Genomic DNA, 67,792 nt, shown 5'->3' on the forward strand with positions numbered 1-67,792 from the left:
TTTTTGCACTTATGTCATATAGTTCAATCGTGTCGTTTGTTATCTAGCTAGAGATATCTCTAGGTTTAGATATATAGATGGATATACGTAAGGTGCGATTGAATGACCCACGCCCATGTATGTACACGAAGCAATAATACAACATATCGGGTAAATGAGTCATCTATGACGAAATAAAAGTATGATTTGTCATGTGTCATGTGTCATGTGTCATGTGTCATGTTACGAGAATGACAATGGGAGTGATGGGAGGAGAGAAGAGAGAGGGGAGGAGGAGCGTCACGCGTCACGCGTCACGCGTCGCTGGCCGCTGCCGCTGTCACTGCCACTGCGCGCGCCACGTTAAGTTGGGGAGTTGAGATAGAGAACTGTTTGGTTAAAAAATCTAGACAGAGTTACCAATTCGACAAAACATGGCGTCATATTGCTAAGCAACACACGTACGCTTTCGGTTGTGCTAAGTGTGACCCTGTGAGGTCGATATGTGTAGCTATTTGTAATCAGTGCTGTTGAGTTTTTCACATTTTCATTTCTTCAGGAATACACAATAGAACCTCTGAAATTTTGTCGATGACAAAAAGCTGCTGGTGCGCGCACAAATTCAAGACGATATCTGTTCCGCCATAATTTGTCGGTACCAATAGGAGCTAAGGCAACTCTGTCCAAACTCTTACTAGGGATTCTAGGAGGTTGAGAGAGGCGTTTCGTGGCTTGGATTTGGAGTTTGGGGTCGGGGGTCGGGGCTCAGGGCTCGAGTAGTATGTGGTACGACGGTTGACGGTGTGACGTGAGACACAACCGCGAGACGCGAGACGCGAGACGCGAGACTTCCGCTTTGCGATGTAAAGATCCCTTTCGCTTTCCGTTGCGTCAGGCGTCAGGCGTCAGGCGTCAGACGTCAGGCGTCAGTCTCGATTGGCGGCAAATGACAAGTGACGAGGACAATAACGGGTTTCGCAGGATAGCGAAGAAATAATGGTACGATAGTAGGGCGATTCGCCGGGCGCGCGAGTGGCGAGTGTCGAGTGTCGAGTGTCGAGAGAAAAAATAAAGTGTCAATGCCACGAACTAGCGCGGAGAAGAGTGACGGTAAAAGTTTGACCGGTAAAGTGATCAGCGACTACGCGTCGTCGAGTACTCGGTGCAAAATCAAGCTGATGGACGATGCTCGGGCTCGACTCGAATGTTCTCGACTTGGCGCTTATTGTAAGCGCTCCGTTTGCTCGACGGAAGTCTCAAACTCGAGCAAGTTTCAAGGAGGAAGAGCAAGAGCGAAGTTGCCGCGGTACGATCGTGGACGGATCGCGCAGTTGACGCGCTTAGACTTGGATTTGGATTTGGATTTGGATTTGGATTTGGATTTGGATTTGGATTTGGATTTGGACGCCGCTCGTCGATGCTCGTCGCCTCGAGGAGATCGTCGCGGTTCGAGGAGCAGGAGCAGGAGCAGGAGAAGGAGGAGGAGGTTATCTAGAGGTTGTGTTAGAGGGAATTGCAACAAAAGATAAAAGGGGCAGCGACGTGTTAAAGACGGCCCGGTTAAAGGTTGTGAATGCGTTGCCAGGGGAGAGTACGTTGCCGCCGCCGTCGTCGTCGCCGCCGCCGCCGCCGCCGCCGCCGCCGCCGCCGCCGTCGTCGTCGTCGTCGTCGTCGTCGTCGTCGTCGTCGTCGCGGTCGCGATCGCCGTTGTAACCGCTGCGACTGTCCCGAAGAAACGACGATGATGGTCGATGAGTAGAAAAGTAGGCAACGTCGCTCGACGTGAGATTCGTCGTCGTCGTCATGCCGCTAAAATCACCTTGTCAAATCATCTTGTAAAATCATTGGAAAATCGTGCCGAATCACCAGCATCACCGTGATGCCGTCGTACGACGATCATGTTGTCTGGATCATGTTGCGTCTCGGTGGATGTTGCCAACAAGAGCGGAAAGGGAGCGAAAAGGGGCAAGGGAGATAGAAAAAGAGAGCGCGGCCGGTTTGCCGGCATTCTCGGCACCCTCGGCACCCTCGGCACCCTCGGCACCCTCGGTACGTCAGATCATCGCGCGGTGTGGCCTAAACAGGCCTTTGCCCGCCCCTTTGCTTCGCTTCTGGAAAATGAACTCCATGTTATATACTCTTTACGGTTTCGCGATATTCTTTATGATATTTTGGTCAGGCATGTGGGTGGTGCACGTGCTGGCATTGATTGCGGGCCGTTGGAAATTGCATCGGAAGATGAATAAAGCGCCGAGTTACGAGACCCCGTTACCGGGGGTTTCCGTCATAAAGCCCTTGATGGGAGTGGATCCGAATCTCTTCGGCAATCTCGAGACCTTCTTCACGATGGAGTATCCCCGATACGAGCTTCTATTCTGCGTCGAAGACGATTCCGATCCCGTGCTGATGCTGGTGCGCAAACTCGTGGAGAAGTATCCGGAAACCGACGCCAGACTCTTCGTCGGTGGTTGCAACGTGGGAGTGAATCCGAAAATCAACAATATGCAGCCGGCGTACGAGGCCGCCAAGTACGAGCTCGTGCTGATCAGCGACAGCGGTATACGCATGAAGGAGGACACTCTGCTGGATATGGTGAATCACATGACGGATAAGGTGGCTCTGGTCCATCAGATGCCGTTCACCTGCGATCGGGAGGGTTTCGCCGCCGCGTACGAGAAAATTTTCTTCGGTACCGTACAATCCCGGATGTACCTGGCCGCGGACTTGCTTAGGATAAACTGCCACACCGGCATGTCGGCTCTACTGAAAAAGTGCATTCTCGACGAGGTCGGTGGTCTTAAAGCTTTTGGCATCTATCTCGCCGAAGACTTTTTCTACGCCAAATCCTTGACCGATCGCGGCTGGCTCATCACCGTCTCCTCGCAACCGGCCTTGCAGAACAGCGGTCATTGCGAGGTGAATTCCTTCCAAGCGAGACTACGACGATGGGCCAAGCTGCGGGTGGCCATGTTACCCACTACCATCGTTTTCGAGCCGCTCAGCGAATGCCTCATCCTCGGCGGCTTCGCTTCCTGGGCGGCCAGCGTGCTGTTCGAGTGGGACTCTCTAGTTTTCTATCTAGTGCACATACTCTTGTGGTTTATGTTCGACTGGACGCTGCTGTGCGTCGTGCAAAACGGTCCGCTGCCCTTCAATAAACTCGAATTTGTGTGCGGTTGGTGGCTCAGCGAGATTACTAGACCGTACCTTTTCCTTCAAGCTGTCTTGGATCCTCTCATACAGTGGCGTTCGCGCGTTTACAAGCTCAAATGGGGCGGCGTCGCCGAAGAAGTTAAGGCGAAAGTCAAATATTAAAAATTATCCACTCCGAATCCATGCACGCGCATACGCGTCTGCGTCTGCGTCTGCGTGTCGAATTCAAACCAAGACAACCAAAGGCAACCCCTTTTTCCCTTTAAAGCCATCAACTGCGGCTCCTAGTTCACATTTGTCTTTTGGTTAAAGAAAAAAAGAAAGAAATTGATGGTTTTTTTTTTTTTTAATTTTTATAACCGATCAAGGAAAAAAAAATTTTTTGCAGACTTGAACTAAAAATTACATTACAAACGAAACATTTCTCGTTTGAAACGAAAATGATATTTTTAATTGCGTCTTTGTTACTAAAATAAATTAGTAGCTTGAATGTATAAAAATTCAACGAACAAATAAAATATTGTCATAATGCGAAATAAATGGAATGCCTCGCTTACGTGCACGTCACGCTTATATGATTATTATTATTATTATTGTTACGACGCGTTCCAAACTTATCGCGCGAATCGATCCAGCGGGTCCAACTTTATGATAAGAATTGGGTCTTCTTTTCGTATATTATATATAATACAAGAAATATTTATCAAAAGATAAATCGTATAGATTCTCTGTCGCATTATTAAATTTTGTTAATGATACGACGCTGAACGATGATAAATTTAAAAAAGTATATTATATATTATAGAGAAAAGATGAGCGTAAGTCATAGTATTACATCAAACGTGAATAAAAAATAAAATGAAAAGAGTCGAAGAGTGATTTGCGTAAGGAAATGTTATACAAAGTTTGCCGATCTGTACGCGATACATTGATGCGTCAACGTAGCTAACGAGAGAAACACATTTAACGCGTATTATTTCCGTCGAGTAACGATATATGCTCTCAACAATTGTGGCGTGAGATTTTTCTCTCTCTCTCCCTCTCTCTCTCTCTCTCTCTCTCTCTCTCTCTCTCTCTCTCTCTCTACAAAGACATTATTTATTTGTAATAGTTTTTATAGATACGTAAAACTAGTCGTGATTTAAGTGTACAGGTCGGCGATATCGTTTCTTTTTCGCGGCGCGATATCGCACGGCATTCGTCTTTCCACACAAGCGTTGCATTCTACATAATTAAAATTGTATCGATTATGGTTGAAAAGATTATAAAGAAAAATATATATATAAATCGCGCTAGGTGTAAAATTCGAAGGAGCGCGGTTTTTCGACGGTTTTTAACAATTGGAAATCACAAATCGAAGATAAGTACTCTCACACATACATCCCGACTATATAATTTAAATTTTAATCATAATTTGCATAAATGTCTCTTGCGTGCATGTATGTATGCGTATGTGAGTGTGTGCGCGCGTATACGTGTATATATTTACAGGGTGTCGGAGAATTTGCGGACACGGGATGCACAGCGTGATCAGTCCGTGCCGAAAGAGGCATCAATAATTTTCCAGATGTAAGCGATTGAAAAAGACGGGTTTTTCGCAAACCAAACTTGTAGAATTCAAAGATAAGACAATTGTATATTCTTCAGTAATTTTAGGTGGAATTTACTTTACTAAAATTTTGATTTAAGACTTACAATTAGTTAGAGATATATATAATGTAGTAGCAAAATTTGGAAACTAGCATAAAACGATAATCTTTCTCGGCATTTTCGGCGAGAAAAAAAGTTGCTTCTTTTCCGCGAAATTCTGGGACACTCTGTATTAACACACGACTAATGTATACCTAGGCATATGTATTTTTGTTGCAGCTATTTATTTCTCAAATTTCTGCAGTCTGTCAAAATGCAAAATTATTAGTGACCTAGAAACTGATAAAGTCTCTCGCGTGAGAAACATATATGTCTATGAGATAATAAGATTACGTAATACATTTGTTATCGCTGATTTACTGAAACTGTATTCACGTTGTACTTAAGAGAGGTTACATATACATATGTTTGTATATAGGAAATTTTACCAAGTAAAACATCAATATCTGGGCACCGATAATTCAAATATTAATTCCTCCAACGATCGACGTTCACGAACGTGTGCGTATTTATGTGCGCGTATTTACATACATGTGTGTGTGTGTGTGTGTGTCTATATATATATATATATATACACACATATGCGGTATAAACAGAAATTTTTAATTTTTCAAAACAATTTTTTGTCATCATATTTATACATTTACAATATTTTGTTTAATATGCAATATTTTTCTTTTTTATTTGGAAAAAAATTTATTTGATTTGTTACGATAATAATCCTGATACATCTTGAACAGATTTTTTTTTTATCATTGTCTCCCCCCGGCTTGTCCTTTGATCGATGTTTTTCTTTATACTTTGTATCGCAATTATTTGGTTTCTGGAAACGAGCCTTCCATAGTGCGCTTTCGTTGTGCAAAATGCAGATCTGCGTTAAATAAGCGACAACTTGGATAACGCACATTTACAATTAGAACGATAAGGCTCCGACTTAATCTCCCGAATTTGTAAAATGAGTACTGTTATTGGGATCCCGTATCCCGTATCCGTAAATGTTAGGCTCTCTCTGTACACGTTATTATAAAACTTTTAAATAAAGCGGAAGCAATAAGTATCGCATTAATGATGAATATAATTGAATCGATATTATTGATTAGATTTTCTTTACTTTATCATATCAATGATTATGTACTTATATGAAAGACAACGTCTTATTGTTTCCGACGATACGTTATGGAAATTTAATTCTTTGCTTCTTCAACGAAATCAAAGGTTGCTCGAAATTTATAAACACTTCAAATATAATGACTATGCGAATTTAAATATATTTTTTTTGCTTTTCGATATATTCAAGGATAATACGATATATTATTCAGTTACTCTCGAGCTAATGACTATTAATTATCGAGCTTCATACATTTCTATACATATATTCTATATATATATATATATATAATATAATTTGCGATTTGTGAGACTCTTTTTCACTGATTCTCCGAATGCAATTGTGATACTAAAAGTGGAAAAATTTATTTTTCGCGACACAACTGGAATATAAAAAAAAAAAAAAAAATAATAATAATAATAGTAAAAAATATCACGAAGCACATTCAATTGACGTATCATCTCGCGATACAAGTTTTACAGAGATCAGTGTGTATGTGATATGTGTGTTGCGGTGTACATGTGAGTGAAAATTTCCAATCGTCTCGTATAAATTTATCTCGATTAAGAAAATCTATCCTGAACGATGTAAAATTCGTGAAAGATATAAATAAAAGGTTTCGTTTTATTATTTCATTCCTTTCTCTTATTAAATAAAAAAAAAAGAAAAAAAATTAACGCGTATTGATATACCCATCTCGTGTACTTGTGACACATTCGTATCAGGTATATTCTAAGCGATAATATCGCGCGAATGCCATTGATAGGATAACACTGCTTATTATGCCAGCTATACTTGTTATGTTGCAAACTAGAGATGAATCATACAACAAAGTGGTATCGCACAGATAACGAATCATTCAGTCATTACGGTTTCAAATTACTCGCAAGTAATAAATTTGAGTCATCCTGATCTCTTGACTTTGAATCGTTACAATAAATATATAAGTCTAGCGATATTTTCTCTTTTTCTTTTTAATCGATCGAGGACTCTTCCGTTATATATTAAACAACAACGTGTTTGTTTGCCTCGATGCGCGTAAACAGCATAGATGAAATAACTGCATTTCATAAATATTGAAGAAAGCGCGTTTCCTTATTTAGCTTTGCTCAGAAACATCTTATATCTCACTTGTTATATACGAGAGATACATATTTTTCCGCGACAGTTTGAAGTGAAAATAACTCGAAAAATAACTCGGTCAAAATAAATAGCGCGAAAGCAGCGAGTCCTTACGTCATTTTCGAGCTTTGAGCGTATTTTCGTATACATTGTACTGTGCGTAGCAATGCGGCCAATAAGAGAAGTAATAATTTGCTCGTTATTACACATAATTGCATGTAATCCGTTTTAAAATATCATACAAACGTGTCTGTGCCGTGCGATGCGAGAAGCATGCGTAAGCGTGTGTATGTACAAGGACGCTCGTATGCATACGTATATACTTATTATGCATTTGTCTCACGCATTTTATATCGTGCACCTACATGTCTCGTATTTGCAAGGTGTGGCAAGAACGATCATCGTAAATCTCATCTATAATAATTTACGTCGATAAATAAATAATGTTCAACTCGCGTACTCGCAGTCTTTATTCCTCTAATTATAACGATATCGTGGACCTCGATGTAGATTCTTCGATAGAAAGAGGAACCGTGTCTCACGATCAATCAAGAAATATTCCCAATATTGATTTAAGCAGAAAATAGGCTATCTCTGTTACACAAGATAAATTATCGAATATTGCTACATCGATTGACACGCAAGTCAAACGGTACGAATCGAAGCAAATGGCTGTGGCAGAGCGCGCAAGTATGACACAATGTGTACCTTTTTCGCTTACATAACACTCTTTTCTCTTTTTCTCTGGAAAACTTTTGTAGAGTGTAGAGGTGAAAATGGTACTCTCTCTAGCGATAAAGGTATTTATCAAGTTTGCGCAACCTCATGTAACGTTTGCTTTTAAACACTTTTATCTATATTCTTATCGAAGAATTTTATTCATTAACATTTTTATATAACTCTTTATCTTTTAATTAGCTCTTGTATAAATACAATTTTTTTCTTTAAATATGAATATATGTATATTGTTTGTAAGCATTCACACTTGTCCAGATTTGGGATGCAGTAGGGTAAATAAAAAATACATACGTTACGATATCGGCGTGAGTAATATTTTTAGAATACTTGGTAAGATTGGATGTATGAATCACGTTATTATACTTGTTTTACATAAAAAATACGTACGTACATACATATATATTTTTTCTGTTTCTGGATATTTCAAGATTTTGCATCCTTCAAATTTTCAACTGACGTATTATAATATGTGTGATAACAAAAGATTTATTACAAAAATATCACGCAATAATTTCTTAAAATTTTAGCTTGCGAGAAATCGTTTAGTAATCGAGATAAAACTCAAAAATACGATTTTTTTCTTCAACGTTGTGAAATTTTTTTCAAGATTCGAATACCGATAATTGACAATTTGCCATTATCCACGCTCGTTCAATTTGTATTTAAAACAAAAAACAAGATAAAACTATTTATTCCGTTTGTATTTATTTTGTTGCTTAAGTGAATTATTAATAATCCGCTTCTTTATTCCTTTATCGCTGATGTGGTGTATTGTGTGTCGCATATTATTTCGCCAGTGATATTGTAGCAGGGCGACAAGTATCACTTGTATAAAATTTAATTTCTGAAAAATATTTCATTATCTATCAACATTTTTTTACTCTTACAATTAGAGCCAAAAGACGTCATGTCCTTAATTGTAGTTGTCGCACGTAAGTGACTTAAGTGCACGTTAGTAATAAATCGAGGAATGACACACACTGTAAACTAATTGCTGGGTCATGCCTTTAGTTTTTTTAAGTTTAATAAATTTCATAATTTTCAATATGAAACAACATTGTAAAAAACGCGTCAAGTCAAGTCTCATCTTTCAAAGTTGATTTTTGTAAACTTTTTCGTACATGAGCATAAAATATAGTATAATTATTATATATGTACAATACACACACACACACGCACACACACTGTAATGGATATTAATAACACAACGTACATGTATATCTATGTATATAGATTTGAAAGGAAGCAAAAAAAGAAGAGAGAAAGAGAATATAAGTGATTGGGATATGTGAAAGAGAAGTATAGACAGGAAGAATTTGTATCTTTAATCGTCATCGTCAACAAAAAGTTTTGCTGGTTTTAAAAAAACATTTGTAATCTTTTGGATTCGATAGCCTTCTTTCCTTGTCCACAAATTTATCGTTTAAACAAAAGTTTAATTTTAAAATATAAGATTTTTTTCCCCAACTTTTTTGCGAATGTAATTCTATTTTTACTTATCATATATCCGAATATAAGTAATGTGGATGTATTAAGATAAGTAAAAATAGAATTTCATTCGCAGGAAATGCTAATGATAATTTATCGTGATACGTTTAATTCATGTTTTTTTTTTTTTTTTTTTTTATATAAAAAAATTGTTTTTAAACAACTCTAGCTACGAGCAACATTGAAAAAGACTCATCCGTACGTGTTCAAGAAACGATTTTTTAAAAATAAAGTGTATAACGAGCAAGCGATGTATATCTAATCAAATTACCATTTTTTAAAAAGTAGGAAATTAATCACTATTAAAAGAGTAAGTATAGTGATATCAAAGTGTATCAAATTGTTTTTAATGTTCAGAGAGAATTTGCATTTTTATTTAACATATTATCGTTAGGCTGTGAATCGATAATCATGTATGAGAGAGAAAGAGAGAGAGAGAACTTTAATGTTGATAAATTATTTCTTTTCCTTTCCACACTTCAATAAATTATAACCAAGCAACGGACGGATATCGTGTCAAAATACATATAATAATAGAGATTAAATCAATATAAATTATTTTACTACGGATTTAATTTTTTGAATTGATATTTTATATTTATTTCTTTCAATATCTCGAAAGCGTAAAATAGTTATATGTATAGTAAAAGTAAAAAGTAATATCTCCATTTGAGAAATCGAATACAGAAAATACAGTAATGTACTTGTTCATCCTTATCATCCTTATCTTCTATTGCTGCGCGTGACTTAACATGAGACACTATCGTGCCATTTGATAGCTGAATCTCTCGATAAAATACAACTAATCGAACATGCAAACATTCTTAAAAATTTAATAAATTGATTTAGGTTTATAGGAAATTTACGAGTACGATAAAAAAAATTTGCTATTCTTTCCACACTATACTGTCTTTTCTGAATCTTCTCTCTGCATATATACGATACATTTATATTATTATATTACAAACAATTTAATTACTGATATGTATAATAAAGTAAAAGATTAGATTAAAATAATCACATGAACAAATATATTATTATATTTCCTTTTTTTAAAGCATTAAATATATTTATAATAGCATATATTATATTTTATAGTGAATTTTATTCATAATTAATTAATATCTTTTTTTTTATGATTTTTTTTAATAAACTATTAAAATGGGGAAGAGAAATGTGTTATATCCTTAGAGAACATATAGGTATGTTAATAAAAGGAGCACGAACGCATAAAAAGTTGTGGCTCGCAGCATATACTACCAGCATATGCAATATTACATTATGAAACCTTATCCTATTCTGTGTTAGATTGTATTATGTTACACTATATACCTATGCTATGCTGCATTCCATTGTGTTATATTATATATTATAGTATATATGTATGTACGTGTCTCATATACAGATGTAATATACATAAATTTGAATAATACGATGGAACGAGAAAGGGAGAAGGATGAATCTCTCTCTCTCTCTCGCTTCAAACGATTATAATAGATATACATTCTCTATGACATCGTTAAAGTCGTACTTTGAAATGTGAATTACAATTTAAAGGAGCTCTAGGATTAAATAGATTATTTTGTACTTCATATTCGCATATTGTGGTAGCTACAGAACCCATGCTCTGAATTTTCGGATACGATAACGTAAACGTATACTTTGTGAGCCGATTAGTTGTCAAGGGTAAAAATACCGCAATACGGCGCGGCGTGGTGCAGGGTGCAGTTTATCGGTTACGAGGGAATGATCAGACATAATGTAATAGACATGTCATGTTCGATGTGTATACTTTTTTTTTTTTTTTTTTTTTTTTTTTTTTAAAGCGACAATTAGCGAAATCAGAGCCGTTTCTCGCAGATTGCAGTATCATTTTATTTGTGTATAATATATCAAACTGTCGCTTTTGGTTTGTTTGCATATCGATTAATCACACGACTTTGCGACAGGTGTTTACTCTTGTATAATTATAGAAAATTAATGATTGAATCGTTTTTATGTAGCTTTGACATTTTAGTCCGGTCGTCTGAACTCTCTCAATTGAAAAATTTACGATGTATATACATCATCTTGATCATCCGCCTCGAGTTGTTGAAGGCTCGCGTAGGCCTCATTGTCTTTCTCGTATAATGTGTGCGCTAGTAAATTTAAAGCCTTCAACGTGCATAACGCTTTGCATATGTATGCGCGCGCGAAAGAAGCAAAGAAGAGAGAGAGAGAGAGAGAGAGAAGAAAATTGAATAAAGCGGATTATACGGAATCAGTATTATACAGGATGTGAATTGAAAATGTCAAGAAAAAAATAATAAAATTGCAAATTTTGTTGAGTTATTTAAATTCCTTTTTGTTATTTAAATATATTTATATTTCCATCTTATATAACAATTAGTCAGAACGAAAAAGACGTATTTACGTGTTTCTAAAAAGAAAAAAAAAATATTTCTTCTACCATTTATCATTTATTTTGTGACAATAATTGTAAACATTTATTCGGAATGTAAAATGTATAAGTATAAATTTGTAACGCGAGAGCGATAAAACTTGCATAGTAAATCGTTTACCGTGCGTCGTTAAACACCTGTCATCTGACTTATCTGATGGAAACATGTTTACATAGAGGACACTACTGTCTGCGATTCAATTTTACTGTCATAAAGTATAAAGTATAAAACGAAATAGAAAGAATTGGCTATGTGTTTTTTTACGTTGATACGTATTATTTTGAATTAAATGCGGATCTATTGTAATAAAGTGACATATTATTACAGTCTTCTCCCTCTCGTGCATTTTTCTCAATTTTACATACTTTGCAAAAGTACGACATATAAAAGTTTGAGTAGAAAATGACTTGTCATCGTATTGTGTTTATTTATTCAGTATAATTTCTTTTAACATTAATTTTTCTTGTAGATCAATATCTTTGCTTTAGACCGTGTTAAAAAAAAAAAAAAAAAAAAAAAAAAAAACTAATTTCTCTATTACGTCCTGCAAAATAATTGTAATCTTGTAAACTCAAAAATCAAATAAAACATTGACTTGATAATTTGACATTTATTTGATAAAATAAGAATGTACACTATAGTGTGGTATATTTATTTGTATAAATATTATCTTTTAGAATGATCTCTTAGATTGTTTGAAAAAAAAAAAAAAAAAAAAAAAAAAAAAGTATTAATCCGTTATCACACTAAAATATCCACCCATTTCGCATGATATTATTACGAAAGAATTAGTCGAACCACATCGAATGTCGTATAATGATAATTTCAGTTGTTCCAAAGGTCGCTCGATAATGCCTGCATTAATAATAAATATATATATTACTCATTGCGTTAAGCGGACTGTTATACGAGGACCACGTATACGGCCTACGGCCACGTACGTGTGCACATGCTCTTATCGTCAGCCTTCGTGACACAAGTGTCGTAACCTCTCGCATCGTACGATTCTTCCGGCGGGACTCGGGACTGTCGTCGTGTCGTACTTTCAGTGTCGACATTAAGCATCTTCAGTCATGTCGTTAGACGAAGTAAGAATTAAATTAATTTATTCACTCATATTGATGAAAAATTCAATCATATTATAGGCTATAGGAAAAAAAAATGTATCGCAAAATCATCCTCGAATTATTAGCGAGCGAAGCTTAATTAAAGTGAGAACAAAACAACCGGTGATGACAAGTGGGACTATAGTGACGATTGTGTCAATTGTAAAAAAAAAACATTTTTTTTTTAAATATTTGCACCTCAATAAAACTATTGCGTGTCAAACTTTGACAATTATCTTCAAAATTATTTCCGAAAGGCAACTAATGCAACGTAGAAAAAAAAAATTGCTTTTCTTTTTGTAAAAATAATCTTATTAATTTTAAATTCGCCTCCGTCTTTTCCCCTCTAAATCTAAGACAGAAAGAGGGAAAAAATTCACTAGGCTAGAGCTAGACTCAATATAAAAGTCTGTGTTTCACATATTCACACATCATTGACAGCTCATGGTAACTTGGTAGATAAATCAATCGTTAATTTTATAGATAACAATTAGATTTGACAATTTTATGATGTAGAGAAAAGAAATTTTATTTAGAAATTAAACTATATCGTTGGTATTTGCAACTAGTGATTTGACCTGATCTGACAAGTTTAAATTGTATAATTTTGATTGAATCGCTACTATTTATTATATAGATAAAGAGTATAAAAATAGCGAGAAATGATTTTCTAAAACGATTGTATAAACATTTTTTTCCCCTCAGAGATTTGATAATGCAGCCATAGCGGTAAAGGAATTGGCTGCACAACCAGAAGACGAAGAGCTGCTTGAACTCTACGCACTGTACAAGCAATCCACCGTTGGTGATTGTAACACAGGTTTATTTTCACAGCATTTTTGCATAAAATTCATTACTCATCACATGCTCTTATATACGTATAATCTCTATGATGTCTCAACTTCTTTTTTTAGAAAGACCAGGTATGTTGGATTTTAAGGGAAAAGCTAAATGGGACGCTTGGAACAATAAGAAAAGTCTGAAACAAGAAACAGCGAAAGAACAATACATTGCTAAAGTGGAGGAATTAATCGCCTCAATTGGAAAAAAGTAGTCGATTAATTAGTACGCATGTAATGTGCGCATAAATATTCGCGTGTAATCTCACTGAAATATTTGTGAAATTTTTCATTTTTTTAACAAAAAATAAAGTAACAGGAAGCATCATACACATATATATATATATATATATACACACATGCATATATAGATGCGGTACGATATAAATTTTCTATCGTTTGGCAGGTACACGCACACTTATGTAGGATGCACATGCTTGTTCATTTATGAATCTTGTATCCACTTTATTACAGACAGCATAAAATTACTCGTCGCATACGTCTCTTTGTCACAATTATTTTCCCTTCCTAACAAACAATAATTTAACTTTTGCTGCTTGCGTTTCAGTCCCATACTAAAGTTTCACTCATACCGACTAAAGATTATTAGTGTATATTAATAATCAGTATTTTTATATATATAACATTTCTCTTATCATTATATACACATATGGAAATAACTAATCAGAGGAAACGGTTTTTCCTAAAACACTTCCAACGATATACTTCAGCGTGTGTATTTTATTCAGCTAAAACTTAAATTGGTAAATAACGCTATAGCCAACGCGACGATAAAAATATACGTAGCAACGACAAAATAAATTACAACTATTATTAACCGATACGAAAGATGTGTATAAGGCGTTTTTGCTCGAGAAATTATATAAGTTTGCGTCAGTTCTGTAACTTAGCGATACCTAGTAGTTTAATCGAAATTTAAGTTAGCGCGAACCATCGCAGTTACATTTTACATCTATATTGATTGGTAGAGACGAGGCGGATGTTACTTGCAAATTGTAAAGTTTGGATTAGCAGCACAAGCGCTATCACGAGTACTTGACTCGACTCGAACAGCTCATTGTTTTAAAAAAAAAAGTAAATATTTCAATAATAACGGATAGCGCGCCGCTTCGCTTCGCTTTCGAAACCAAAAGTTGATAATTCTTGTCTTTTGAAATGAATTTTATTAACCGAACCGCGTAGAGATGTGTGTCAAAAAACCAATTGTATTATAGGATATTTCTTTTCTCCTCTCTCTCTCTCTCTCTCTCTCTCTCTCTCTCTCTCTCTCTCTCTCTCTCTCTCCCTTTTTTGTTATGTGATAACTTTATATATAAATTGACAATATTTTTGTTGAATTTCCATTAGACAGTAGATGATGGATAATAGTGACATGTATATGTATGTATATAAAATGAAAATTTGAATCAAATTACATCAATCGAGTACATTAGGAGTGCATACTTGTCGACTTGAATATATAAGGAACTTGACAAGAGCAATTTATTTCCTCTTACTTCTATCGTGCTTCTTACTCGTGTGCGGATGATGACGCGTCTTTACTCTGCTAGCTTTTAGATAGTCGCTGTGGATCGCGTTCGAGCTGTGGCTACCCATCGTGTTATCATTGACGTTCTCACAGACTTGACGACTCGTCGATGCTTCGTCGAACCTAACACACACAGATAAACAAACGAGATGACGGAAAATCGAAGTTCATGAGAAGCAATTTCGCTCTTGTTTTATTACTAAATTCCAATTATTAACGCTCCGATCACTCGGGCTTAGAGAGCCTATCTCACTATCATTCGATTGTCAATTTCAATGAATAAAACGCGACTTAAAGACTGACGTTACGTTCTCGACGAAACTATTGCGAGGGAGAGGAGAATATGTATGTCGGGAGATATCAACGCGAATACCAGGTACTCGTTTGCCGATGTTCAAACCGTGACGACAGGAATTTCTCAATTGCCAAGGAGAGATCGAGCGAATGAGATGTGTTTTAACTGTACGTTATTGACTGTGGTACACCGTTCACCGTCTTCGATTTCAGTACGTCGTTTTCATAAGACATTATAGTTTCTTTCCCATTTTCGTAGACTCTGCAAAGAAAAGAGGAAAAAAGGAGTTGAAAAGAATATAGAATATAGAATATAGAATATATAATGCCATTATAGAAATCCACGACATGTATATATATTATTAGTGTACATACTTTTTGGTCGTAATTTTCTTTCCGTCGATGAAACGAGTCGAGGTACTGGTACGTTTTACAGCAGAACCACCGCTCGCTCCGTCGAAACTAGCAAAAGTACCGAAAGAGGTAAAGTTTCCCGCGGCGCTGGCATTCTCCATTAGATTATCGAACGGCAAACGAAAGCCAAATCCAAAGGGACCGAAAAAGGAAGTACTCAGACTGCTCAGATTGCTAGTCGGGTGGCCGTGTCTGTCTGTACCTCTTCGAGAACTACCGTGAAAACCTGTGAGATTTGACAATTGAGAATTGACGTTTTTTTTCACCCTATTTTGCATTCATCACATTTTGTATTTCATCATGTTCATTATTGCGAGCACACGGTCATGATGACATGATGTCTTACCGAACAAATCGTCGAAGGGTGTGCCGTCGAAAAATTCTCTAAATACTTCTTCGGGATCTCTAAAAACGAATGTGCCGGCAAAGTGCGGATCAAAGTCATCTCCGTGGCGTCCACGTTTGCTACCAGGCATTTGAAGACCTTCCTTGCCATACTGATCGTAAACACGCCTCTTCTTTTCTACAAAATTTCCAAGCGAAACAATTATTATTTTTATTGTTGTATTATTTAGCTTCTATCACATTATCACCAAATTTTATTCCTTTCAGCCAAAACTCAACAAGCGAGGCTTCCGCAAGGTTTGCCGCAAGGTTAGTCCAATATTAATCGATAAATTGAAATACATGAACAATTTTTATAGAGTGTCAAGTGTCAACAATGCTCGAGGATTTATCGCGACTGATATATATCGCTTAGTTTAGCTTACGCTATAACACCTTGATCGTTTTCATCAAGAATGTAACTATTTCGATCGAGTTATAATTCGTTAGCTATTAGCACAATAGACTACAGCCAGGGTTAACTGCAACGTATTAGTTATTCAGCGTATGATACTATAGATCAGGGAAAAACTCGCAAAGTTTATTTCTTCCACTACCACTTTTGTAGGAAAAAGGATGAGCGATTGAAGTGTATTTTCTGCTTGTATTCAAAGTGTCGTTCTTTTAAATAAAAAAAAAGATATATATATAAAATAAAAAGAAAGATATTTCTATATCACACATTATAACACAGTTTTTATAAATAATTATGTTTTTCATAAGTCAACATTGATTTTAAAAATCCTAGCTCGTCTCGTTCCTGCGCCGCGTTTAGATATTCCCCCCAGTGGGCGTTTAAGTTTTTTGACAAAAAAAAGAAAAAGAAAAAGAAAAAAGAAGAGAGAAAGAGAGAGAGAGAGAGAGAGAGAGAGAGAGAGAGAGAGAGAGAGAGAGAGAGAGAGAGAGAGAGAGAGAGAGAGAGAGAGAGAGAGAGAGAGAGAGAGATGGATATATACATTTTGTGTGGCGCAATATCAAGGCAAGAAAAAAAAAAAACAGAAAAGAAAACTACAATATACAAAATATTTGGAGCACTCTGCAAATCGTTTTTTTCTTTTGTCAAGTGATACCGAAATATCGCTGGAAAGGAGAATCAAAGAAACTCCGGAAGGTGAATCCACGGCCAGGCCTTGACGCCGCCTTCTGATATAAGCGCTGATCGTAAGTGCGTCTCTTCACATCTGGAAAGATTTTCTATATCGCCCCGATCTTCTCTTACAAAATTATGCGTACGCTCCTCGTTCTTTCACATTTCTCGACAATTTATAATCTATATTCTCGGAACGAGCATTTTGTAATGGTGATTAAAAAAAAGCGGCAGCTTCTATCGCATTAATCCTAAAAATCTGCTATGCTTTTATAAAGTCTAATTAAGACATATCATGTATTCCAAGATATCTATAGTTGTACGGCTCGGAAAATCTTCATCAATCTCGGCGAAAACCGCGGTGTCGTCTCGATCTGATTTATTATTATCATCATCAAAACGTACTTACCATCGCTCAAAACTTCATAAGCTTCTGAGATTTCCTTGAATCTTCTATTTGCCTCTTCCAAATTATCGGGATTCTTGTCTGGATGCCATTTCAATGCCAACTTTCTATACCTACGGAACGGAAATGCCGGATATTGCGTTAGCAGAGCTTATTAAAAACATCCGATCGATCCGTAAGAGTAGGGAGTGGGTCGTATTATTTCGCAAGTTTTTCAAACTTCAAACTTTGCTTGAAAAATATAAATCCACAAGAAAATGGGATCAACAATTAGCTGACAATAAACGGATTAAACTTACGCCTTTTTTATATCAGCACTAGAAACAGTCCGCTGTACCTCGAGCACTTTGTAGTAGTCTACCATCGTTTAGAACGTTCAGGATCAGGATTTAGGAAACCACCTGTCGGACAATGCGAATCTTTCTTATTACAATTGTAATACAATCCATAATTGCAAAGAAATATACAATGAAAATTTTGATTATTAAATATTATGTTTTTTTTTTCTTTTTTTTCCAAGTAATTTTTTTCTTTTTTTTTGAATGACAGCGAGAAAGATATCTTTGCCCGCGATATATTAATTTTTCTAACGGTTGGACGAATAATTTATCATAACTTTGCGTCGTGACTGGCATATAGCATAACGTTACACGACGCATATATGTATAAATATCATTAACAATTTTAATGGATCGCAGGTAAGAATAGATAGCGCGTTATTGTTAATCGCATCGCGTCGACTTTTTTGATTGGATATGTCATTAATTGTAATATATGCTATACGCACACGCAATGATGTAAATTTAAGTGTTTGCAAACTCGAGATGAGAGCGACGAAATTGCGCTAAAGTTAGCCAAGCCGACTATCGAAAATAGTTGGAAACATTGGAAGGTATAGAGATTATTACGAATACAAAGTTCTCGCCCGCGTGGCCTATGATTTATCGATGTATCATCAATTGCCATGCAAATTCAATAAAATGGAAAAGAAAAAAAAAAAAAAAAATATGCGTCACGCGATTTCTTCAACAATTTTCATACATCTTACTAACGTAATATGTATGACATTATTTTAACTAATCGCTGATACTACTTTTGCCTTCGATAACTCTGAATCTCTGCCAAATCGAGTACTATATCCATGCACTCTTTCTCTCTCTCTCTCTCTCTCTCTTTTCTATGAAAAAAAAAAAAAGAATACTAAGAATACTAAGAGATGAAGAAGATGATAAATATAAGAAGCTAATACGCATGTGCCTTTATCTAAGGATAATGCGAAACTGATTGCGAATTAGTCACGCTACTTTTGAATTTGATTTTGGTCTATCTATGCTACCTACGCATTTTGCGGGTCTCTCAGGTAAAGTTGTAGCCAACGTGCTCGTCATCGCGACGTGGGTCGTCTTGCGACCACGTAATCGTACGTGTATATCTGCCGCCTGCGTAACGGCTACGAATTTCGTTTTATCTAGATATTTAATAATTCCCACTCTTGTTGTATTTATCGTTGTATTACAAGTGTCGTTACAAGTAGATTTGAAAAAGTATTGGCCGGTTTTTTTCTCCCTCTCTCGAGTCAAATACGACCTTGAATTTTCACATTTCTGTAAACCAAACGAGTCCTTTAATCGATCAAACTAAACGAGGGCGGAAAATGATCACGGAAGGAAATGTATTTGGCGATTTGAAAGAGGGCACGCATTTTCGAGAATGAATGAGAGCGAAGCGATTCTAGTGGGCGTCCTTATGTTCTTGCAGGGAAGCATGACGTCAGTTTGACATATTTGGCCAGAGAACGACATAAGTATCGAAGCAAAAGGATTTCGCGTGTCCTCGCTCGCGCGCGAATCTTTCCGCGTGTTGTCCTCGTTGCAATTATAATTTATTTAAACGTCAACTTTCTTTCTCTCTCTCTCTTTCTCTTTCTAGATAGCGTTATAAGTAACGGGTTAATTACACCGCGATACATATTTATTTTTTTCTAAATTATACATTGCAAATGTAAACAATTGCAAAATATTTTTGCAATTTAATTTAAACTAAATATTAATGCTTTCCTCGCATTTGCAATTTGGAAGAAAAATAATTGAATGCATCATGCGTACAATTATATTGTATTTTGCATAAAATCATCATTTCAACATTGAATTAAGTAACAATAAATAAATGTGCGAATAAAATAGAAAACTTTAATAGCTTTTAGAATCTATGTCATTTTACAAAGTCAAACAGAAAAAAAACAAACATGTACATCTTGAAGTTACCTCTAATTTAAATTAACAATTGCATCGTATTTTATCTTACATGGAGACAAGGAGAAATTTCAAAACGTTGTTTGAAATATATTTTGCAATGTATGTAATTTACATTGTACCTTCCAATGTATAATTATATATGAAATATATTGCCGGTATTGTTTCTTCCAATTACACAATACAACACAATTTGTAACTCAATGTTATTGTCCTTGACATTGGGTCATATTTTGCGCTTTAGTGGTAAATCACTGAAGGATATAATTTTTAAATTAAAGTTTAACTATTTAAATCATGGATCCCTATTTCAGGTGGAATTATTTGGCTCGGCGTAACTGTAACCTTTCTCGTTGCATCTAATAAAATATCATTATTGTTACAGCAGTGTTATAAATAGTTGGTGGAAAGAGTAGTTAACGGTACGTAACAATCACTGATAAGTTCCTTTGGCCACTCGACACGTTTCGGCATCTATAATAAACTCAACAATGACAGCACACACAAGATGAAGATTTTATGCAATCGTGTACCTTACAATGTTCTACCTAATTTTTCAAGTTTTACTTATATTCACCGGTTTACTTACTGCGTGATGACGTACAAGCACGCGCTTTATCATCAACAGGCGTAACTGGAACATGTACTTGAATTTCTTTGATTTCATTTGGTTACGTTGATACTTGACGCTTTAGCGAATATATACATTGTAATAGAGTACACGTACTTTTTACATGATTTCCCATGAAGCTGTTAATTTAGCGTCGAATTTGGAAGAATTTGCGAATGTTTGATGCAAAATGACTGGAAAGGACACGCTTTTCTTCGAAAGCTTCTTCGTTTCTAGGAGCTCGAAAAGCGTGTCGAAGCGTGTGTAAGAAAAAAAAAAAAAAAAAAAAAAATGATGCGAAAAGCTCGTACCCCCGAAGAGATATTGCGCGCACTTGCCTGGCACTTTATTGTAAAGTATCTTCGGGACTCACCGAAAATGGCTCCTGTTCGTTGCACGTCAACCGTCAATCGTTTTAATCAATTTTAATAGTTGATAAAAGTAAATGGTTTTCTTCTTCCCGATCGGAAAGAAGGCACACGTTCGCGGATAAAAGTGGAGATACACGCCGTGAAGTTGTCTCAAACAAAGTTCGATTATCCAGTGCATACATATATATGTGTGTGTGTGTGTGTGTGTGTGTGTGTGTGTGTGTGTCAACGATATCTCGATATTTTTCTAGATACTTCTATCATTTGGCACTATATTCATGCGCCTTGATGCGTCCCAAAACCTTTGCGTTTTATCCCATCTAGATATATTGTAGTTAAAGGTCGGCAGGAGTGATGAGAGAGTCGAACGTCATTAGGTCTGTTCGTTTTAGCTGAACTTGATGCGCTAGTTTAGAGTTTATCTTTTTCCTTTTGCATTGAAAGAAGAAAGATAAGCTCTAAACCATAGTGCAGCCAGTTCGGCTAAAACCAACAGATCCATTGTCGCCAACATTGGAAAATTAATTCTCAATCATTCTGTACACGCACAAATAGCATTTCAAGACAGACAAAGATAACATTATTATCTCTCTCATTGTCTTTTCTTATTTATGTAAGAAAATAATTAAGTTATTGTTCTAAAGAGAAAACAAAGACATTCTATATTAGGAGGACGACTCATAGAGCTTATATTAATGGAAGGGATTGCCTAATACATGTCGAACGTGAGAGGGTTTACTAAATAAGGACAAGATCGACAAAGAGGATATATTCCATTTCTTTTTCTGCAGTCCTCTACTGTGGTTTGTGCTCGTGAGAAAAAAGGACAGCCTATAGCAAAGCCACTACAGATCTGTCACTGTTTGCCATTTTTGCTCTCTCTCTCTCTCTCTCTCTCTCTCTCTCTCTCTCTCTGTAGATCCTAGTTTAGTGCATCAGTGCCTCTCTACAGATCTATAAGATCTATGGCAAAAAAAAAGTATCCCTGTCGTTCATCGGTGCACCACATACACAATACACGCCCTAAACTACTGGTGCTGGAAGTGAAGCTAAAAAAGTCACCGGCTTTATCGAATCAAGCGAATCAAGCGAATCAAGAAAAATCGAGCCACAACTATAGAGTGAATCAGGACTAGTTGTATAGGCTGGGATTTATAGGCTTGAAGAGTCGAAAATGTATTGACATCAGTCGATGTAATGTTTTAATGTTTTCTGTCGTGTATCTCATAATAAGCGGCGAGAGGCTCGATGCTCTTAAAAAACCGATAGATTAGCCAATACGGATTTTATATCGAATGTTTTGTCGAACTTTGTGAGTTATTATATCTTGCAAGCATGGTAAGTCTTTTTATTCAAAGAATCATACTTTTGATTGACCATCTTATCAAAATCATTCTGAATATATGAGCCTTGATGTTGATTTGTGTTTCTATTCTTAATCTTACTCTTTAAATATCTTGGATTTTTTTCTAGCTATTGTCATCTAAAAATAGAAAAAAAAAAAAAACTTTTTACAATAGTTAACTGTAAAGATCATTATAGTATTACAAACATTTTTCTCATGTTGTTTGTTTTGCAGTCGGGAACACTAAAACCTTATTTGACAGCAGTTAGGCGTACACTTACCGCCGCCATGTGCTTGGAGAATTTTTCTTCTCAAATTGTGGAGAAGCACAATAAACCCGAAGTAGAAGTAAGAGCGAGTAAAGAACTGCTTTTAACTCCCATCTTGATAAGTAGAAACGATAAGGAGAAGGTCTTGATTGAATCTAGCATAAATAGCATGAGAATAAGTATCGCTGTGAAGCAAGCCGATGATTTAGAAAAGATTCTTTGTCATAATTTTACAAGATTCATGACAATGAGAGCCGAACATTTCATGATACTCAGAAGAAAACCAGTAGAGGCAAGTAATTAAAAGCTAATTGTTTTAAAATTTTTTACGATATATATAAAATTATTTCGATATTATAATCAAATTTTGCAAACTACTTAATTATAATACAAATTTTATACAATCTTTTATGCAATACTTATTCTAGGGCTACGACATTAGCTTTTTAATCACTAATATTCATGTAGAGCAAATGTACAAACATAAAATAGTAGATTTTGTTATTCACTTTATGGAGGAGATTGATAGAGAAATCAGTGAGATGAAATTATCGGTTAATGCCAGAGCACGTATATGTGCTGAGGAATTCTTAAAAAGAGTTAGTATATCGAGTTATCGTTTTTATCAAACTTTACAACATTTTGCAAACATAATATTATTCATCTAATATTAATAAATAAATTTTTAATTTTTTCAGTTTTAATCCGTTCATATCGACTATTAGCAATATATAATTCGAAGAATCGAAGCACACAACGGATGTATTGTGCATTGATATTGTCCACTGTACAACTTTGAACAATAACTCTGACAAAATTAGGAAAGACGTTTTTATAAAATATCCAACGAAATATATTCCTTCTCCATATTGCCACTTGGATTATTCCATGTTAAATAAAACACATTATGTTATAAGCATAATGTTATAAACTTGCTTAAAAGTTTGTTATATGTGGCAGCAATTTAAGCAATATCGAAAGTTTGAATATTTGTGGTTTTTATTTTGATAAAACTTATAAATAAATCTAAAGCCAAATTATTTGTATAGCATTTTGAAGAAAATGATATTTGGATAATTGAGTAAGACTTGAAGAGTTCAACTAGTTTTAAGCAAATCCACGAGTTTAAGTTAAATTTCTTTTTTTTTTTTTTTCATATTAGACTATTTGACATGGAATAATTTACTAATGTTTGTTAAGAAGTCGAAAGTTTTTAAAAAAATTGTGATTACAATTGACACAGACACACACATATGCATATATACTTATTTCTAATTAAATATAATTCCAAATCATATATATAATTATATGTATGTATCAAATTTATTATTGTCAAAAATGCTTGGACAAATTTTTGTCATTATTATAGAAATTGCTTTCTCAATTCAATTGATTTTGTAGTGGGACTTTGTTAGATGTTATTAAATAACATTATGTTTTTTGTAATATTTGAATTTGTATACTTTTTACCGTTTGTAAATTTTTTATAATCTTGTACATCTCTAGTTGAAATAGTATTGAAATCGCAATGTAAAATATAATTTAGCCAACTTTATCATCTTAAAGTTTACAAATTTGAAAATCTTTGTATGTTTAATTAATAAATGATAAAATATTTAATAAATGTCACTTATTGCTTTTTTTTTTTTTTTCTAAAATTCTTATTTTGAAAAAAAGAAAACCATTTGTAGGAATACTTTTATCTCATAAATATATATTGTATTATATAGTGTCTTTAGATTATTTATTGCATTTATAGTAATATAATATGTAGCGTCTCTCGAGACAAAAGACAAGAATATATTTTTCAGAAATTATAGTCTTTTTAATTTAAATTTTTTATCGCGTAATAAAGATAAAATATGTATAAAGAGGTAATTTAAAAATTAAATTTTATTTATCAAACAAAATAATAATGAATATAAATAATGTGTCTACCAAATATGCTCGGATCAAGATTTTTTTTTTATATTAATGAAATAATAGTATTTATTTATTACTCGATTTTATTTTATTCATTATATAATTTGCGTAGTAGACGCCCTGTTTTGATAATAATTTCGATAAACGCAAAAAGATGTATACATATATATATATATATATATATATATATATATATATATATATATATATATATATATATATATACACACAGCGTCTCTCGATTGGATGACGGATGCGCCTTCGTAGCCGCAACTTGATCAACGTTTCTGTAAATTGTGTAGAGTGCAGTGATCACATTTACGATGGCTCTGCAAATTCTTTGTGTGGAAAGATATTCCATTTATATATTTATGATCAATCGATCGCCAAATGTCAGTGGAGTGATTTGCGAGTGTTTTTCAGCTACGTGACCATGTGAGTTATTTTTCCTGAATGTCTATCGAGATTTCTATATTCACTGTTTCATCTTTTTTCTCTATCTGGAAACAAATCGTGTCTGATGTTTAAATATGTTTTATATAATACGTAATAAGTTTTAGGTAAAGCTTATATACGTGTTTTTGAAATTAAATGTTTTTCAGTAATTTTCAGTATCAATTACAGAAAAAATTGCTTTGTCTGGAAATTATTTGTTTTAATCGATTGAATAACTACGTCGTGCGTGCGTATGTGTGTCATTGTACCGTCCAAGTGACAAGTACATTCATTATTGGTGAAAATTGATACGAATCGGTAGACATGAAAGTCATTTTAATGTTTATCGTGGCCAAAATGATGCTAAACTCTTGTTAAACGTACGAGCAAAATTTTCGAAACTTGCACACTGTTGAATTCATAATATATTTTTATTAACGTTTCCTACTTTGTCGCCTTTCTTTTAATCTTTTTTCATTTCATTCAAGAATATTTTTTTTTGCAAATACTAGTTAAGTATGTTCAGTATAGATTTTTCTCGCGACGTTTATTTCAAACGTAGACTTTTCCATATCAATTGCCTATTTTATTTATTATTCCAACTCTAATTTTTTATTCTCTTTTCTCGTTCTTTCAAATTATGTTTCCATTCGCATCTCACAGAGACTGCACTCTGACATCGAGCTTGCGCGACGCTGTTTGCTTTTTACGCCGACGCCGACGCCGACGCCGACGCCGACGCCGACGCCGACGCCGACGCCGACGCAGCTTTCGTGGTTTGGAGTCGATGTAGTCCGAAGCCTGGCGTCTTGCGATCGAGCGCAGGGAAAACTAAAAGGAACCGGAGCGTGAGAGGTTCTTTTGATCATTATTGTCGTCGACGTGATAAGACGATAAAGACAATCTGAAAATTGCGCGGCAAAAAGGAGAAAGAGCGAAAAAGACAGAGCGCAAATCGTTGATAAAGATACAGATGGGACGAGAAAAAGAGCGGAAAGAAACACACGCGACAAATCGAAACGGTAAAGTCAAAAAGAGAGCGAGCAAGGAATATACGTAAAAAAAAGGAAGCGAAGAAGGCCAAAGATAAAGACGAAAGAAAGAAAAGAAGCGATATCGAGGAGGAATAGAGGAAGGGGTGAAAGTCGAAAGGCTTGAGGCTTAAGAAAAAGCTGAGAGAGGGAAAGAGAGACACGACAGAGAGAAGGGGTTTGGCGACAGTGTGTTTGTGGGGGAGAATCGCGAGATATCGCGACACGGCAAGGCAAGGCAAGGCAAGGCAAGGCAAGGCAAAGCAAGGCAAAGCAAGACAAGGCAAGGCAAGGCAAGGCAAGGCAATCTGCGTGCGGCACAGGAGAGAAACACAGAGGAGATCCGAAATCGAAAAGAAATTCTCAACTGCGGGTAGATAGGATGCGTGTGCTTGGGTGCGGCGTCTCGTCACCACCCGACAAACGACAACGACAACGACAACGACAACGACGACAACGGTTTAGCAGCGTCGATAGCGCCCGTAGTACTATCCACACCAACATCAACACCAACACCAACACCAACACCAACACCAACACCAACACCAACACCAACACCAACACCAACACCAACACCAACGCCAACGCCGGCGCCGGCGAGATCGGTGTCGGGAACGACAGTCCCGCGAGAACGTTTATCGAGAGCGCGGAATCGTTCGCTAGAGGTGCAAGCGGAACGCTCGGCCGAGTCGTCAAGGACGAAGGAAGGAGCGAGGAGATTCAAGACTCCAAGAGATTTTTCCGGGGCTTGAAAGATTGCCGTCGAAATCACCGCGACATCGCGCGACAATACTACCTACGACCCACCACGTGTTTCGTCCTCGGAAAGTCGCGGAAACAGTTTGACATCGTGGACTCTCCGACGAGTGGGGTTTCTCCAGTCCTTGGAACGCGGTCCCTTGCCATCGGACTCTGCGATCGGCATCCAAACTGAGAGCCCGACTTCTTCTTCTTCTTCTTCTTCTTCTTCTTCTTCTTCTCTACGTGATAACAATCGTTGTCGTAGGACCTTAAAACGTCTCAAGTCGTGTTTAGCTGGACGAAGAGTGCGGCGTTGAGCGACGTCGAGCGGTATCAAACGGCGTCAGACAGCGGCGACGGGGTCGTGACCAGCCGGCTCCAGCCTGGCTCTCAGACTACGTCCAGACTACTCATGTTCATCCCAGACACTCTGAGAAGCTGCATGGTGGAACCGGATGTCTCGACTTACCTGCAGGCTCCTTCCGTTGGACAGGTGCTTACATTTTCAATCATCCTTTTCCTTCTCTCATCTTCTTTCATCTTGTCTATATGTTTACGTTCTAACGTCTCGCTCTTGCTTGCGCCCAGATGATTTTTCCGCACGCCTCTGTTACTTTCTTTTTTTTTTTTTTTTTTTTTTTCTTTAAATTTTTAATACAATAAGTAGATGACGTAGGATTACGGAGGAGAAAAAAAAAATGCGTCAAAGAAGGAGAGACTCGTGGCGCATTTGTTGTGGCGGTTGTTATCGCGCGAATACGAATGCGTTTCGACCACGTTGCGCGCGCGTTTCGATGCTAATATTTACGCGTGACCAATCTTTCTTATTTTGAGATGAGGCCTTGTGTGAAATAAACATCAATCAGTAGATTATTCGACGACAACTTTTGTCTCAAATGCATCGTAATATTTCTCCTCCTTCTCGCATCATCTACAATACTTTGATTTTTTTCAACAAAGCTTTTTTCTATATATAGCCATTCTTTTTTACCCCTACATCTGTCATAGTCAAGTAGCATTAAATCACCCTTGTTTGTACATTTTCCTATTTAAAATTTTGTTCAAATGTCAGAGTGAAGATGGTTTTACGATGAAGGGGAGCTGAGGGGAAATGTTGCATTCGAAAGAAGAATAAATTGGAATAGGGATGAGAGAAGCGATAAGAGAGATGGACAGAGGGTTAATTGACAGAGGGGATGGGAATTATGCTTGGCAAAGCGTCTCGTAGCGTCTGGTAGCGTCTGGTAGCGTCGCGTCGCGTCGCGTCGCGTCGGTTCGAGGGCAAATCTAGTAAGCTAGGACAGGAGCTATTAATAACTGTTTAGGGTGCCGTACCTGGCCGCCGCGCGGTGCCGTCCGCGTCTCGATACGCGCGTCTCCACGACCGGCGTCTCAGTGTCGTCGCGACGACCGACGTTGTGTCCGCTGTTGCGAGTTTGCTTGATCGAGACGACGGACGACGGAGGACTAGAGATCGGGCGGTCGCGATAGATGTTGGCGAGGCTCGATCGAGACTCGAGACTCGAGACTCCGATCCAAAACAGCGCTCTCCTACGCGTAATCGCGCCTTTACGACCCACCGTTAAATAGCCAAACGGCAAGAGTGTTTGAGGCAACGATACGATATATTGGCTGCTATCGCGCTAACGATTGCCAAACGCCAATCTTCGCTAATAAACGCTTTGCTAGAAAAGTTTAACGCCGAAAATGGCGATGCGGCAATCTTGTCCAAACAGTACGGACAATCTACACCGTGTGTTTTTCTTATACAGCCAAATGCTTCGCCACACTTTGTGCCGTTGACCTTAATTTTTTTTTTTTTTTTTTTTTACGTCTAATTTGACTTAATCGTTCGCGCCTCGCGTTATTACGTCGTCCGCCCCAAACTCTTTGTCGTTGATAAATCAAAATGCGTCATTTAGTGCTCATTATTAACGAGTGATTTTTGTGCTACTAAATAATAAGTTGAAAATATTAATCCGGAGAGAATTTTCACGGCCGGTGGAGGAGGTGGGGGAGGGGGGGGGGGAGAGGGGGTTCGGTAAAAATTACCCCGTACATCCGTACAATTGAGAAAATACAATAGTAGAAAAGAAATGTTTTATTCGATCGCGACTCGTGGACCTCTTCGAACAAGTTCGCGCCACGCAATATTGCGCGAGTAAGTACAGAAGAGGAAGAGAAGGAGGAGAAGGAGGAGAAGGAGGAGGAGAAGGGGACGGTGGTGGCGGAAGAGAAGAAGGAGGAGGAGGAGGTGACGGACTCTCTAATTTGAGTTCGCGAATCGCTCGTACCTGACAATGGTACGTTTTCCGTGTGACCATCTCGTTTTCCGGGAGTGATTCACTTTGCGCTTCTTCCTGCTTGGCTGCTCGTCGATTTTTCGCATGGATTGTGTTCTCTATTCGCGTAAAGAGTAGCTTGTAATCAAAATAAAGAAAAGAAAAGAAAAGAAAAGAAAAGAAAAGAAAAAAAAAAAAAAATGCGCGAAGACAAGATGACGCGCTGGAATCGTTTCCTTTATAGCTTTCGCGCGCTTGTACATACCTCTCCCAAACATATCCCAAGGTTTGTCACGCGTTCTTTTCCAACGTGTCTTCTTTATCCTTGCCGCGATGACGAGAGTGTTTAACGTTCCTGATTTTCGTTGGCTCCGAAAATAACAGCGTTACCTACACAGATGGACGCGCGCGTCCAATGTACAAAGGCGTGTCCGTATATATAAAACGTCCGTAAACGACGCTCTCATTTTCCCAGGTGTGTTCGTTTTTTTTTTTTTTTTTTTTTTTTTTTTTTTTCTTTCTTCTTCTTCTCATTGTCTCATCCGTACGTTATTCTCGCTCGTTTACTTCCTAGGTCGACTTAGGTCGGTCTTTCGTTTAATAATCGCGCGCAAATATCCGACTCGATAATGTCCACTCGATGTACAAAAAGGAGCGAAAAACACATACATATAGATACACTTCTCCTTCTGTTCTTTCTTTCCTCTTTCGTCGCGCGCAAGCATGCATCTCGGCAAGATTGCTGGCGCTTTGGCGATGGTAATAAAAATTTAAATTGTACAGCGCAATCTTGATTAGAAAAAAAAAAAAAAAAAAAAAAAAAAAAAAAAAAGTTGTAGATGACAAAGATTAGTGAGAAATTCGCGAGGAAAAAATTTGCCTTGAAACAATATATCATCTCATCTCGTTTCTAAAATTAGAGATACCACCTCAAGAGGATGATTAACTTGACAAACATTGAAAGATCGAAGAGATCCAGGTGGTAGCGTCGGTAAAAGTTTCGCGTGCGATTAATAAAAGTCCATGAATTTCCATGAACGCGTTTACGGGGGACAGTGTCGCGCGAGCAAGATTCCTGGCAGCGGCTTCTCGACGGCTAGTGAAACTCTGTCAAAAGTGAGGATAAATAGACAGATAGAGTATCTGAAATAATTGGGCAAGCACGTGTGAGAGAAGAGGCAGAGATTGGCTTGTTCTCGGGAACGAGATCACGCTCGGGTACACAGATGAGGCCGCGAGCGATTCGCGACTGCGAGGCGGAGGAGTATCGAGATCTTCGTCTTCGTCTTCGTAATCGTTACCGCGAGGATTGCTGTTTCTGACAGCTGGACGCTGACAGGAGGGACGAACGGACGACGGTAGGGTGCTACAGCAGCTGCAGTGTTTGCGAATACTCGATGGTTCGTTTATGTTTTTTAGCAGTTTATTCGTAGCAAGATGTGCACAACCAGAGAATTCTTCTATACGTATATTATATTTACTATGGATAGAGATTATAAGAGAGGTGGAGAGAGAGAGAGAGAGAGAGAGAGAGAGAGAGAGAGAGAGAGAGAGAGAGAGAGAGAGAGAAAGAGACGAGGGAGGGGAGTAAAAACAGTGTCGAATCGAATCTTGCTTTTTAACCGATATCCTTGTTGACATATTCTCGATATATCGCGTGATGAAATAAATCCGTGTCCAATATTTCAATATATTTTATAATTCATTGTCAGTTTACCAGATTGAGTGTATCGTAAAAATATAATAAATTTTATATTTAAAATAGAGAAAGATAAATAAAAAGAATAACGTAAACCAGGCGTAAACGAACGAAAGAATAAAATAGTGCACAGATAATAATATAAAAGCGAGAGTAAAATAAAAAATTACCCTTTTTTATCATAAAATGCATGTGATGCATCCATTTAATCGCATCGATACGTTTATAGTCACTTATAATTAACAGAGATAATCATTGCCGGTACGGCTGTACCGGGGATTAATCTCAATTTTTGCAATTATTTTAGAGAATTTCGTGCCATTAGTGTGCTATTATTTTTATTTTTATTTTTATTTTTTTCGCTCATTTTCCATTGCGTGCGATTATATCTCTATTTTTGGCAAGATTTTAATTGGGTATTATTCAAAATTATTCTCTAAACTCGATCAAATGCATGCTAATTTTTTTTTTTTTTTTTTTTTTTTTTTTTTAATTAAAAATAGCGGGTATTTATAACTATTTTAGCAATTGATAATATTAATTTTATCAAACTATCCAAAGAAAGAGGTTTATTTTAGTTTACATTTTCCCATACATGGGTAAAATATTAAAAGAAATTTGTTAATTAATGACAAAAACATTTCAATCTATTAAAACTGATGAATCAAACCGTTGAATCAGTTTAGAATATTATTCACGTTATTTACTACATATTGCGTGAATTTTTTTCATATACATATATTCTTTTCTAAAATAGGATAGTTGACAGTTGCATGTGCGTAATTGAAAAAAAAAAAAAAAAAAACAACAACAATTCTCCAACCGCAAAGACACGCGCCTAAAACTTAATAACAAGATGAAAAAAAGAACGTAGATAATTTAATAAAAAGAAATAAATATGGTATGATTGCAGGATGAGTTCCATCCATTTATCGAGGCTCTTCTACCATTCGTGAAGTCTTTCTCGTACACATGGTTCAACCTACAAGCTGCCAAGAGACGATATTATAAAAAACACGAAAAACGGATGAGCTTGGAAGAGGAACGTCAGTGTAAGGAGGAACTCCAGGTGAGGAAGTTGGATTGTATAATATATTAGATGGAATGAATTTCGTCTTTGACATTATCTTTATCGGTCAGAGATAGAAATTAAATTGCAAATCTATAAATCTATAAATGGTAATTTTCGTTTGTGAACGACTCACTAACAAACTACAAATTGCGTGGAGGATTGTAAATTGTATTATTACAACAATTTACAGAGAGGAGAGACGGCGAATATATAAATATATAAATATATTAACGTAATAAAATGTTTAATCGGTTTAATCAAGTTTCTATCGGAATGTAGCGTGTCTACCGGACGATAGTCCGCAGTCGGATATGCTATCGTTGGTAATGTTATCGGCCCGTTGCTTCTCCACCGTCATTCCCATCCTCCCTCTTGCGACAGGGTTCGATCAATATTTTAATTTCGCGATGTTGCGGTATTTAGCGGAAGAGCGGAAGAGCGGAAGAGCGGAAGAGCGGAAGAGCGGCTGGCATTAACTAGTGGCGCATAGACATTTCTTCTTCCATTTTTTCTTTTCATTTTTCTTCCCTGCATCTAAACAATGAGAGAAACGTCTCGCGTAAATTCGCATTGTTATCGTTACAAGTCAACTATGGACAAAACTACGAGTCATTTTACTATTCGACGGCAAATTTCGGTGAAAAGTACGTTGCCTCGTAGGAGTAGAACTTTTTGCGAGAAATTGCAAATTACGTTTGTCTCGTAATCATATCGATCTATCGATCTTGTGAACAAACGTGAATGAAAATAAAAGGTCGTTGGCCGTGCTAAAGAATGTATGTACGTATGACTACTGGCACGATGCAGTGTCAGATTTGGTGTAAGGTAACGCGTTTCACACATTGAGAAATTCAGATGCCTTGTTTTCTTCTTTCTCTCTGTCTCTCTCTCTCTCTTTATACACGCGGTTAACTATAAAGATATGACAGGTGTTGTTCCAACATAGTTTACTTTGCGGGATGAAAGGGAAGTTTGATCGAGGTAAAAGCGCAATTGCTTGCCGGAATAGAATGTAATATGATGTAAGGAACATAAGTATGTTTTGAATTTCTCTCTCTCTCTCTCTCTCTCTCTCCCTCTTTCTCTTTTGAGCGATGCGAGAATATGAATTGCGTGCAAGAGTTTCTTTTCTAATTCGCATTCTCCGAATGGATATAAAGAAAGGGTGAATCGTAACGTGTACTTTTCAAGTTGTAGCGTGGAACATTAATAAACGTTGGAGAAAGTAATAAAGGAATACGAATGTATGATAAAATAACAAGAGAGATAGAGAGATAGAGAGAGAGAGAGAGAGAGAGAGAAAGATACATACATATAGGAGCTAGACTACGCGCGACGCAGGTCTGTCGTTTTCTCTTAATTTCGAGACAGACCGCAGTACGATATCGACTACTTCAATTCGGGTGTACGGCATTGCGAGAGACCGGGAGACGAGCGAGCGTAGTATGAGAGAGAGCAAAAGAGATGGAAAATTGGAGAAAAAGAGAGAGAACGTGAGCAATGGATGGATAGACGGGGATAAACCAGAGCGAGGGGAGGGGGTGCGGTGCGGCGCGGCGCGGCGCGTCGCCTGGTCTCGCCTCGCTTCGTCCCTCGCGTCGCTCGTAAGAGGAAGGAAGGAAGAGTATATGTATGTGTGTGGCCCGACCGAGGGTTTGGAAGGGTCGTGGTGGATCGAAAGAGAGAGAGAGAGAGAGAGAGAGAGAGGGAGGGAGGAAGGAAGGGGTGCAGCACCAACACACCCATCCACGAGAAGTATCCGCTACACTGGTGTGCATGGTGCACACCAACTTTTCGGCAATAGGGATGAGAGTGGGAGGGAGGGATGGCCGGTTTAGGGCGGTCGAAAATGGTGTTGGGGAGGACGTAGACATGTAGCGCATACGCCGTCGCGACGGAGGCTGCGGCTACGCGGCGCCTACCAACCACCATCTATAATCTCTATGCAGATATCGATTTTCTACCCTGTATTTCCTAAATTTATGCAAACTAGCGGCGCTACTCTCCCTTCGCTACTCCCCCTTCCGTTCGTCGCTCGCATTGTCACCTTTTCCGGCTCGTTAGCCAAACTATATATATATGGCGTAATTGCAGATTTGTCTCAATACGCTCTGCACGTTGTAATCCATTCGTCGTGAAGAGGATAACAATCGGCATTATCTCCACCTATGCTAAAATAATTCTTGTATTACGAATTCTGTACATTCCATTCTCGACATTTTGATTTACGATAAAAGGCGCGATTACGATAAATTTCCGCGCGTTTCATTTTTCCATCGCCAATTAATAAACGCGTTAATCCGTTTCGCTTATTGATTATTGGATAATCGATGTAGCAGTAATTGTCAGTGAAATCGCTCTCTGTCAACACGCGTTTTAATTTCCGATATAGATATACATATTTATTGTAAAATGTATCTATAATTAATGTTACAAACGTTGTAACACGTTCGACACACACACACACACACACACACACACACACACACATATATATATTATGCGCGATTATATATGTAAGTAAAAAGCATTGAACGGATCTCGAGATGTTTGAATATTTCATACAAATGCAACATTTCGTAAACGTAAACTTTAGACTGCGAAAAAAAAAAAAAAAAAAAAAAAAAAAAATAGGAAAGAACGACTTAATAAGGAGACACGATTGCACAAAAATCTAAATATACGACAATTTCAATCGTTGTACTTTCGACGCGACGGTTCGGAGCTCCGGAAAGATAGTCCGTGTCCTTATGGGCTGACTCTCTCGAGGGGCTATAATATTTACAGTATTCTACGTAGACCTCGGAATTGCCTATAAAGAAATCGCAGAGTCGCTTTGTTCGCGTCATAACGTAGTAACGTAAAGGGTCGGCAGATATACACTGGTCGGGAAGCTTGCCAAATTAATAAATATATTCCCGGTCTCTCTACCCCACTTGGAATTTTCTTCGTTTCATTCCATGCACCTCTATTCTTATCATCGAACGACAATCTAGTCTCCGAGCTGATCTAGTCTCTGACCTCGAATGCGACGCTTTGATTTTCTATTGATTTGTGTGGATACTACGTGGCAACAAATTTCATCTCTGTCTGTGTTGCACAACGACGTTGTTATTATCTGCAATAGCTAGATATCGCGCGCGCGCGCGCGCGCGCGCGTGTGTGTGTGTGTGTGTGTGTGTGTGTGTGTGTTTGTGATTTTCGGCCATACATTTATGAGAAAACTCATCTTCTTTCCCCATCTCTCTGCTTTTTCTTCCCTTGTCCCAGCATTATCGAACATATGACATATTGCAACATTTTCGAGAAAATGTGCATCTTGATAATGCAAATTATGCATTCGTTTACCATTAGATTGACAATGCAGTCTGCACTTTATTTTTCACGATGCAAAATAGCTCGTTGACATAGAATGTTTTGACGATGCGATTTAAAATAGCATTATTAAGTTTATCGTAAAATATTACAAAGAGAGAGAAAGAGAGAGAGAGAGAGAGAGAGAGAGAGAGAGAGAGAGAGAGAGAGAGAGAGAGAGAGAATTAAATATTAATTGTAAGATTGACGAAAAAAATACTCTTGAAAGGAATGATAATTGCAATGTTATATTAAAAGTGTTATATTTTCTAGAGTTTTTAGAGATAATCAACATTTATTGGAATATGACAAAATATCGATAATAGTATATTTCTAGAGTAGTTACGTTTATACGCGCGCGCGCGCGCGACAGAGAGAGGAGAAGAGGCGAGGAGAGGAAAAGGGAAGAATCGGTGCGCGAGTTTTCATATTTAATCTGAAATAAATTGGCAGCAGCTGTTGTGTGACAGGTGTGCGTGTACATGTGTGTCATCGAACATAGCTCGGTTACGAGGCGGTTAAGATTTATCTTGTATGTAGCCGAACAAAATACCCAAAACGTGAAATAAAATTGATTCGCGAGGTGGTTGCGTAATGAATAAGTTTTTTTTTTTTTTTTCGTCGCAGACTTGGAGGCGCGAAAGCAGAGATGGGGAGAAAAAGCGAATCACGAATCACTGACGCGAGCAAGTCATATCGAGCAAAGCCGCGCCTTTGGAAAGGTAGTGCGTGCGTACGCATGTCACGGTGTTACACGCTCTCTCGTTGAGCACAATTCTCGTGAACACGAAGGCTCTCCTTCGCATTCGGCATACATGATATCGAGTATGCACGCAGGACGCGCCGCGCCGCGCCGCGCCGCACCGCAAGTGCGTGTCCACGCAGCCACGCAGCCACGCAGCCACGCTTTCTCCAAGCGCATCGTGGCGCATCGCGAGCAAAACCGCGCGCGAATGCGCGCAAAAACGTGCCTGACATTTTATTCGCACGCGCAGCGGAAATGTCGGAACGTCGCCGTCGCCGTCACCGTCGTCGTCGTCGTCGTCGTCGTCGTCGGCTCGCATACGTTTTCTCGCAAACTCTTTCTAGGCTCTTCTCTACTCTTTCTATTCACATGCCGCATACGTTTTGCTACGGTAAACACCAAACGATTGCCAATTTATTATTTATTGCCGTTTATTCGGTATACATATATATATATACTTGTTACACACTTGCGATTAATTGGCTCTGCCAAATTTTCTAGTCCACGCACTTAATGCCGATCAATTTTGTGTTTATACGTACGGATATAATTATTAATTTAATCATTGAGAGATTGGAAAATATCAAAATATTCCTTCTTTTTCTGCTAAAACTTTTTTCAAATTTAATTTCTCTGTTTATATGTTTGTACTTTTTCTTTTTTTTTTTTTTTTTTTTTTATTACACATACACGTAACTATTTTTTCAATTTTTTCATCTTTTACTAATATTAAAAGAAAAAGATAGTCAGTGGTAAAACGTTGACTATATCCATAATCAGCTGTAACGCATAAGATTGCGATATTTTTGATGATACCCTTAGAATTGAGGAACATCGAATGGCGAATTACGATGGCGAGGCGAGGCGACGACGATATTCGGTGAGCTAGAAGAAATTTTTTGCCTGCCGTATACGAAAGGAATACGGAACGTGTGTGCCTACGTGCACAGCAAAAACGGGCTAGGCGAGATAGATCGCGCGGAGCATTCTCTCTGATGCATTCCACGCACTTTCAATGCATTTCTCAGGGATCTTATGCATGCGTGTGTATTTGCTATTCCGAGTGTGACGAGGGTCGCACGCGTGCGCTGCATATCGCTCGCCCGAAACATGTCCCTCTTCGAGATTGTCGCTAGTCGCTATTCTCGTTACAAGCTTTACAAACTCGACGAAATTTTCTCATCGAGAAAACTTTCCAATTGTCCCGCAATTATAACGCAAAGATATCAATCGACAAAATGATGTTGCAACTTGAACAAACATTTTCCAGTTGTAAAAAATTAATTGAAACGAATAAATTATTAGCAAATACAGTTATATATATACTGTGATACTGCATATATTTTGCACGTAATCAATTTCAATGACAGAGACAGAATTTATATCCGTCCTATTAGTGTATATAATTTAGGCAGAACATTTTTCTGTAGTGTCTATCTTGTCAAGGACAATTATATTTCTGATTAATATTTGGCGATGGGATTCTAAATTTTCTAGAGGTACTGCTAGAATATTGCTGCTATAAATTCTATACGTGACAAACAATATTCCAACAGATAGAAAATGTAGCGATAAATTTGAATTGAGACATCTAGAAGTCTATCTATATTAGCAAAATGTTTTTTGGAGTGTAGACATAAGCAGACACATTTGACTATGTGTTATAAAATAAATATACAAAAATTAAATGTAGGAAACTATAATATCTATATTTTTATTTTGAGTTTTAAAATTTTTATGTATTTAAAAAATTTTTAATGTACCTCGTATATTTCATGGATCATAAATTGTTTTTATATTAACTCAAAAAAAAAAAATAATCTTGCAACTCGAACAAACATTTTCCAGTTGTAAAAAATTAAGTGATACGGATAAATTATTAGCAAATACAGTTATATATATAGTGATACTGCATATATTTTGCACGTAATCAATTTAAATGACAGAGACAGAATTTATATCCGTCCTATTAGTGTAAGATTTAGACAGAAAATTTGTCCGCGATGCCTATTGTCAAGGACAATTATATTTGTGATTAATATTTGGCGATGGGATGTAAATTTTCTAGAGGTATTGCTAGAATATTGCTGCTATAAATTCTGTAGGTGAAAAATAGGTGACAATATTCTAAATTCTAACAGATACAAAAAGTAGCGATAAATTTTAATCGAGACATCTAGAAATCTATCTACATTAGCAAAATATTTTTTGAAGTCACGGGACCAATGTCGATACGCATTTTTCTAATATATAATATTATTCAGTTTAATAAAATTATTAGCAATTCAAATGTATAATAAATAAATAAATAGATAAAGACGTTAGTAATAATAATTGGCGGTCAGAGCACTAAGAACGCAATGTTTTAAAATTAAAGATTGTACCGAAATGTGATAAATATATTTTATTATTAATATTGAGTACATGGGGAGAAGAACTGAACTTAAAGTGATTTACGTCAAATTGATGTAAGTTTCTAGGGCAATAAATAGATAAATAATTTCATTATATAAAAAAAAAAAAAAAAAAAAAAAAAGATAATTGGAGCGAATAATTACTCGTGTTGTTTGCGATCTATAAATGCTCTTTTCTTCCTCTAGAACGAGAAGCTGGAAGTAAAACAGAAATGGGCCTCGCGGCTTCTCGGAAAGTTACGAAAGGATATCACGCAAGAATATCGAGAGGACTTTGTGCTAAGTATTACGGGGAAAAGACCAGCGATGTGTGTTTTAAGCAATCCTGATCAAAAGGGCAAAATGCGTCGAATCGATTGCCTTCGTCAAGCGGACAAGGTACGTCGAGATCTCTCCATGCTCCGTATCGTCATTGTCGTTGTCGTCCTTTTTCCACCGACTCGTTTTCCGTCTCTTTTTATTAAAACAAACACGCAAATGAAAAAGTAGGAATGTTTAACGCGCAGCAGTTGACGAACGACAAGATTTCGAAATTCGTCGAAATCTTGTCGTAGAATCCGCGCGGTGATGGCAAGAAACGTTTCATTTTCTTCCTCGATAGGTATGGAGGTTGGACCTAGTTATGGTGATCCTTTTCAAGGCAATTCCATTGGAATCGACGGACGGAGAACGGTTAGAGAAGACTGCCGAGTGCGCGCAACCAGGACTCTGCGTCAATCCTTATCACATCAACGTTTCCGTCCGGGAGCTGGATCTCTATCTCGCAAATTTTATCACCAGTCACGGTAAGAGAAATTCACGATTAATCATTCATTTCTTTTCCAAAGATTGCTCGAAAGAGCATTTTCAACCAGCTTGATTCCCTTTTCTTTACATTCTTTACATACTTTTTAAATCCCAAAAAGGGAATACGGCACAACATTAATGCATGATAATCAATGATTTCCGATGAATTAACCGTACATCTATCAAATATTTGCAAATATTTATTTTATATTTGTGTTTTACAATTAAAATATTTACGACAAATATATTTCATAGTATAGTTAAATGTAGTTTCCAGTAGATGTGGATAGTCCTTTAATAGAACATGCTATTAAACTGAGCGAAGAGCGTAGTTGACGAAACTTTGTATATTTCGGGAGGCAAGTGTCGCGTAATAAAGTTATTAAAGTGACGACGTGACGCGTGAGCCCTCTCACTCGAATTTTCTGAACAATCGGCTAAAATGAAACGACATCGAACACGACTGACCGATAGCGATAGAATGTGGAGCGAGAGGCGGCAAACATATATAGAGATCCTCTCTTTACATGCTGTATATGACTTTGATTCAATTTTTAAAAAATATATATAATATCGGTATAACGTACGATACAAAAAAAAAGTGCTGCGCCAAGATATTCTTTTGATTTTTATATTTTCCTGTTCATCTCACAAAAGTTTGATTTATAATTTACTTATTGTTAGTGTGAGCATAGACAAACGCAAAATTGCATTTAATCTAAAATACGGAGAGATAAATATACAGTCTTTTTCGTCTTTTTCGTCTTTTTTTGGAAAGAATCCTTCTTCCGACGAGTGCTCTTCCTATAGAGTGCTTAAAGTATTTATATCGGCACAATAAAATTTCCGAGCATGTTTTGATATATATTATCGTGTGTTACTGTGTGTGCGTGTGTCTTTTACGTGGCGCGCGAGCGCGAATGAACGTGTAGAGAAAATGTGCACGCAAGCGCGTGACCATGCTTGCCGCTGTATGCTCGCTCTATAAATAAATAGGCAACGGACATCTTTAGCGAGCTCACAGAGCTTCGCTTATACGTTGATTTTCTTTCATGCCACTGAAAATACCTGAATATTTTTGTACCTGTGCGAAATCCTTGCATGTCGTTCGATTGATTTTCGAATATCGAATACGATACGGCCATTGTATCTAAATGGAAAGTAGAGTAGATAATTGCGAATCTCGGGTAAAGATTAGAGTCTATTCGTTTAACAAGAGAGCCAAGCGATAAAAACTGAGAGAAAGAGACAGAAGGAGGGAGAGAGAGAGAGAGCCATTTTTATATTTTAGTTTTCAAGCGATCTCTATCTAAAAAGATTCTCCTTTTCTTTCGCGACAAACACACCTATTTTAGCTTAGACAAGTTTAACAAAATTTCTTTGTCTTTGACATTATGTTATTTTAAGCACATGTAGCTTAAATTTTCAAATGCTTAGAAATAGTGAGAGAGAGAGAGAGAGAGAGAGAGAGAGAGAGAGAGAGAGAGGAGAAACAAATTAAATTTTATAATCTTTTTTGAACAATACATTTGATTGTCCTGCTTCGTTTGTAAAGGAAGAAGAAAGTTTAAAAAAATTCTCTGTATACATAACGTAAAAGCAGAAATTTATTACGTTTTTAATATGATAATATTTACTTGCAAAATTCAAGTTTCTCCCGGTGTAAAAAGCAATTCTCTTTACCCCTCTCGATCCTCGAGAAATCGCCGTACATTCCGGACCCTCGAGTATTTCGGTGATACGTTGCGTAATGAGATTTGCGTAAAACACGATGGTATAAAACACCGTGCGACAGAGCGAAAACGCGCTTTTCGTCGAAAGAATAACTTTATGTAATTTTTTTCATATGAATATTTTGATATTACAAGACTCGGCGTGTAATATTCAAAATATTAAAATTCCGAAGAATCATGAGAGAGAGAGAGAGAGAGAGAGAGAGAGAGAGAGAGAAAGGGGGGGGGGAAGGGGAAGGAGAGGGCTCTTGCGCCATTCCAGTCCCCATTTTAAATAAATAATTTATTAATTATTTAAACGCATTTGGTCTCATCTTTTCTGTTGCAGAAGTTCTAAATGGTATCTGCAACGCTAACAAGGAGGAAGATAGACGTCGAAAAGGTACTTGCGTAATTTTGTGGTTTACCTTTCGCGTAATTATATATATACTTGTTCCGTTAATTTGAAATATTCGTAATACACGTAATATATATATATATATATATATATATATATATATATATGTTTTTATGGGTTGGCGGTTATCGAGAATGAAACTTTGATACACAAATCCAAACTCGTTATGTGCACCGGGTCGCGGATCTATATGTAAGCGGATATTAAACATCACTCGCTGGGTTTTGTTCCCAGGTACAGGATACCATGAACTATATAACGGTGTTGTCTGCAATGACACGATCCTTGCGACAGGTGTCTTCAGCTCCAAAGAGCTCTGGATGCTTTCAAAAGGTACGACGCTATATTTCTCACAGATTCGAAAACGAGTCTCTTTCATTGATTGCATGCAATTAAAATTATTAGTATCGCGTATTTATCTGACAAATTCTATATTCTATATTCTGTATTTTCTGAATTCTGTCGAGATCGTCCATGTACATACATTTGCGATTGGTGGATGCTTTCGAAAGGTGACCAACAGCCCGATGTGAAAGACCTTTTGAAAGCATCCTGATAGCTACAAACCTTGATATACATATGTATTTCTTTCTTTTCAATCACATTGTTATCATATCTGTAAGAAATATATATATATCCGTAATATATATGTACGTACGTACATGCATACAAACATACATACATACATACATATAATGATACCGCGTGACATATAATTTCAAGGTAAGTTTACAACATGAAATTCTTGAAACGGGCCGTTACCCTTTTGGAATAAGTCGAATTTTCCTGCTTGTCGACTCGTCATTGGCAATCGTAACAAACGAATGGCAATACGCCATTGGGTGGTAAATTGCAACGACGCGACGCGACAATTTCACCGATTTCATTCGATCGTCTCATTTGTAGAGACGCGCGAGCGCGTTAAATTCAATCGATCCATCATATGTCGTATGTGTGTCGAGGGAAAATTTTCTGCCCTTTCTTTCGAGAGCATCGCGGAAAGGCGTGGCGGAAAAATTTGGACGATTGCGAATTGTTTTTGCGAATTGTGCCGCGGGCAGAGTGCAAGCGAAAAGCGACGGGCACGTAGCAAGGCGTTAGGAACCGTGCTAATGTGTGTCTGGTTTCAGCGTCCATACTGCATGACCTCAGCGACATGCAGCCTCAAATAAACGCGATCAAAATAGAGCACCCGCCGTACTACTGCAGCAGCTACACCCCTCCATCCGCAGCGACGACCGCGGATCACGTTCAGCCGGCGGCTAGCTTCAGTGAGTTTCAAAATCTGCCTTTGCCCTTATTTTTAGTAGACAGAGTCGGGGTCGAATGCGCTAGCCGCGCTATCGTCCATGTCCCCCAGGCTCGTTAAACTAGTTCACGTCGCAAAAGCGAAAAGGACTCGCCGATGCCGATTTTAAATTGTCCGCGCCGCGGACAATTATTTATTCCACCTACATCGGTTATTATTTCGCCCTCCAGTCCACAATCAAAATTTCCAAAATTGAGTATGAAATTTTCAAAATTGAAAAATCCTCTTTCGCTTTCGCTCTAATCTCTTTCTCTTCAGCGTCTACGAATACATGTATCTAGAAATCACGCGTCTGTCGTGTTTCCCGACTAATTATTTTCACGTATCTTGCAGTTATTTATATTGTCCTCGAATAAATTTATTACTCCGCCATCTCGCGAATTCATTTCTTTCATTAAATTCTTTCATAAATATCTGCATCCGACGTAACTGTCGAAACTTTAGGACTGAATTAAAATATGTGGGAGAAAATATAAAGATGTAGTTGTATACATATCTTACATGCAATTACTTAGTTGTTTTTCCCAAGTGCTTTCCACATCGCTTTTACCCAATCGTTAACCTTTCGATAGTCGCTTCATAATTTTTTCAATCAATACTGTCCTTTTAAAAATGAAATATGTAAAAAGACGAAGAAAAGAAATAAACAATTAAAGAGATGGGACAAAACTGGAAGGAACGATGCCAAAGAGATATTTATATTGTGATATTAAATCTTGTTGTGCAACAAACAATGTTAATTTTATGCGGCAAAATATATGCAGAAATCGGTGCCAATAAGCAAAACGGATGAAATTTACAATGAAAACAAAATGACCATTTTTTCAAGCGTAATACCACGTATACGCGGAAAAAAAGAATTTACCAATAAGCATATCTGGATTGTTGCCAAGTATATTCCCGGTTTCTTTTAGCCAATACATATATTCCCCTTTTATATTGACGAGATGAAGTGTAGCACGCAATCAATCGTACATTACAACTTAATAATAACGTCACACAAATAATAAGGCAAATATACCAAATCCAAATTACATATGTAATGGCGAATTGTTTTATATTACTATATATGTATATGTATTTATATTCCTGGGTTGGGAAGTAACGCGTTATAGTTACTTTTTTTTTTTTTTTTTTTTTTTTGCAACAAAATGATGACGACGTTACTATTTTTTAGTAACACTTTTTTAGTAACGGTTACGAATTTAACAGTTACTTTTTATATCTGGAACCTATTTTCTATTTATTCTATTATATATTATATTTTCTATTTTCGTTTATTCAATCTTCAATTATCAACAGATATTTATAATATAAATTTAAAATTATCATATTAAAGGTATGAGAACACAAGAAATATATATCGTGTATTTGACTATATTTATAAACTTAATGCAAACAAAAATCTTTTTATTTATATTGCGTGTTTTAAAATTTTTCCCTTATTATTTATGGTTTTACAAATTTAAAATAAAAATTTTAATTATTAATTTTTGTAATAAATATATTATAAAAGTATATTTTTCATTTAATTTCTCATCTCGTTTTAACATTAAAAAAGTATATAACGATAACGATAACTAGTTATTTTTTTAAAAGTAAGTAGTTTCCCATCCCTCATATATTTATTCCATTTTTATTGCTGCGATTAAATTGAACGAATAGATTTCGTCTCACGTTATTGTGAATGGATTTGACGGCACTGCTTTATCAATTAAAAATCAATCCGTGTCCATGCACTATTTTATGCGCAGGCCCACCTCCGGTTCATCAATTAATAAGAAACGATAAGACTGAAAAGCCGCCGACAGTCTCGGTTTCGAGCGCGCCGACATTTTCATCGGTTCTTAGGCCGGAGGATGGACATCGTGGGATAGAATCTCCGCATTCGCAAACGGGTATGTATTCACCGGGTTTCTCAAATTTTTTTTTAAGCCTACTTTTACCCGAAGCTGCGAATTACTCGAAAATCTCACTCTTATCTGATAATTTGCATGAGAAGGATGGACGAGACATCTATAAATTGTAATACTTTGATATTACGAAGATTGAGTAACTGTTACAAATGTTGCGGTAAAATTAACAATAAGTATAACAGACTTTTTGTTTGTTTTTTTTTTTTTTTTTTTTTTACAAGAAAATATAAATTCTTTATATATTAAATTTTAGCGCCGTTAAAATTCCGAAAGGGATTCTTTCAACCGTACTTTCAACGCGATTTCTTCTTCCTAATATAAATTTTTGTATATATACATTATACATGTATATGCACACACATTAGCTAAAAAAATCTTATTATCTTAAATCGTCAGAAAAAAAAAATAAGAAAATACACGTGAACAGTTCTTGCGAATCCGTTTTACAATTAGTTTGGTGGAGCAAACTCGTTCTACTAATATTAATTATAGATTAACAAGTTTTTTCGGACAATTTATTTAACAACCTTACAACAGATGGAAGAATTGTTCGTGTAAACGTAAGTTGCAAGAATTGACCGCGTATATTTTTCGGTTTTGTTACATTATACTTTATAAGATTGTCAATGTAGGTATTTTTAAAATTATAATCAGTGATAAACAGAGTTCTACGTAAGTAGAACACAGCTCGTGAAAACAGCTAAAATGTCAAAATTTTGGAGTGATTTAAATGAAAATCGTGTGTATTGAGAAGAAAAAAAGACCTCCTTTTTTTACTCCTTTCATATGCAACCGACAAGAATAAATTATATCACGAATAACGTGTGCATCGCATTAATAAATACTTTTGAGATATATGTAGATATCGTTCGTTATATACGTATCTACAATTTTTAAAATGAGTCATCGAAGAGCGAGATATCAACGATCTTCGAATCGTGAGCAATCTTTTATATGGAGGTACGCTCTGTTACCATAAAACACGACACGATTCTTGATTCCCTCATTATTTTTTTCTTTCTTTCTTTCTCTCCCTCCTGCCCTCATTTGTCTCTCTTTCTCTTTCTCTCTTTCTCTGTCTCCCGCGTGCGTGCACGGCTCTGGGGCGCATGTTTGATGATCAATAATCTTAATTATTTAATTAACTTACATCTAATAATAATAAATCGGAATCTATCAAGTCGACCGATTCGCTTTTAAAGCAATCGTTCATTTTCGCTTCACGTTGAGAGTGTGAGGATCAAATTAATATTTCATCGATAATTAACATTGCATGTACATATCTCGATTATATTAAGAAGCAACAAGTGGTGGGTGATTAGTTGTTAATTCCTTAGTAAATGTATTATTTTTTCTTATATATATTTACCATATAATATTACAAGTTGAAGAAAAATTGCATCTTCAAATTTCTTAGAAAACTTGAAATTCGCGATCGTTGTTTCTGCGACAATCATGTTTCTTTTTTATAAAATATAATATATGTATGTATGCATATCGAAATATATTTACAAGAGAATATTATCAACTACATATTATAAATTATTATACAAATTTTTATATCGAAAGTTATATTGTACATAGCACTCAATAATATAATTCTATTTCAACTTATTTTTTTATTGTCATCAGTTATATGTTTTAATAAATATTTCCTCTCTCTCGATAACGTATTTTATGATAATACTATAACCTGATTATAACTTGATTCATTTATTCAATGGTTAAGTCAACTGAATTTTTTTAACAATTTTGTTTAACATTAATATATTAATATTGATATATATATATATATATATATATATATATATTAAATTAAAACATGAGAAGAAAGCTTAACATGTATAAATTTAAATTAATATAATAACAGAAAGAAATAATTTTTATTAATTACTCTTTTGATAAGTCTGTCTTTTAAAAAAGATTATTTACGCGAAAACAAATTGAAAATGTGCAATATAAATTAAAGTGGCGATCATAATCCATCTTTTTTCTCTTTCCTGCGATAATTTATTTAACAATTAAAAATCCTACGTCATCCGTGCATTTTAAATGAGATTTCAATTGATACGCAATATATACTTTTATATATATACTCTCTGAATTTTTGGTTAAAATTTTAGCTTTATATTTTCGATGTATACCCATGTGTTTAGTGTACGATGAATTCAAATCATACAAATTTATTGACGCATCGAATGAGTAAATTGTTTAATCGATAAGAAGCCTCGAACATAACGTTCGATTGCCTTTCATTTGAAATCTTTTATTATACGAGACTTAATGTGTTATTCTTTTAAAAGGCAATTTAATCACTGCAAAGATTTATTTGCAATTATATGTATATATATAAAACGCTCGATACAATTATCTCCGTCATCTAATTAAATATATGCGCGTCGTTAATCAGACACTTATATGAATGTGTAGTTTATAAAAAGGATTGCACGCAAAATATAATACAAGCCAATGGATACTTTTCTTGGAAACGATTCCAGATTCCACGACTATTTCATTCTTCTGAGAGAGAAATAATCAAGCTGATCGAGCTCACGCAGCAAAGCGCACGACTTTATTAAAAATCGTCGTTTATACTCGGACAACTAATAGCATCCAGATGTCTAAATGAAAACATGAGATATATGCTTTCGCAAATATAATCGAATTCAGGGAGATCAAGATTAAACCATTATAGCGATGCGCTGTTCTCTTATACAAGTGATATAGCACGTCACTTTTAGATAAATATGCCAAAAACACCCGGTACACATACTTACTTTACAAATGTCTACTTGTCTATCAGATATTTGATATTGAAGGTCAGACGGAAAAATTTGCTGCTTTTTCATTTTTCTTAAATCAATAGATACAAATGCTTTTTAAAATTCAAGTGACGAAAATATATAAATAGTCAAAACTCTTTGACTAAGAATAAATAAATTTTCCAAGACACACTTAACATTAAGAAAACTTTGTTTCTACATCGATTTGAAATAATCTCAACTTGTGCTACAAGATTTTTTACACTTTTTTACACGTTATGGAAACCCAACTGTCGAGGTTATAACCGATATTATAAATAACGAGTCGTGTATAATAATAAATTTATACACGTGGATTATATATGGATAATTTTTGCCCAAGTTATATCGAGATATTCTTCGAGAAAACTGCCATTGAAATGTGTAAACGGATAGTTTTGGCACATTTATTCCCTCCACACAATTAATAAATTTACATTATATATATATATCTATATATATATATATATTTTTTTTTTTTAAATATATTACGAATCATATGCTTTATATACAATTATATATATACTATATAGAAAGTACATAATATAATAAACGACGTGAGAGAGTGCTCGTTGCAACGAATGAATGACGACATTGACACGTGATAATCAGAATCTCGTATGCACATCTTGCTGCAAGTAATTTTCGCGTTCGTCTTTTACATCATACTGCGTGACGAGATAAATTTATCGGATAATCGATTCTCTATCGATTTCTTTCGATCGATTAATCTGTCAAGTTATCCAACTTACCTACCAATCAACGACTGTGTTAATGAATCGCGTTAAAAATGACGCGTCATGATGTCTGTTTCAGTCTGACCCTGAGCGTAGAGAGAAGCTCGCTAACTCGACTAAAAGGTACTTTGTGACTGGTTATTGACTGTTGTCTTTTCCTCTATCTATTTCTCTCTATCTATCTATCTATCTATCTCTCTCTCTCTCTCTCTCTCTCTCTCTCTCTCTCTCTTTCTATATGTATATGTATGTATAAACACACACACATACACACTTGTACGCACGCGACTGTTTATTTTTGTACGCGTATACACAAATACAGGACAGTTATTTGTTAATTGCGTGGTAACAAGATTGTAAGATTGTCTACATATTCTCAGATTCTATGCTTATATCAAGTAGCACGACACTTTTACCTTGCAATAAGTATAAAATTGTATATATAGAGAGACACATTATCGAAATATTGGCGCATCCGGGCAAGCTCGTATACAGCCATTGACAAAATTATTAGGCACCCCTTAAATTTTCCTATTTTATTAATAGTATATAAATACTAAAAAGATTAATAAAACTATCGATAGCACTTTAAAGCTGAAATTTCAAGCTTTAAAATGTTTTTTTCATTTTTCGCCCAGTATATCGACAACATGTCTGAAAAATACAGATTTAGTTTCAAAATTATGTATCTCGGGCAAAAAAAATGGTAGGAAAGCATTTTGTGCGCAAAATGTTGTAGTTTATGGAACTTGACTTAAATTTTTCGAGAGAAATTTTTTTACCGAGTTGCAGAGAGTGTCAAAAATACAAAAAAATTTTAAGAAACAAAACAATGTTCTTTTTTAAAGCACAGAACAAGGAAAATACAAAAATTTTTTTAAATTACCGATAGCAACTTTAATGCGTCATCAGTACATTGTTTTGTTTCTTAAATGTTTATTGTATTTTTGACACTCTGCAATTCGGTAAAAAAATTTTTCTCTCGAAAAATTTAAATCAAGTTCCATAAACTACAACCTTTTGCCTACAAAATGCCTTTTTTTAAACTTTCCTACAATTTTTTTTGACCGAGATACATAATTTTGAAACAAAGTCTGTATTTTTCAGACATGTTGTCGATATTTTTTGAAAAAAATTATCGCAAACGAAAAATAAAAGAGACATTTTAAAGCTTGAAATTTCAGCTTTAAAGTGCTATCGATAGTTTTTTCATCTTTTTAGTATTTATATACTATTTACAAAATAAGAAATACGAAAAATTTAAGGGTGCCTAATAATTTTGTCAATGGCTGTAATTCTCAATAAAGACATAAATAATCATTACCCAAAATAGGATTTTGAAGTATCGTCGATCGAACTGAAAATCGAATTCGTGTTGTGGATTGGTAGGTTTACAGTCTACATCTATATTATAAGTCGTAGATATCATTCTGTGCATCCAAAGTGAATTTCTGAATATTTCCGTGAGAAACGCGAAATTTACTTATATAGAAAAAAAAAAAAAAAAGAAAAAAATATTGAAAAACTATTATTTGCCGATGAAGGAGTACAATTTAGCATAGTTTTCGAATATTTCCTGAAATCGTGAAATGACTTTCGATTCAATAAAAAGTCGTGACTCTTTGTATGCGCATGGGTTCGTCCATAGATACCGGTGTGCTCGCATTAGGTGATTCATGTATGATCTGTGGTTATATTTTTCTATAGGAGTTAGGGCGCGGAAGCTTCGGAAATGAAAGATTGTATCACGGTGAGTCTTTTCAGGAGGGTATAAAACTCTAAAACGCTGCGTTGAAGCAGTCCTTTTGATACGCTCTATTATTTTCATATGTGCGTATGTCATCATCTAATATAAACGAAACTTTTTCTCCCGCCTCACTATATCGCGGTGTCATCATGACATTTTTACTTGCCTTCGTGTATTTCAGATTACTCGTGCAAGAAGACTTGCTATGAAATCTTATGAAACTTGTGTATATTACATCTTCATATACACATTGTTATTGGACTATATTTTTTATAATATTTTTGCGGCTATTTTTTTCCTTCTCTCTCTGTCTCTCTCTTTCTCTCTTTCTCTTTAATTTCCATGCAATTATTTTATATCGTCACTAATTTTTGTTTGTAATTTTCATCTTCTATTTTTGATTACACAAGTGCTTAGGAAAACTATTTCAAAAAGCATAGCGATTTATTAGCTTTCATTTATTCTTCCTCATCTCCTAATTTTTTTTTTATTTACTCAACTGCATATTTTTATATTTCATTCTTATTCATATGTAATTCGAACGTATTACATAAACTAATGGTGGTTTTTTTTTTATAGTTGAGCTTTCTTGCGTAATTGAATGCTCGATTATTTATTGATGCACTCGATTAGAAAACTACATGGAATTTAATGCACAAATGGCGTTTCAGGATCGTTCTATTCACGCTTGTGACGATTTAAAATCGTAACAACGCTACTCTTTAAATTTATTACAAAAATGTAACATTTATTTTATTTTTTTTTTTTTTTCTATTGATTCTAGAGATTTTTCTATAAAATTTTATCGCACTTAATACAATTAAATTCTCTGTGTGCTCGATGTATTTAACCAATATTCTCCATTCTTTTATTTCGATACAATTATTGTTTTCCTCTATTTGTATTAGTTTTTTTTTCTTTCTCTTTGCCGTAAAAATAAACTCCCACTAGAATATTAATGAAACAATAATTACTACGAAATAAATTTCTTTCATTCGAATTTGTTGAAAATGATGCAACAAAGTACACAAACGATCAACGAATATACAATATTACATATTTAATGATGAATGTATCAAAAAAGATTGAAAAAAGATGCGTATAATTGAATTCATATTTTTTAATAAACAATCCCGCTTGTTTTACGTGTACATATACCTATCTACATATATATATATACATATATGTATATGTACATTGTAACTTTTTTACTCTGTTGCATTACCATTAATCACAGACAGATATTAAAATATCATCTCGCGCAAAAACTAAAAACATAATCTTAATTTTTCTTTATTTATGATAGCCAATCTCCCAATCTGCATCATTGAGACATGTTTGGAGCTAAATCCGAGATATATCGCGAGATATATCGCGAGATATATCGCGAGATATATAAAAACAGAAACATATGTATGTACGTATGTACATAATGGGAAGCGGCTAATGTCTTATATAATAAAAAAAAAAAAAATTGAAATAGAAAAAAAAAGTACGAAGAAGAATCATCATAATGTACGAAATAAGTATTTTACATTCATTTTTATGGATGTTTTTAGCATTTAAGTAGCGATAAAGGGAAAAACGAATAATGCTTTTAATAAACGGGAATTATCCAATAATGGTTGGAATTGAATAAAATTACGTGAATTAATTCAAGACCCTCTGTTTATCAGGCAAGTCCTACTTAGAGCGAGAAATCCGCCTGACGCCTGATTGCGATATGGTAAAACGCTTGCGCTCATGGTCGCAAGAATGTTATATTAGCACTAATGACAATATATAATATGTGTTAGATCGGTGTTGCATCATATATTGTGTTCCTTACCTATACATATACATATCTATATATCCGCCTGCAGCTATGTGCACGATATCGTTGGTGCGATACTTTCATTGACCGCTGAGCCGAAAATTGACTATTCTATTATCTATTATCTATACTTTCTTTCGATCAGTGTTATCGGTAACGAAAAAAAAGCGATACTTTTTTTACTTTCAATTCTACGTAATATATAATATCAATAAATTCATGTATATAAATATCTATTTAATTTATTTATATCGCGTATACGTACAAAATATGTGTAAAATAAAATAAAAATACGAAAATATATTGAATGAAGAAAACATAATCTTTCGATATTAATTAAAGCGTTAAAATATGAGTTACTGATGCAAATGAGATATTGAAACGAAAAATATCCCGACCAATATCTATATCCACATCTTTTCCGGTTTAATGATTTTTGCGCTTATGAGATTGATATCTTGCTTACACAAGTCATCAACAAGCGCGGTACAAATCATGCAGCGATTGTTTCACTCGTTGAAGGCTTGGAACAATTTAGTAGTACGACTGTGAATAGCCCGATCATATGCTTGCATTAAATATTGTTTTTTTTTTTTTTTTTTTTTTTTTCAAATGTCATGACAAAAATTTAATATCTACATATATGTATAACAAAATTAACACAAATGAATTATAAAACAAGAAATGATAATGAAGTATATTATAAATTTTATTATATAATATTGAACAAATATCGTGTGTTTAAAGAAAAAAAAAAAAAAAAATTTATTCGAGTATCGATAAAGATTTTTCATTCTATTTTTATCTCTCTCTCTCTCTCTCTCTCTCTTTCTCTTTTTCTCTCTCTCTCTTTCTCTTTTTCTCTCTCTCCCCCATTTGTGTATGTATCGTCATATATATATTATATATATATATATATATATATATATATCTGCATAATATATTTCTCTTTACAAAGTTCTTTGCCTGTCCGTCTGACCCATCTGCCTGTTAACGGCCGCCTTATTCGAGTTAGTAAACTTGTTACTTACTTCTTATTGTTAGAGTCAAGGATATATAATTTCCTCTTTATTCCTTAACTATAACTTTCTCCCAACATTTGAAAGCATATCGTCTGTATTATTATGTAGTAAAGGCAAATATAGTGGTTGGAAACGGGTGGATAAACAGACGGACGGCCTTTCTTGCTAAATGCGTAGTACGGTCTACCTAGCAAGCTAGTTGTTGCTGTCTGTCTGTCTGTCTGTCTGTCTGTCTGTCTGTCTATCTATCTGTCTGTCTGTCTGGCGGTCTGGTTTTTGTCTATTAATTTGTTCTTTGTTTAACAATTCCTTTATGTACACCCATTCACATAATAAATTTGACGATACAGTCTCGACGCGGCTCGTCGATCACAAAAGAAAATCTATGAGAGATTAAGATTCCAACGATCCACCGGACTTTATTTTACAGGGATTATGTGTTAATTCTGAAATATGACGAGAAAGATTGGCAATTGACAAAGTCTCTCTTACATTTTTAACAAATTTTTTTCACATGATTACTTTTATTTATTTAGAACTGTCTGAAAGCACACAAATATATGTATACATATGTATATTGGAGAAAAATATTAAAATTCATATTTTTTATTATTTATTCATTTTTTTTTGACAAACAAGAATTCAAAGATTTAAAAAGAGTCTTTATAGGGTCTAAAACATGCCACATATCTGGCTAAGGATTAATATTACAGTTATATCGTATAATTGGCCATGCACATTGAAATTTTCGTCGGTCGTCTTGGAAGAATGATATTCACAAGCCACTTTTATTATATAATTATTAATTATATATATATATATATATATATATATATATATATATCTAAACCCGAGAAATAGATAAATGTAATGGACCGATCGATCGAGCTACGATCAAGGCTGCGTCTATCCTAAGCGTGCACTATATATAATTTAGTTTCGTCTCACTCTCGATATTATTTCCATATTATTATTCACTGTCACACGGCCAATGCTCTTGGTATGCTGGATGGATTAATTGACTTACTTAATTGATCAACATGCAATTCACATTTCTTCAAATATATATATATATATATATATATATATATGTATATATATATATTAATTAATTAATTAATTAAACATTTATGCCCTTTCCGTACGGTATTATCTACCTATTCTACACTATTATCGTTGCGATGTTGGTGTTGTTGTTCAATACATCTATATATATATATATATATATATATATATATATATATAAATATATATATATATATATATATATATATATATATACTCTAATCAATATTTTGTATTGATGTTGATGTTGTTGTTAATTTGATGTTTTTGATGTGTTGTTTAGTCGTTGTTATCTTGCTGTTTGTTTGATGTTTGCACTCTGTTGTTGCACTCTTTGTGTGTCTATGTACACACTTACATACGTACATGTATATATCTCTTATCACGTATTATATGCGTACACGTTATTATCTATACCATGCACAAAATCAATTGTGTACGAAAAGTTTACCTTCATACACCCCATTTATACAAAAAGAGTTTAAACATCATGTTAAAATCCTACGTCATATATTATGCATATTAAACGTGCACGCTTGTAGTGTACCGTTGTAACGCGTTGTATTATATTAAGAAATATCTAAATAAGTCATTGTCAGTCTCTCTAATATTTAATTGTACTTTCTTTTAACAAGGATATTTTTGTTTGTAATTATTATTTATTAAATTAAATATTGCAATATATCGAACGTAAGATTACAAATATATGTCTCAGAGATAAACAATTGATAAGCTCTCTCTCTTTTATAATTGCATATGTAATCTATTTTTTTATTTATATATATATATATATATATATATATATATTCTTAACGTAAATTTCATATTCATCCGGTTTCACGCTTGGAATGCATCATCCAATGCATATGTATATGTGTATGTATGTACGTCATATATAAATATATATGTACAGTGTTCCAGGATTATCGTACCCTCTTTCACACGTAAATTCTTTTAGTGAATCTGAGGTCGATGAATCCTACAAAATGAAAATTTGACAAAGTCGATTAATGAGGATTTAAGAGAATTCTGAGAGGCAAATTAAACAAATTAAAAATCTCGACGGAATCTCAACGCCACTGATTCAATGTGAAGAAAAAAAATTTGTACATTTGATTCGATGATGCCGAAATATAATATTTGAAATAAAAGGTTTATCGAAAATGTATATCGACGACCCGAATTTTTTTCTCCGTAAATTTTGTTTCTAGAAAAGGAAAAAAAAAAAAAAAAAAAAAAACGATTTTATATTCATTTAAGAATCTATAATTGAAAGAAACTGCGACAGTTTTGGAACATAATCTGTACTATGGTATCTAAGCATCAGAATTTTATCGATTCGTCACTAAAACCACCCCCTAACAAGCTCATGGTAACAACGACTTTTCTGTCCTTATCTAACTATCTATGTATCTATCGATCTATCTGTATATTTATTATGCGTGTATCAGTTACGAAACTGGGCTAAGCTACAATGCCGCCGAAAGGTGAAACAATATTATTAGAGGGAGAGATCTAGCATTTTATTATTCGTAATATTATTAATTTCTCTTGCAATTCTCTCTCTATTCTCGATATGTGTATAACTTATATATGTACGGCTTATCTCAATTTCGTGATTCGGTCTGAGTATACGTGTATATATATCCATATGTAAGTGTTTGAAAAATATATGCGACTTATTATTATCATAACTACAAGATTAATACGTGTATAAGTATTAAGTATAGTTAAGGTAGATAAAAATAATTTGTGTATATAATAGACACACACAATATTGATGACAATCGAAATAGTATCGAAAAAAAGAAGCATAATAATTCTGGACAAAATTTAATAATATAAAGTGCGAAATAAATTGGACGAAATCATTTTATCTTTCAAAGGTTATAGGGGTGAAAGTTCGTTAATGGCTCGTAATTCCTCGTAATAAAACACACTATCGTTTCACGCGTATTGGGAAAGAAATTTAACATTTTATATATAATTTAACGATAGGAGATGTAAATAGATTTCGCGATAGTGCAAACGTTTCGTCCAGTTTCGATCAATAAACACAAATTTGAGAAAAAGAGAAACTGTTAAATAAAAAAATAAAAAAAAAAAAAAAAAAAACAATAATAATCGCTTCGCGAAGGTAAGGAAAGAAACAGCGTTAAATTAAGGGGGTGGTTCAGCGTGACATCGAGATCATTAATCAGATCAGATGATCATTGGGAATTGTGTTTCAGGATTGCATTCGCCTCACGAAGGATTAACCGGTGGCTCTGGTCAAAGCATGTCTGGACTTGCTTATTATCAGGCAGAACATCCAGGATCTACAGGGGTAGTAAAATACCCCGAGAATGGACACGATACTCTCTCGGATTTCGTGACGTTTGTTTGCCAAGAAGCCGAGAATACCCAGCAATTACCCCAGGTAGTTTAGTGTGATTAGTGGCTAATATTATATTTAGAAGTTTTTTTTTTTTTTTTTTTTTTCAACACTCGAGAATCGACAATCGACAAGATTATCTTTCGACACATGCACGAAATGAATCTTTGCATTTCTTTTTGCGAGGCTAAAAACCGAAAGCTGAAACTTAATCGCGATTACTTTCAGACGCAGCTAACCGGACCGCGCACTGGTATACAAAAATTCCCACAGTATTATCCGAGTTCGATGTTACCGCCGCCACCTCCAGCCCCTATGGCCAGACCGGTGGCGATAATAAGATCGACGGGTGAGCTGGCAGCGACAACCGCTAGTTCGCCACCAACATCGTCCACATCACCTACGGATCCAGCCGAATTAGGTGCCAACCAAGAACAAATGACCGCGACGGTCGGTCTGGTCGGTTCTGCTTGTCAGAATTCTGTCGAATCTGCTGGCCGGAAGAGTCCCGCCAGAATTCTCGTTACACCGCACACAACTAGCAGGGAATATACGTTTGCTCATTTTCATTCGCAACCCGGACAGGTTAGATTGTTGTACGATTGTTGTTTCCATTCTTGTTTCCTCGAGAATATTTCTTTCATCTCTTCATCATTGTCAGTTTCATATCAGACTCATTGTCCTCAGTTATTCCTTTATCGCTCTTTTGAATTTTGTTTACAAAAGCTATACACATGTAATCCTTTCTATATATTTGTATTCTTATTTTTCTAGCAAATCTTCACGTATCCGACCATCAGCTCAATGTCCGGGGTAATTTCGCCAACTAATCTGTCCCTATTTTCGTCTCCCGTTTCGGTTACGAGACCCGTGGCCACTCAGAGATCAGTCTCCAACGTTCCGCCGCGTTGGAATACTGCGCCATTTATCAATTTGGAAGACGACTACAACATGATCGCGCCGATTATCGCTGGGACTACTAGCGAGCCGCCAACTGCCATGGATGAAGGTGAAGCTAAACTTTGTGTTTCTATCAATAGCAAGATTAGAAATATTTCTACCTACGGCTTAAAACAGAGATATCCTTTCTCTTTTTTTTTTTTTTTTTTTTTTTTTTTTTTTTGCAGAACGATATTTTCATCCTGTGCATACGAGTGGCGTAGTAGACAAAAATGGCAGTGGTAATTTAATAGGCAACGAACTCGGAGTAAACACAGATCCTGCGTCACATCATCATCAGCAACAGCAGCAGCATCAACAGCAGCAGCAACAACAACAACAACAACATCAACAACATCAGCAGCAGCAGCAGCAGCAAACACAATCATCTTCGCAACAACAGCAGCAAGTAATGGCAGATAAATCCGGTGGACCTAAATCTCCTCCGTGACAGTGGAGTCTGAAAACGGAAAGTCTCGAGAGACTCGCATACTCGCCGCGTTTTTCGAGATCGGTACTTGGTATCGCGTACAATAATTATTCCGAAGTTATGGTAGAGGCCGAGTTTGAGAATAATCGTCAGGAATCTATGTCTCGTATTCAATTACGTGATTTGAACTCGCGGAGAATAGAATGTCTAAGAGTTCGATCTTAATTTACTATTATATAAAGCAAGAATAAGAATGCTTTCTACAAGGAACGTAATCGAGAAAAGAAGAGATTCGTTGATTCATGTTTATCTCGAAATGAATTCGTACGATATAAAGTTTCATATTACAACAACTCAAGTATAAATAGTTCTTCTAAAGCATAGTTAAACTAACCGCGAGAGTTTGCGACGTTTAAAATAGTCATAAGATAACGTCGCTGTGCATGCCTTATCTTGCTCGAGAACAGAAAATTGTCTACATACAGTGTCGTACAACGAAATATTGTTCAAGCTATAATGTAACGTATTTAGATAAAACCAACATAATTTCAATTGAAATTGAGACAAATAATTGGACGCGATATAACTAATATTATGTCATCATTTGTCAACGACACAAAGTGCGCTTGTATTGGTCGATACACGGTTCACGATTTCCGTACAACTATCTAAATTGTTTTCTCTCTGTCTCTTTCTCCCTCTATTCCCTTTCTCTCTCTCTCTCTCTCTCTCTCTCTCTCTCTCTCTCTCTCTCTCTCTCTCTCTCTCTCTCTCTCTCTCTATTTTTCTCCTTTTCATACATCTCTGTATCTTACATCTGAATTACAGACGAGAGCAGCTCAGTTTCTTCTTTTATTTATTAACCATTAAATCACATCTTTCTAAAGCTCGCAATCTCATAGTTGTAACGGTGCGGTATAGTATTCTTTCATAGTGTTTCATAAAATAAAAGATTCGTTATTTTCGTAATAAAATTTTCGCGATATACATATATGCGAGCATGTTTTTTTTTTTTTTTAACAAATACGAAACTGTAATATTTTGTATAAACAGTGTTTTATAATGGGTGATAATGACGAGAGGCATGTGGGAGCAGAAAATCTTCTTTCATTACTAAAACAACGAGAAATAACGTTTAACAAGCTTCCGCGAACACGCAGTATTCTCTCTCCTCATCGTTTTCTAAAAATTTTTCAGACGACCTTGATCCAATTCGCATGCCTTGCAATATCCTTTTAACACTGGAATAATAATCAATAATATGCCGCGTTCCCATTTGACCGCCCTTTGTACATTTTGTGTAATCCAAGTTTCATCTCTCTCTCTCTCTCTCTCTCTCTCTCTCTCTCTCTCTTTCTCTGCCGAAAAAAAATTGTTCTTCCATGATTATTCTAGACTTTGCGTCACGTGTTTAAAGTATACAAGTTTATATACGTATTTATGTAGAAACTGTGTTACATATTTTACGTAGGGTATCGGTGAGTAAATATTACGGATTTAGCTTGAACAAATAAAATTTGTTATCTCGTATATATCAGAAAAAATACGTATGATTGATTCGTTACGAGTGATTCGTTAGAAATGAATTGGCGACGTGTATACCATATAATGGTCGAATATATATATATATATATAATAATTGAACCGTGTATAGATTTTTCTGTGCCAATGAAGCAGCACACGTGCGCGCTATTTTTTCGTAGTGATATTAATAAATTAAGGATTTCCTATATAACGCGGATTAATGCGAGAGAAACATCGATGGTGACAAACCGCATCTTAAATGGGAGAATCCATCGAAATAACAATGTGCTGATTTGCAGATTTGCAGATTTGCAAATAAAAGGTGCTCGATAATATGCATAGCGTCATCGCGCAATGCTCAGGCTAGCATTAATACGTATTGGAGAAAAGAACTAGTGAAAACTAGTCACATCAGAGGCTGCTAATTAGAAACAATGTGGATACTTAATATTGTGTTTATCAAATATAATATAATATAAGCGCTTAATTATTTAAATATGTTATCAATGTTATATTGAAGGTAATGACGTAGGAAATAATATCCCGCGTGAGTAAACAAGCATCGAATATGATTATCATACATAATTTTCAACACAAAGTCCAAACTTTGTATAAAGTTTTTCATCGCCAATGTATATCAAAAAGAATGCAAAAGAATGCGTAAGAAATTATCATTATTAGGGACTTACTGATATTATACGAGTAAAATATATTTGTTAAATTAACAGCTCAAATTTTTTCTTGTTTGTATCGTAAAAGTAAAATACTCCTAATATATTTTTTAAACGATCAAATTTATTTTATCTTAATATAATTAATCTCAAAACTACTTATTTCTTTTCTATAAATGTAAGTTACACGGAGAGGAATGCTTGGATTTGTTTTCGTTATATCATCCGTATATTGAAAGAATATATGTAGATAAAACCATTCGACTTACAATTACACCAGCGATATATTATTATTATATTCTTATGTACATTATTTAGATAACAACAAGATAATCAATTTTGTTATATTATAATATTGTTTTATCAATATCATTTGTTACAACAAATAATCGCGGACTCTAACATTTTCTTTTTTCAAATTGTTTCCTTGTTTTTTTCTTTTTTTTTTTTTTTTTTTTAGCAATTGATACTCGATGAAGGTTTATCGTTTATCGACGGTGAGGAGAGAAAAATCAAATCTTTTTTTTACAGACAAATTTGATTTGATCAGATGATATAGGCATTTTTCTTAATCAACGAGAGACAAGTCGGGTCAAATTTTATCATAGTTATAATAATAATAATCAACTTATTTCGATATACTTTATACATAACACTATATTTCACTTTCTTTTAAACTGTAGATACTATCGTTAAAACAAACTTATAAGCCTAACGCTTGTGAATGTAGTTCAAATAGATACATATAGTTACCCTATCTGCTTGTGGCTCCACTATTTATAATTAAAAAAAAAAAAAACACGAATTATTTGATTAAATACTCAACCTCGCTTAGTAAAAATAACAATAATCCCCCAATCTAAATAAGTTAAAATAAGTTAATAATTATGTGCGAGGTTTAAATTATAGTATATCTATTTTAGAATTATAGTTCTAGATAGCCTATCCATGTTATCATTATTGTGTTTGTGTGTATTTCCGTGAGAAGAGAAGTATATACAATGCAAGTATGTGGACGCACGTGTAAAGTAGAGAGGTCAAAATAGAATCGACAGGAAATGAAAAAGTATCATGTGGGCACTGTACTAGAAGAAGCAAAACATTTTGTTACTCGAATCATGAAAATAAGATCACTGATCGGCCGAATGTTTTATTTTGCTGGCTCCTTCCCCATTTATTAAATTAATGAGTGTTGATCCTTAACTGGCGATAAGGCAAAAAGTCAATATAAACAATACAACTCTCTGTAATAAGAAATCTCTCAGACTTTTTATTTTTATTTTAGATTTCTTTTTCGAAATTTAAGAGTTTCCGAAACTTTTCGTGGACAACGTTAATTATTTTTATTTATTATTTAAAATATATGGAAATATAAAAAAAATTACATTAAATTTAATACTTAAAATTATTTAGTTTTTTTTTTTTTCAAACAAGAGTTAAAAGACAATGTTTTAAATATTTTTAAAATTTAAAAATTCCCTGTATAATACCATGTTAAGGATTAATTCAGCTTGTTGATTTCATAAAATTATATTGGTTACTGAATTATTCCAGATAGTTTCATCAGAAACCGATATAATTTTTTTACATCTCAATTTTGCGAAATATTAAAATTATATTGGTTAATTTTGTGCTTGTATAATATTGTCAATTTTCAATTGTCGATTGTTCTAAATATTTAGTCATTTCTTTACTTTATGTATACAAATCCTGCTTAAATTATTATCTTTTTTTTTTATTTCATAAACGTATTTTCTCAAAATGTTAAATGCATCATTCAACTTGCAATACGTAATTTCCATATTGCCATTAGTTATTCTCAAGTGTTGTTTATTATAAATTATTAATTACGAAAACAATAATTACATTGAATTACTTTTTATTTCTGTCAAAATAAAAAATTTTTTAACATTTTTATATAAAGTACGTACATATGTATAATCTAAAAAAACCGTGCTACAAAATAATAAATAAATTATACAAAATAAAGATGGAAAAATTAACAATAAGAAAATAGGTTTCAAGAATACTTGTGCATTAATGAAAAAAAAAATGTTTGTGTATTTATTAATTTGGTTCAACGATAATAATATATATGATAATAATAATAATAATTTAATAATAAATATTACATTACATTAATATTCCTACACAGAATGTTTTGATGCAGTTGCTTATATTATATACAAAACTTTATTATAATTACTATAACATTATATAATAATGTTACAAGTATCAAAGATACTTAAAGATTTATTATTGCTTAACATTATTATTACTGTTTATCATTATTATTAAAATTATTACTATACACTTATCTGGTACTACAATTATCATACCATTATTGATATTGCTGCTATTACTACAACAATTACTACTATTACTGCTACTATCATTACTACTACTATTACCACCATCACTACTACTATCACTATTATTACTATCACCGCTATTGTTACTACAACTACTATTCTTATCATTAACACCATTTCTATTACTGTTACTTCTGGTACTATTAATATTATTATTATTACAAACTCTACAACTATCACTACTGCTATCACTATTATTAATACTACTATTACTATTATCATTAAGTTCCTACAATAACTATTAATACTATTGTTATTACGGCTACTACTATTACTACTAATGTTACTATTATTACCATCACTACTACTACTACTACTACTACTATTAGCATTAATACTACTTCTATTTCTATTACTATTACTACTATTATATAGCTACTGCTGCTATTACTATTACAACTACTATTACTCTATTACTACTGCTACTACCACCACTACTATTACTATTACTACTACTATATTACTACTCTTACTACTACTATTACTACTCCTACTACTACTACCACCACCACTACTGCTACTACTACTACTACTACTACTATTACTACTACTACTACTACCACTACTACTATTACTACTACTACTACTACTACTACTACTATTACTATTATTGCTGCTACTACTACTACTACTACTACTATTACTACTACTACTATTACTACTACTACTATTACTACTACTACTACTACTACTACTATTACTACTACTACTACTACTACTACTACTGCTACTACTACTATTAATTTTACTACTATTACCACTAATACAAGTACTACTCCTACTATTGCTATTACTAATACTATTATTGTCACTATTACTAATAAAACTACCACATTTATTATTATTATTAATATCAAAACCTATTATTATACTACTGCTGTTGCTATCGTTGCTGCTGCTGTTATTACACAACAATTATTACTACTATTACTACTATTGCTACCAATATTATTATTATTATTACTATTACTAATGCTACTTCTACTACTATTATCACACTACTGCTATTGTTACTACTACTACTACTACTACTACTACTACTACTATAATTAATTTAATGCCACCATTAAACACTTTACCACTATTACCGCTATTAACGCTACTGTTACAACTATTACCGTTATTACTATCATCACTATCACCACCACTAAAACTAAAACTACTTGTACTATTATTATTATTAATGTCATTACACTACTATAATTAGTATTACTATTCTAACTGGTAGTGTTATTACTACTACAAATAGTACTACTACTATAGACATAATTATTATTACATTTATTGTATGGATCATCACTATTACCACTGTCTCTAATACTGTCACTATTTTATTATTATTAACGCTATGTTACTGCTACACAATCGACATTAATTGTTATTTTGTTTCATCTACATACTGCTAATTTTCGTCGCACTGTTATTAAAATTGCGTTGCCAGTATTAATGCATAATAACATATATACATAACTATTATTTATTAAAATATTTTACAACATATTAATTGTAAAAATAGATATTGAAAGTATATTGACACAAGCCACTAAAAAAGATGACAAATGTGCTCGTGACGACTCGAAATTAACATGTATATGCAAATACATGTGTGAAACAACAATACTCACATTGCTACATTGCACATTGTTTTAGAACTATAATAATTCAAAATTATTAACAAACTATAAATTATAAAACCTAAATATGTCGTATATACTTTTGGATATCGTGCGCTATAAAAAAAAAAAAAGAAAAAAGAAAGAAAAACAGAGTGGTTCGGGATATATATACATTGCGAAAGTTTTGTTTCTTCCAGAATGCGTCAGAAATGGGAGAAAAGAAAGAAAGGGTGGACAATTTAATATAATATTTCTTATCATGCGCAAATAATTAATGAAATTACAAATTCTATAAGCCATTGCAGTATTCTGAGATCATTTTTACATGTGATTTATAACGAAATTTTAATCCCATCATTTTAATTTTAATAAATTTGCTAAAAGTTATTGTGATACATGTGATATAAATGTCACGATACTAGTATGCTGCTTTTAAAGCGTGAATGATAGGATAGCGTGCCAACTTATAGTAATGTAAGTTTAGATTTTAGGTATTCACACCAAGGACAATGGCGCAAGAATACAAGGAGTTAAATACATGAAATTTCAATTACGATAAGTAAAAAATAAATCTAATGTGATACAACGATTGTATGGATAATGAAATAAGCGTTAATCAATGGCACAATTGATATGATAATGATTAAATTGCAAAACATTATATCTTGAAAGTATTTAAGAATATTGCGATATATATCTCCAGCATAATTTAAATTGTATAATAATATTATAATATCTCTCATTTGTCTTTATATATGTATTCAGTATTGTTTTTTTTTTTTTTTTTCCAAAAGACTAAAAACGTTTACTTATTATTAATTCATGTTTAACGAAGGCAATGTTTCGTGATTTATAACAATTAGATTACTTAGAAACATTTTATATAGCGTATCAAGTTGCCTTGGACCGAAAGTGCATTAAAAAATTGTTTGCGCTTCAGCCGTTGTGAGGGATAGATGCAGAGTTATAGTACGGATATTTTATAAGACAAATCGATACGCATGTAATATTTACAACAAAGAATGGTAATTTTTGTAACGTCACTAGTAAATAGTCGTATGTTTACGATAAAACGGTAGCTTAAAAAAATGTTAGCTGAATAAAAATTAAAAAAATATGCATTATCATTTTTATATTTCTATATACGCATATATTTCTATAACGGTTTGTAATTATTTTGTTTCGTCACATTTGTATCGTATTTGTCTCATAAAAGTGTCCATGAATAATATTTGTCGCTCCGCGAAATTCTCTCAACGTGCCTATAAATACAACGACTCTGCTTCTGTAAGATAAATCTTACAGCAAATTCTAAGTTTGTCAAGTCAAGATGTATATGCCAGATTTTGGATGAAAGCAAAGTATAGAAATACGTATAAATTATTCGTGTCAAAGATAAGTGAAACAATTAAAATGCCGATATATTGAGTGCAAATGTCATTATCCCGAGCCACTCACGTCTTACAGAAAGGGTAAAGAGGTTTAAGATTTAACGAACCGTTTACACCTATACACACAGAGCGAATTGTAAGATATACTTGAGAAAAAACATAATTATATAGAGAGCAAAAGAGACAATAGAAGCAAATAGAAATCAAATCTAAAGATTTGAATATTTTCAATGGCCATCGTTTTTAAATATAAATACTAGAAAAGTCGTAAAAAAATCGAAATGTCTGTTGATCATCGTCATATTTAAAAAGTAAATGATTAGTTAAAACCATGGCTCATACATGTATATACGCACATCGTAAACATTAAAATATTTTCAACTCGGAATTATCAAGATACATAAATTTATTTAGATCTGAGGAATACCAAATTTGAGATACAAAAAAGCAGAGGGCAATTTTTTGACACAAAAATAGAACACGTTGATGTTAAAATATAATAAATATTTTCTTTGTCATCGCTCACTTTTTTGTTGTGCATTTTTATCTAAAAAAACTTTTATTAATAAAGCGCGAAATATAAATAATCTATTACAATGAGAAATTTGAAACAAAAATTTAAGACAAAAATTAACATCAATAATAGATTATTGATTATATTGAAAATTGAGAATAGATAGGTTGCGCGTGTGCATATATGTATGTGTGCAAACAGATTATCCCAGAGATAAGAAATTTTTTTTCTGTCTCACATTTTATCTTACTGATAATATTCTCTATTCCATTATATCTATAATATGCTATGATATCTATAATATAATATGCCACTTCAAGTAAAACAAACAGGTCTTCTGATATGTCTTCTGTTTGAAAAAAATTTGGAAATGCAGATTGATTTAAAGATAAATTTTTGTGACTTTAAATACGCAAATAACTCTTCGCGGTCGTGCCTAAAGAATTATACGAACATGAACGATGAGATTTTACGTTATTTAAATGCGCATGTGGTATAAAATAAGTAAAATAATAAAAGTATATTAACGTGAGAAAAAAGAAAGCCTCGTACGGATATACTATTTGTATAAGCTTATAATGATAATGTCATTAATAACAACAAATTTTTAATTAACAATATCATAAGCAATAGCGTGAAAGAGCTTTTAACGAGCTTTTTTAACAGATGAAATTTTTTGGTTTAATTTTCATAGATATATATTGAAACGAAAATTTATGATTAAACAACGCTGGATATTTCTATAGAAATCAAATGTGATACGATTTACAGTGTAATTATATAATTGAAATGAACGATATCATATTGTTTAAATTTACTTTTTCATGCAAAACTAAATATTAAAATCCTTGAATTATGAAAACAATTGTATTTGCTAATGACAGAGCGAAAAGTTTGGCAATATATATATGTGTATATGACATTATCATTTTTATTAGTAAAAATCTTTAATTTAATATACGACAGCGATAAGGGACTGTTTAATAAGAAAACATTGTATAAGAGATATAAGAAAAGGGGAACAGCAAGGAAAAGCTTGCATGTCGTTACCAAAACCCGTTGCAATGTTTATTCTGAGAAAGAGAGAACAAGGTAGAAAGGTATATAGTTATAACTTGTAATGATAGTAAAAGCTGCGCGTGTACAAGTTTAGTCACGAGAAATAATATTGAAAATATATGTATTATAATATGAGAATAATATATAACATTGTGTAATATATTAGTAATAACAATAATCTACTAATTAATAAGTAATTATATATAACGACACCAATAACATTAGTATGATTAATAATATAACAATAATAATAATAATAATAATAATAATAATAATAATAATAATAATAATAATATTAATAATAATAATAATAATAAATTAATAATAATAATAAATTAATAATGATAATAATAATAATAACTGCAACAAAGATGACAATAATAAGAAAGATAATCGTTCTTGTTGTTGTTATTATTATAAGTATAATATGATTACACATATATCGAATATTTATTCAATAAATAGACTGTACGCTGTGTAGTATTATTTTGCAAGACGTATTTACAAAACGATAAGCAGAAAAAGAAAACAATTGCGAGAAGAAAAACACAAGTAGGAGCGTCCGAGAGCTATACTAGGATAGAATTATTTTGCAATACAAATTCACATCTCTCGATAATACGAGTGCTTCATCTTTTCGGGGTATTTCTTAAATCGAGGGAAAAATTTTATATACAATGCAGCACAAAAAAAGCGAGAAATGTCATTCTAAAACGCTACAAATAATTTAACAATAAGAACAAATACAAGATTTATAATTTTACAAATATCTAATGAAGATGAGATGACTTGTTAAGCACCCGACATGTGAAAAGTCATTATTACTAACTTGATTTCTAATATATTGTACGGATAAGTATTCTTATATTTAATTTACGTTCTAAAGGTTACGAAAAATTGATACTTCTCGATTCGAATTCGAGAATAATGAAATGTATAACGATATTCTCTAACTAGTGCTAAATCTGTGCTAATCTGCGTAACACGTCGAATAATGAATAATAAAATATATAATAAAAAATTTAAGATTTGGAACATTTGGCAGACTTTGAAGAAACTTTAAAGTATTGTGTGTGTGTGTGTGTGTGTGTGTATGTGTGTGTGTGATAAGAATTAATTTTCTTGAGATCTCAATGACTTGATTTACTTTGATAACTTTAAGAATTTATTGTTTACCCGAAGAAAGAGTTGCTCCTTATCATATATTACATATGTATACATGTATTTCTTTATACACATATATATATATATATATATATATATATAGAGAGAGAG

The 67,792-nt window shown here is 34.3% G+C and overlaps 5 protein-coding genes across 20 annotated transcripts; 4 read left to right on the top strand and 1 right to left on the bottom strand.

Annotated features, from left to right (window-relative positions):
- The first annotated feature begins 242 nt into the window (after positions 1 to 242).
- Glct (ceramide glucosyltransferase) lies at positions 243 to 6,525 on the top strand. Its single transcript, XM_072895905.1, has one exon. It carries the CDS (start codon positions 1,909 to 1,911, stop codon positions 3,292 to 3,294), a length of 1,386 nt encoding a protein of 461 aa, XP_072752006.1. The 5' UTR covers positions 243 to 1,908; the 3' UTR covers positions 3,295 to 6,525.
- A 6,071-nt stretch (positions 6,526 to 12,596) lies between these two features.
- Acbp1 (Acyl-CoA binding protein 1) lies at positions 12,597 to 14,123 on the top strand. The gene is made up of 3 exons (XM_072895914.1): positions 12,597 to 12,767; positions 13,491 to 13,605; positions 13,700 to 14,123. The coding sequence occupies exons 1-3, from the start codon at positions 12,753 to 12,755 to the stop codon at positions 13,837 to 13,839; spliced, it is 270 nt and encodes an 89-aa protein (XP_072752015.1). The 5' UTR covers positions 12,597 to 12,752; the 3' UTR covers positions 13,840 to 14,123.
- Positions 14,124 to 14,890: 767 nt separating this feature from the next.
- LOC140667731 (dnaJ homolog subfamily B member 6-B) lies at positions 14,891 to 21,165 on the bottom strand. 7 transcript variants are annotated; one of them, XM_072895908.1, is made up of 9 exons: positions 20,994 to 21,163; positions 19,099 to 19,362; positions 18,058 to 18,159; positions 17,762 to 17,871; positions 17,336 to 17,446; positions 16,228 to 16,404; positions 15,843 to 16,107; positions 15,640 to 15,729; positions 14,891 to 15,296 (listed from the first exon to the last, which is right to left on the bottom strand). In XM_072895908.1, the coding sequence occupies exons 3-9, from the start codon at positions 18,120 to 18,122 to the stop codon at positions 15,128 to 15,130; spliced, it is 987 nt and encodes a 328-aa protein (XP_072752009.1). In that variant the 5' UTR covers positions 18,123 to 18,159; positions 19,099 to 19,362; positions 20,994 to 21,163; the 3' UTR covers positions 14,891 to 15,127. The 7 variants fall into 7 exon arrangements, 5 of the variants coding, with proteins under 5 accessions (XP_072752009.1, XP_072752008.1, XP_072752012.1 ...); XM_072895907.1 differs by lacking the exon at positions 19,099 to 19,362 and having other exon boundaries at positions 20,994 to 21,162; XM_072895911.1 differs by lacking the exons at positions 19,099 to 19,362; positions 20,994 to 21,163 and adding an exon at positions 20,738 to 20,874.
- Positions 21,166 to 21,936: 771 nt separating this feature from the next.
- Positions 21,937 to 24,136, top strand: Arpc4 (Actin-related protein 2/3 complex, subunit 4). The gene is made up of 4 exons (XM_072895913.1): positions 21,937 to 22,329; positions 22,571 to 22,897; positions 23,034 to 23,204; positions 23,304 to 24,136. The coding sequence occupies exons 1-4, from the start codon at positions 22,327 to 22,329 to the stop codon at positions 23,307 to 23,309; spliced, it is 507 nt and encodes a 168-aa protein (XP_072752014.1). The 5' UTR covers positions 21,937 to 22,326; the 3' UTR covers positions 23,310 to 24,136.
- A 1,592-nt stretch (positions 24,137 to 25,728) lies between these two features.
- Positions 25,729 to 60,712, top strand: Nfi (Nuclear factor I). 10 transcript variants are annotated; one of them, XM_072895898.1, is made up of 13 exons: positions 27,411 to 29,038; positions 29,938 to 30,417; positions 31,630 to 31,785; positions 38,488 to 38,679; positions 38,903 to 39,086; positions 41,149 to 41,202; positions 41,452 to 41,550; positions 42,348 to 42,488; positions 44,281 to 44,424; positions 55,859 to 56,046; positions 56,230 to 56,586; positions 56,776 to 57,010; positions 57,129 to 60,712. In XM_072895898.1, the coding sequence occupies exons 2-13, from the start codon at positions 30,415 to 30,417 to the stop codon at positions 57,389 to 57,391; spliced, it is 2,016 nt and encodes a 671-aa protein (XP_072751999.1). In that variant the 5' UTR covers positions 27,411 to 29,038; positions 29,938 to 30,414; the 3' UTR covers positions 57,392 to 60,712. The 10 variants fall into 10 exon arrangements, with proteins under 10 accessions (XP_072752004.1, XP_072751996.1, XP_072751997.1 ...); XM_072895901.1 differs by having other exon boundaries at positions 30,074 to 30,417; XM_072895899.1 differs by having other exon boundaries at positions 27,411 to 28,896.
- The last annotated feature ends 7,080 nt before the right edge of the window (positions 60,713 to 67,792 follow it).

Source organism: Anoplolepis gracilipes, chromosome 7, assembly GCF_047496725.1.
Source record: "Anoplolepis gracilipes chromosome 7, ASM4749672v1, whole genome shotgun sequence".
NCBI lineage: Eukaryota > Metazoa > Arthropoda > Insecta > Hymenoptera > Formicidae > Anoplolepis > Anoplolepis gracilipes.

Bases quoted from the DNA above. Each gene is read 5' to 3' on its own strand.
- Glct (XM_072895905.1), top strand. From the start codon at position 1,909: ATGTTGCCAACAAGAGCGGAAAGGGAGCGAAAAGGGGCAAGGGAGATA.
- Acbp1 (XM_072895914.1), top strand. The intron at 13,606-13,699 runs GTTTATTTTCAC...TTCTTTTTTTAG, and splicing joins CGTTGGTGATTGTAACACAG to AAAGACCAGGTATGTTGGAT.
- LOC140667731 (XM_072895908.1), bottom strand. From the start codon at position 18,122: ATGGTAGACTACTACAAAGTGCTCGAGGTACAGCGGACTGTTTCTAGT. The intron at 17,872-18,057 runs GTAAGTTTAATC...TCCGTTCCGTAG, and splicing joins AGTGCTGATATAAAAAAGGC to GTATAGAAAGTTGGCATTGA. The intron at 16,405-17,335 runs GTATCACTTGAC...GAAATTTTGTAG, and splicing joins TCCTTTCCAGCGATATTTCG to AAAAGAAGAGGCGTGTTTAC.
- Arpc4 (XM_072895913.1), top strand. The intron at 22,898-23,033 runs GCAAGTAATTAA...TACTTATTCTAG, and splicing joins TCAGAAGAAAACCAGTAGAG to GGCTACGACATTAGCTTTTT.
- Nfi (XM_072895895.1), top strand. From the start codon at position 27,148: ATGTTCATCCCAGACACTCTGAGAAGCTGCATGGTGGAACCGGATGTC. The intron at 41,551-42,347 runs GTACGACGCTAT...GTCTGGTTTCAG, and splicing joins GCTCTGGATGCTTTCAAAAG to CGTCCATACTGCATGACCTC. The intron at 56,047-56,229 runs GTAGTTTAGTGT...GATTACTTTCAG, and splicing joins ATACCCAGCAATTACCCCAG to ACGCAGCTAACCGGACCGCG.